At 41.8% G+C, this 72,089-nt stretch overlaps 1 pseudogene; it reads right to left on the reverse strand.

The window, feature by feature from the left end:
* Nucleotides 1-25,140: 25,140 nt before the first annotated feature.
* Nucleotides 25,141-49,206, reverse strand: LOC132500623 (small ribosomal subunit protein uS10-like; annotated as a pseudogene).
* Between the last annotated feature and the right edge of the window lie 22,883 nt (nt 49,207-72,089).

The raw sequence follows: 72,089 nt of genomic DNA on the forward strand, positions 1-72,089 counted from the left end.
CCAAGGAGATTATGAACTGTATACAGCTAAATGAGATCTAATATAAAGCCTAGAAAGAGGTGATCCTAACAGGATTCAGGAGAGGAAGAAACTAGGTTCAAGGCATCAGAAATGAGAGGGATCCCAGGCTTCCACACAGAGGCAATGGGCCAAGCAAAGATGTGCTTGTGGGCACAGTGTCGTGTGGAGAGCAAAGCCAGCAAATTAGCCTGACAAAAATAGAGGGGCTCCATCAAGAAATAATGAAAGCTGAGAATGCTAAGATGAGGAGTACTTCTAGTTGACAGAAGACCTTAGAGGTCAAGGGGAGCTTAGATTTTATTCAACAGACATTGGGGAGTTGGTAAAAGCTAATGCAAATAGAACATTAGAGATGAAAACAAAGTTTGATGACTCTTCTGGCAGCTCTGTGTAGAACTAATTGCAGCAGAGGAGACTGACCCAAGGCTGGTACCGTAATCCTGGTGTAAGGCCACGTGGTCATAGACTGCAGCAGTGACTGAGAAAATGGGAAGGAAAGTGGACCTTGCAGAGAAAGGCCCATCAGGACTGGGTGGTGGATTTAGAGTGGGAGAGGAGAGAAAAGAGTGAAAATTGGCTACGAGGTTTCCAGCCTATTGATCTGGGCTTATTGTGGTGCAATAAACACGTTATTTTTTTACAGGGAAGCAGTTGTCTGAGGCCAAGAGTAGAGAGCTAGGGATAAGGAAGAATGAGCTAAGTTTTTAAAATACAAAGTTGAAGGTGGTGCAGGATATTTAGTTGAAGGCAACAGAGAAACAAGTCTGGAAAGAAGGCGAGTTTATATTTTTCATTTTTATTAACCTCTGCCTCTCTTCCCCAAACTGCACACTCACTACCTACTCACACAGCCTCAAATGCTCCTTTCTCGGCAATTCACTATTGAGCAAAATTCACATCTATAGATTTGTATATTTCCTTGTGAACTTTCTCTATGGTAGCATTAAAAAAATAGAAGAAAGGATTTTAAAAATGTATTAAGACTTTTCACCCTGAAACATTTATTAAGAAGTTACTTTGGTTTTTAAAATTAATATTACTTCCAAAATCAAAATTTGTGCATCAGCTTTTACATTAAGTATATCCATTTATTCTATTTATAAATCTAACATACTGATGTCTGATCCACTTGGTTAATCATTTTAAACTGCATTTGTTCATTTAATAATTTGATTCTGTTTTTCAAACACATCAATTTTCTGATTAACACACCTTCCCAAGTTCTTAAGTAATTCTCATAAAATTAGTAAATCAAACAAATATAGGGCTTCCCTGGTGGCACAGTGGTTAAGAATCCACCTGCCAATGCAGGGGACACGGGTTTGAGCCCTGGTCTGGGAAGATCCCACATGCTGCGGAGCAATTAAGCCCATGCGCCACAACTACTGAGCCCGTGTGCCACAACTGCTGAGCTCATGAGCCACAACTACTGAGCCCACGTGCCTAGAGCCTGTGCTCTGCAACAAGAGAAGCTACTGCAATGAGAAGCCCATGCACCACAACGGAGAGCAGCCCACCGCTCGCTGCAACTAGAGGAAGCCCACGAGCGGTAACGAAGACCCAACGCAGCCAAAAATAAATAAGTAAATAAATAAATAAATAAATTTTTTTAAGCCTGATGCTTTTGGAATTTGCACTGGAATGGAGGTAGAAGAGGGAATCCATCTTTAAACTTCTCCCCATTCCCCTCATCCCCTCACCTTGCCTCCCCTCCAAGGCCTTGGCCCCCAGTTTCTGACAATGACAGATAATGTTGGAGTTTCTAGTTTCTATTTGGCTGCTACAGAGAGGCCTCCGTCAAGAACCTGGAAGTAAGGTTGAGTTCTCAAACTATGAAATCCACGCTTAAAGGATCAAAGCAAAAGCCAAAAGGATGGCCTTAGCTAACAAGCCTCTTTAGTAACTTCACTAATGAATTAATGAGGGAGGGGAGGACTCAGACCAGGGGGCAGGGGAAATAAAACAGGAATGACAAAGACTAGGATTGGCAGTGACTATCCTGGCTTTGGCCAGGGAAAAGGGAACATTAGTTAACAGACTTCTAATATTACAGTCCCATTGGCAAGCCCTTTCCTGATGTGGAGATAGAGGCATCAGATTTTTCAGCCTGATTCTGAGAGTTGTTTGATTCATCTAACTTCCATTGTTCTGATTCTCATTCACCTCTACAGGTAGGTCTTTCTGCAGGGAAAGAAGGCACTGGTCTCTGACACTCCAGGATTACCATCCTTAGGAAAGTTATAATTCTTATTATAGTTAATTTTTTATATTCTGACTTTATACATTTTTCAAGAAGTTAGGTAATTTGAGTCTGCCACTAAGAGATGGATCCATTTTCAATATGCTGATGAAATCAGGTTTCTGAATCTGCCAGGTTGAGTACCAGACCCTGGACTGGTAAAGTGACCGAGGGAAGACCTTAGGAGACTGAGTGCTGGTCTTCCCAATTACTCCCTAAGACACACAGTCACAAGATAAATGACAAGGAGCCGCAAGCCACCTGAGGATTCAGAGGAGGGTTCTTGGACATGATAACATCTGAGTTGTATCTTAAAGGCTGAGTGAGAGTTTGCAGGTAAAGAGAGGTGGGCAGGGAGGTCCCAGCATAATCCAGGGCACAGAGAAGAAAGTGAGCAGCTGTAAGTTGCGGGTTAGCTGGAGAAATAGAGGGGTCAAATCAAGGAGAGCCTCAAGTCTAATGGGCAGGAGGGAGTCATTCAAGTTTTTTAAGCAAGAGGATGACAGGGCAAATTTGGATTTATCACTCCTGCTCTAAGAGAATATGAATATGAAATCTATCAGTAGAATATGATTTTAAGAAGCAGCTAGTCCAGAGGCAATTAAGAGGTCATAGCCCAGAAGAAAGACAGTTCTGAATTCTTACAGTAGAATGGAAACATTTCAGAAGCAAACACCAACAGGATTTAGTATTTGGACATTCAACGTCAAAAGGAAGAATCAGGGAGACAGGAGCCTAAGTGAATACCCAGGTTCTGGTTTGGGTGTTTGAGTGGATGGCAGTGCCAAGAACTCATACATGGAATAGAGGTGGGAGCATCCCAGGGTTTGTTTCATAGAATCTAGGGGGTGAGGGATTAAGTGGGGTGAAAATAATGAGGTTAGTTTTGAAAATGTTAATAGGTATCCGAGATATCCGTGGGATCTCCAAGTAGAGATGCTCAGCATTTACTAATATATAGTTTCTGGGTGCTCAGAGAGGAGGTCAGTGCTAGACGTAAAGACGTGAAAGTTCTCCACAGAGGTGGTATTTAAAGCCTGAAACTGGATGACGTCGCCCAAGCAAGACAAAGAAGGACTAGGGTCCAAGGGAAAATCCTTGGGAGCAACGTTTAGCGGGTAGGCAGAGGAAGAACCCATGCAGAGGAACAAAAGCCCTGATACCAAAGAGGAGAAGCAGAATGGAAGAGTTTCAGGAGCCAAGGGAACTGTTTGGAGGGGCGGCAACTCCCAAGAGAGATCCAGGAACTAAGGACTTAAAAGTATCTTCTGGGGGGCTTCCCTGGTGGCGCAGTGGTTAAGAATCCGCCTGCCAATGCAGGGAACACGGGTTCGAGCCCTGGTCCGGGAAGATCCCACATGCCGGGGAGCAACTAAGCCCATGTGCCGTAACTACCAAGCCTGACCTCTAGAGCCCGTGAGCCACAACCACTGAGCCTGTGAGCCACAACTACTGAAGCCCACGCCCCTAGAGCCCGTGCTCCGCAACAAGAGAAGCCACCTCAATGAGAAGCCCGCGCACTGCAACGAAGAGTAGCCCCCGCTCACCGCAACTAGAGAAAGCCTACGGGCAGCAACAATGACCCAACAAAAGGGAGACTTCAGTAGCCCCAGGGGTGTGGCAGGAGTGAATGGGAGTGGAGGAGGGGAAGAGAGTGAGCGTGGATCGTTTGTTCATAAGGCTGGCTGAGCTTCTTAATCCTGAGATGCTGGTGTAGACCACAGTCATTTTGTTGGGCCCCCTTTCCTTTCTGCTTTCCCTCTTGCCTAAGAGTCAAGTGATTGGGAACAAGAACCCTAAAGTAAAGGAAGAACCCCTGAGGCCAATACTGGTAGAGGATTCAGGGGTGTTCTCTTTCCCCAAAATCACTCCACTTAACCTTCTCCATCTTTTGCTTCCCTCCACTGGTGGATAATGGATTCCAGTCTCCCATGCCAACAGAGACCCCTCTCATGGGGGAGCAGCAACCCACAGGGCTCCGCAGAAGTGATTACAGCTCTCAGGGACCCAATATGGCAGGAAGGAGAGAAAGACCATCTGTCAACCCTCAGAATCAGCATGCTTTCCTGAGCCCCTTTCCCTTTAGTTAGTGCCCCTGCTCTGATTTCCTCGTACCTTACCCAGCCCCTCAATTTCCAGTGTCTAGAGAGCCACCATATTATGGAGTATCAGATTCCCAGTTCCCATGGGACCCAGGCTCGTTCTGGAGGAGAAACTGAGGATGGGACTTGGGACTTATTTAACGTGCATTCCTCTAACTTCCGGGGGAAGGGGGAGCCCTAGGATGTCCTTCCCTCCCAGGTCAAACTCGAACTCAGTTAAAATGGTGTGTATGACTCTTCTGAAGGAAGGCTGGTCTTTCGCCTGGAATCTCTTAAAAGCAGGGAAGAATGAGGAGGAATTGGGCCCCTTCTCTTCATCACTGTGTGGTCCTTCTTGCCCTACTCCAGGCCTCAGCCAGATCCAAAGGCTTCATTTACCATCAACATAGAAACCAGCCCTGTAAGGAGGAGGGAGGCCTACTTAGCCTTGAGCAGACCCTGGCAGTTCTGTTCCAGGCAGAGTGATCTGACCAGTCACCTGGGCTCTTCTTTAAGTTTATTAAAACTTTTCATTAAAAAGAAAAAAGCTTGTTAGAAGAGAGGCAAAAGAGTAGAAGTTAGTGGAGGGCACAAGATTCACTGATGGACCTTTTGTCTTAGCATAAAAGACTTGAGTAAGCTTGAGAACAAAGAGTCAGTGGGCAAGAGACACTCAAGATATAGGAGAGAAAAAGTTAATGATGGAAGAAGATGTTGGAGGAGACAGGATGAGGGATGCAATGGGATCACCTGTGGAGGGTCTGATTCCAAACAGGAAGATACAGACGCACCCTTGGAGACCAGCAGATACTGATGCTACATAGAGTCAGATGGGGCCAGTCACGTAAGACACTCCTGGGTGAGGTCATCTGAATTTTCAGTGGATCCTAAGTTATTTAACAAACTAGGGAATGTCTACTTGGTGAGAGCCCATGTGCACATATCATTTCACTGCATCCTCACAACAGCCCTATGAGGTAGATACTGTTCTGATTTTACACTAGAGGAAAGAACCTTAGGGAAGTTAAGCAACATGGCCCAGGTCAGACAGCTCACAGGAAGCAGACGCAGGCTCTGAATCCAGGCCTGTCTAGCACATGTTCTTTGTGTAACTCCACATTGCACCATGCTGCTTAGGGCAGATGAGAGGGCACTGTGCTGTCCCAGAAGGCCAGCGAATCTTTTCATCTCTGAAATCACCACATAGGTGTTATCTGCCTAGGTGTGGAGCTTGTCCTAGATACCAGATTTTCTAGTTTGTCTGGAAATCTGTTCAACTACAGTAAACAGCATAGGCCCACCCGGGACCTTGAAGAGCCAGGTGATAGCCTGGTAAGAATTTGAATTAAAAGTCAGCAAACAGCAGATGCAAACCATTATATACAGAATGGATAAACAACAACGACCTACTGTACAGCACAGGGAACTATATTTAATATCTTGTAATAAACCATAATGGAAAAGAATATGAAAAAGAATATATATGTGTGTGTATATATATATAAAACTGAATCACTTTGCTGTACACCAGAAACTAACATAACATTGTAAATCAACTGTACTTCAATAAAATACATTTAAAAAAGAAAAAAAGAATCAGCGGACTTCCCTGGTGGCACAGTGGTTAAGAATCTGCCTGCCAATGCAGGGGACACGGGTTCAAGCCCTGGTCCGGGAAGATCCCACAGGCCGCAGAGCAACTAAGCCCGTGAGCCACAACCACTGATCCTGTGAGCCACAACTACTGAAGCCCACGCCCCTAGAGCCCGTGCTCCGCAACAAGAGAAGCCACCACAACGAGAAGCCCGCGCACCGCAACGAAGAGTAGCCCCTGCTCGCCGCAACTAGAGAAAGCCCTCACGCGGCAATGAAGACCCACCGCAGCCAAAATAATAATAATAATAATAATAATAAATAAATAAATTACATAGTTATTTAAGAAAAAAAGAATCGGCAAACAGTATCCTGATTTTGTGTCTGATATTCATTACATAGTGTCTTTGTGATCATCAAAAATGTGGGAAGGGCTGGAGAAAATATTTGCAGTCCCTAAGTTTCTTAACCGGTAACCTTATCTAAATCCTGTGAATTAAGTAACCATCTATCAGATGGTCAAAGTGGTTGCATCTAGGACAAGGGACCTAGGAGACCGCCCAGGGCCTATGTACATACATCACTGAATCAAATACGTTCAAAATCATCCCTCTATACGACGGCATAAGCTGACTTATCAAATGCCAAGTAGTCAGGTAACTTCCCAAAGGCAGGCCTTTTGCTGCACTAGTTCTCCCTGAGCACAGTTACCACGAGAGGAGCCAGATGCCACATGGGTCCCTGTGCTCCGCTGCCCACAGCGTGCAGAGACTTTGGACCTGAATTCAGAGACCCCCCCATAACACCCTCTGCCAAAAACCTCTCTCCCGTTGCATCAGCACATCCCATGCAGAGTGGTAGGGAAAGGTGGGGTAAGGAAGGGGTCTCTCTTTTGGAACCCTGTGTGTTCTGAGAATTAACAGCAGCAGGAGGAACAGGTCCCTAGGCTGACACGGTTGTTATATGAACTTTCTCCTGGAGTTGGGCTAGAGATCAAATTGATGAGGGGAACATGCAGGAATTTAGTGAGAAGAAAGAGTAACGATACAATGAAGAAAGGTTTTAAAGAAAGCGTCTCGAAATACCAAAAAAGATGGCTACAAGTAGGTTGGGACCAGTCTGTGGGACGTATGAACCACCCCGAATCTCCCACCTTCTCCATGAAGCTTCTCAGAATTGGCCAGAGAAAAGAATTGTGATTTCCTGTGCCTTGATGAGTCTAGACTTGGAACTACATTAGTTACCTTCCCCATAAACTCTAAAATATTGGGTGTCTTATGTGCTGGGCTCTGTTCTAGGTTTTTAGGAATACCAGGGTGAATAAGAAGGACAAGGTTGCTCCTCTTTACTTTCTGATGCAAGCAGTTAGAAAATATCAGGTGTTATGAACATGCCATCAGAGTGATGAGCTAGAGGGGACTGGCAGGCTACTTTAGATGAAGATAGTCATACAAGGCCTCTCTGAAGTGTAAGCTGAGACCTGAATGAGAAGGAAGAAGCGGACTTTGGGATGAGCATTCTAAGGCAGAGGGAACAGCAAAGGCAAGCTCTCCTATGCTGAGAAACATAGAGAACCATGTGGTCAGAGTAAAGTGAGCAAGGGGAAGAGGTGGCGAAGAGGTGTAGAAGAGGAGGTTGGAGAGATAGGCTCCAGCTGGGGTGGGGAGCCTGCATTTTATTGTAAGGGTAATGGGGAGCTATTGAAGGTTCTAGGCAGAGGACACACATGATCCTATTTATGAGTCAAAAGCTCTCTTTGGCTAAGATGTGGAGAAGAGATTATACATGGCAGAGAATGGAATCAGAGAAATCAGGAGGTAATTACAGAATAATTCAGGTGATAGGCTTGAACCAAGGTGGAGATAAGGGTGGAAGAGGAGAAATGATGAGATTCTGAATATGTTTTGGAGACAGAGTCAGCCCAGCTTGCTGATAAGTTAGGTGCAGGAGATAAGAGAAAGGAATCAGGGATCATTTTGAGGTTTGGAACAGGGCAACTATGAACTTTTCCTTATTTCTTACTGCTAATACATACCTTAAGAAAAAACTTAACATTTTAAATTATAAAAGCAATATACATTTCTGTAGAATATACAAGAAATAAAATTAAGAAATAGAAAAATTCATCAGCCTATAATTCACAGGTAACTACTATTCATCTTTTGGTTCACTTACTTCTAATCTTTTCTCATTTTTATAAGGAAAACACTTTCCAGGTAATAAAATTATACATATTAATTAGAAACAATACAGAAAAAAGTAAACATAGAAATTAAAATCACCCAAGTATAACCAGAATTAATATTTTTATGAATGACATATGCATATGTATTCAACTAATTTTGAACATTCTCAACACATGGCTTGTATTTTGCTTTTTAAAAAAAAATTTGCCACGGGGACTTTCCTGGGGGTCCAGTGGTTAAGACTTCGCCTTCCAATGCAGGGGGTGCGGGTTCGATCCCTGGTTGGGGAGCTAAGACCCTACATGCCTCATGGCCAAAAAAACCCAAAACATAAAACAGAAGCAATATGGTAACAAATTCAATAAAGACTTCGAAAAAAATTTTGCCATGAACTTTAACTCATTATCATCATAATTATTTTAAAATATTATTTTATTGGTTTGTAGGCACTTATTCCTGATGTATATGAAACTGTCACAACAGCTCTGCCTTACTAAAGGTCCCAGGTTGCTACATTTTGGAATTTTGCCTTCACATTAACCTCTGCCCCCCACTGCCCCAATCGCCCAAGTTAGAATCTTATAGTTGTCCAGAGGTCCCTAAGCTGAGGCAGGGTCTTCTCAATGACTTGTCTCAGCCCCCTCGCGCCACCACCTACCTTCACTGCCACCAAGAAGTAGCGCCCTTGCTGGTGGCCTGCCTGGCATCATCTTTTGCAACACGAACGGAAAACATACCTGAATGTATTTCAGGTGAATCACTGCATGATCCCCCCACCCACCGCCGCTGCCCCCCCTCTCCCCGGGGGTAACCTATTTTCCAGGAATGAATTCCAGGTGGCGAGTTTCGAGGCCCACCCTCCCCAAACTCCTGGGACCATCTGCTATGGCACAGGCAGAGTCAACAGGTATAGCCACTTGGATCGCCACCCCTCCCTCCAAGAGGACATGTGTGTTTTCTCCCTGGTCTCAAGCCTGGCTCTGAGCTGCTTTCTGAACTGCCCTCACATCTACCCTGCTTCTAAGCCTGCCCTCCCTGTGTGAATCTCCCCACCTTCAATCAGGCAGGAGACGATAAGGCTGGTATCACTTGCTCATTTGGAGGAGGTAGATAAGAAAGCCCAGTGCCACCTGGAGAGAGGTACTCAGAGCCTGCTTCTTGATTGATTGATTGAAAGATACACCCTTTTCATTTACATCACCATAGTTAGTTTCTTACCATAGGCAGATAGTGCCATAGTTATTATCCCAAAGAGAATTTGGCTTATTTTTAAACCATGAATGGTTTAAATGATGGTTAAATTCATAGATGAATCTGAGTTTTATCATCATCAGAGTCTGAGCAACTGCCACAAGTAAACCTACTTCAACTGCATAAATCTGAACTGATGCAGAGTGGAAAGCTGAAGGATAATAATGCTTCATATTTGTAGCACACGATGCATGTTTCCACGCTCTCCCAAATTATCACATTTGCTTGTTACAACAACTTGTTGAGACAGGCAGAGTTGATATTTGTATTTCCACTTTATAGGCTTAGTTCATCAAACATTTATTGATTCCTTTTTAGATACCTGGCCCTATGCTGGGTACCGGTGATACTGAGAGGAAGATAATACAGTTTCTATCCTCAAATTGCTCACAATCTGGCCGGAGACACAGATATAGCAACTAACTAAAGTATGTGTGGTGAGCATTATGCATTTTGTAGGAACAAAATGTTATAGGCGCCAAGAGGAAAGAGTAAAGCAGGGAGTGGGGAGAAGCAAACATCACTGAGTGCCTATCAAGTGCCAGGTATTGGGCTAGGGCCTTGCTACTCAAAGTGTGGTCCACGGACCACCAGCAGTTACATCCCCTGGGTACTTGTTAAAATGCAGAACCTGGGCTTCCCTCGTGGCGCAGTGGTTGAGAGTCCGCCTGCTGATGCAGGGGACACGGGTTCGTGCCCCGGTCCGGGAAGATCCCACATGTTGCGGAGCGGCTGGGCGTGTGAGCCATGGCCGCTGAGCTTGCGCTTCCGGAGCCTGTGCTCCGCAACGGGAGAGGCCACAACAGTGAGAGGCCCGCATACCGCAAAAAAAAAAAAAAAAAAAAAAAAATGCAGAACCTCAGGCCCTACTCCAGACCCACTGATTCAGAATCTGCATTTTAACAAGATGTTCAGGACATCTCTATGCCCATTAAATGTTGAGGAGCACTGGGCTAGGTGATTTACAGATTTTATTTAATTCACAGCCCAGCGAGGTAGTTTTTATTAGCCCTGTATTACATAAGATAGGAGATGGAGTTACAGAATTCTGTCTAAGTCTCACAGCTATCTCATGGAGCTGGGATTTGAACTAGGCCTACCCTGTGATGTTTCTTACTCTCTAGGGGTTTCAGAAAGGCCTCCTGGACAAGATGACGTTTGTGCTGGACCTGGAAGGACCCCACTGGGAGTAGGGAGGGCCTTCCAGTCAGAATGCCCCTTGAGTGAATGCTTGGTATGGCAATGGAATACAGCCTGTCGTGGGTAGTGTGGGAACTAAGGTGAGCAAAGAAGACTGGAATCAAATTATCCAGGGCCTTGAATGCCACCTTAAGGAACTTGAATCTATCCCACGAGTAGGTTTTGCAACCTGCTGTGGAATTGCGATTGTGAAGAGACTGCTTGTGTCAGAAGCACAGCCTCGCCACTCACTAGTTCTATAACTTCAGGCAGGGTCGCTGATGGGGTTCTCTGAGATGTACTTGGGAGTGCAAACTGGCTATTAGAAATCAAGGCCTGGGAGGAAGAGGGAAGAAACAGGGTTGGGAAGAGGAGGAAATCAAAGAGTGGCCCAAAAGAGTCTCGGCCAGGGGCTTCCCTGGTGGCTCAGTGGTTGAGAGTCCGCCTGCCGCTGCAGGGGAAACGGGTTCGTGCCCTGGTCCGGGAGGATCCCACATGCCGCGGAGTGGCTGGGCCCGTGAGCCATGGCCGCTGAGCCTGTGCATCCGGAGCCTGTGCATCCGGAGCCTGTGCTCCGCAATGGGAGAGGCCACAACAGTGTACCGCAAAAAAAAAAAAAAAAAAAAAAAGTCTCGGCCAACCTGACAGGTAGCTAAGGAAGATGGCTAATCCAAGCTGTCCTGTATCAGGCCGAGACAGCCGGGACTTTATCCCTCACCTCGCCCAGGCGCCAGATGCCCAGGCAGGGCATGACCTCAGGTGATGTGGATCTCTATGGCTGGGGCAGACCCTGAAGGAGGAAGCTGTCTGCTGACAGCTAGGCAGCAAGTCCTCCTCCCTGGAGGGGCTCTGAGCCGGGCGCCCTCGGGGTCTGCAACAAACAGTTTCCTTACTTCTGTGTCTCTGTCCCTCCACTGGCAAAATGGAAATATTAGTAGTCGATCCCCCATGGGGCAATTATATGCCTGGCATATAATTCCAGGGATGCTAGTTATTAGTATTATCTGCCTTGACAAGATATTCACTGTCTACTTTCTCCCTTGGAGCACTTGGAGTTTGAAAATCTCTCACTGTGGCCTGAGGAATATGAGGATCCTGCCCAATTCCCAGTTTGCCTGGATTTCTGCCCCTTTCTCACAATGTTCCAGGTCTCATCATTTGTCAGGATAGCCTGGTTGAGTTAATCTGTGCTAGGCAAAAGGCAAGATTTAAGAAATTTAAAACAGGAATGCCAAGTCAGATCAGTGGTTTGAAAATATCATGTAAGTTGAATCATAAAGGATGGACTACAGGGTGCATTTGGGGGGTATAGGCTAAGCTTCTGTACCATAGAGACTCAAAATAAGACCCAAACAGAAGAGTTTCCTTCTTTCTTATGTAACAGTCTAAAAATGAGTGGTCAAGGGCCACAAAAATGGCACTATTCCATGAGGCCACTTGGGGACTGAGATTCCTTTTAATCTTGTTTCTCTACTATCCCCCAAGACAGTGGTTCTTAAAGTGTAGTCCCTAGATCAGCAGCATCAGAATCACCTGGGAACTTTATTAGAAATGCATATGGTGGACTTCCCTGGTGGCACAGTGGTTAAGAATCCACCTGCCAATGCAGGGGACACGGGTTTGAGCCCTGATCCAGGAAGATCCCACATGCCGCAGAGCAACTAAGCCCGTCCGTCACAACTACTGAGACTGCGCTCTAGAGCCCGCGAGCCACAACTACTGAGCCCGCATGCCACAACTACTGAAGCCCGCGCGCCTAGAGCCCATGCTCTGCAACAAGAAAGCCACTGCAGTGAGAAGGCCGTGCACTGCAACGAAGAGTAGCCCCCGCTCACGGCAACTAGAGAAAGCCCGCGGGTAGCAACAAAGACCCAACACAGCCAAAAATAAATAAATAAATTAATTAATTAATTAATTACAAATAAAAAGGAAATGCATATGGTGGGGCCTGGCAATCTGTGTTTTAGCAAGCCCTCCAGGTGATTCTGATGCACACCCAAGTTTGAGAAACACTCACCTAAGATTTTTTTCCTCATCTCTCCCGTCAAAACTGTGGGATGAGCCTGCGGAAAGGTGGAAAGAAAGCAAAAAGATGGCAAACTATTTCCTTTTCAAAGAAAGTACGTGGAAGGTGAATGCATAACTTCCTCTGATATCCTATTGGCTGATACCTAGTCATGTGTCCATGTGGCCACCTAACTATGAGGGACCTTGGGAAATGTAGGCTCTAACTGGGCAGTCTGTGTCCAGCTAAAACTTGCAGTTCTGTACTAAAAGAAACATCAGGGAATGAATACTGGCAGAAAATTAGTCACCTCCATCACTACTGCAACAGGACAGGCAAAAAGGTGAGGGGAACTACTCCTATTAAAGTAGTGGTTATCTATTGGAGAGGAAGGGATGTATTTGGGAAGTAGGTTCTGTTTTGATCCTATGGTGAGGGAGAGGAAGGAGAAGTGACAACTCCTGCGTTTCTAGGTGGGTAGATGGTGATGGTGTTGCCTGGGGTAGAGATTCTAGGGGAAGAGAAAAGAAAGGAGAATATGAAATTTGACACTAGACATAATGAATTTGAGCTGACCGAGGAATGTCCAGGTAGAAATATCCAGATCTGTAGGCAGTTGGAAACACTTGTTCAAGGACCCTGAGAAAGGTTGGTGTTAGAGATAGAGACTGGCAAATGCCATGGTGATGGGAGCTTGAGCGTGAACTGGATTGCCCAGCGTGTGACACAGGAAGGGGCACTAGGGCGGGGGACACTGATATTCAAGGTGAGTGCCGGAAGACAGGCTCATGAAGAGTGGTCATTGTGGCATTGGGGCCAATACAAGGGGATTAGAGAGCTCAGTGGAGGAAGGAAGGCACCTTAAGGTCAGGGTGGTACCAGTGTCAAATGCTGCAGTGGTGACATATGGGACAAATCCTCAGAAGTGGTATTTGGTGACATGAGAAAAGCTGTGACTCAGACAACTTAGGAGACATACCGAAGGTTCCACAGCTAGTGGGCCGCAGAGCCAGACCAGCATGTCTTCTGGCTCTAGCCTTCCCCTTACAAGGTGTTGAGGCAGCCTTTGTTGCTCTCCTCCTAACACTATCTGCAGGAGGCCTTAGCGTTCTCCCGACACTGAGCTGGGGTATAAAAGCTGACTTCTGGTTTGTGGCTCTATAGCCGTCTGTAGGACTGGTTTCCAAAACTGTCATGGTTCTTTCTGCCTCCCATTGGCTTGCACTGACCCACCTCAAGTCTAATTGTGACACCGGGTTGGGCTTTATGGGCTTCCCTTTCCTCCTAAGCATTCCACAGTCATGTTGCCTTTGTCCTTGTGTCATGCCTCACCCTGCATCCCAGCTTCAGAGCAATGTGAAACAACTGTTGTCACACCCTTACCTACCATGCTCTGTCAGCCTAGCGTGAAAGAGGAGCTTGATGACTAAAAAGCAGGACTCAGGTTCAAATCCATTACACAGCTGATTCTACCTTCCATGCATTTTTCAAGGGCAAACATCTTGACTTGCTGAAGATGCTGGACACCTCTGTCAAGGACAAACCCCACCAATGTGACCTTATTCACTGCAGGTTGATCATGAACTTGGCACCATGCAAGGTTGCTTATCTCCAAAGTGTTCAATTTTTTTATCCTATGTTCCTAAGTGTTTGATAATTGTGTATCAGGGTACTTTCAAGGCAGCTGAATTCTACGGCGGCTTTCAGCATCCTGCTTCTGGTGAATGTTATTGCCTGTTGGAAGGACTTTGCAGCTACAGGCAGACTCCCACCATCCACCGACGGGCTCGTTATCAATCCATAGTTGTGTGCTGACTGCAAAGTGGTCCCAGGTTTTTGCATATATTGTGAGATCACTATGGGAACACAGTCATTATGATACAGCAGTTCCTGCCTTGAGTACTTTAGATAGCTTTCTTTTATGGTTTTCTTTCCTATTGATATGAAAGAGATTCTTGATAACCAAAGATAAATATATACACAAATTTCAGATTCCTTGTTTCATATATGAGCATGACTTCATCATCGAAATTGAATAAGCCCAGATCTGTGATGCAACTCTGTATTCTCGTAGCAGGTGAGTCAGACAGGACCCCATCAACTCTGACATACTGGATGACTTTGAGAATTCAGTGATTTCCTATGACGTAGAACAAACCAGGTTAGTAGCTGCCGGCAGAAACCAGGCATAAATACTGCTAGTAAATACTACTACTGGTTCTAAAATATATACCTTATCAGTTCATACTTCACTTTTTGCTCTTACCACTAAAGTCCAAGCTATCATGACACAATCACTAACCTGGGTTGTTAACCAGTCTCCCTGCTTTCATTCTGACCCCCTCCATCTGTTTTCCACACTGAAACTGGAGTCATCTTGTATGTAAAATATATTATGTCACTCGTCTGCTTAAAACTCATCTGCGTTCCATCTCATCTCAGAATAAAATCCAAGATTAACACCACGGTCTATGAGGCCCTATGTGATCTGACTGCTGCCTGACTCTCCCATCTCATATCATACCACTCTCTTCCCCTTTGTAATAATCTGTCTACACTGGCTCTCCTCCACCTCGTAATGATCTATCCACACTGGCTTTCCTGTTTCTTGCCCATAGGACCACCATGTACAGACATGCAGGTTGTGTACTGCATAACTCTGGGAGGGGAATTCGGTAGGCTGCAGGGTACATGATGGACCCGGAAATGCACAGCATGGTGGTCCAGCTCACACACACCAAGATTTCGGCATTTGCTGGTCCTTCTGCCTGGTACATCCATCAGGTTCTTTGCACAGCTGGCTCCTTCTTGCCATCCATTCAACAAATATTCCACAAAGCACTATTCTCTACCAGGCCCAACTGGTTACATAATTGGCAGGGCCCAGTGCAAAATGAAAACCAGGGCCTCTTATTCCAAAATTATTCAGAATTTCAAGATGGTAACAGCAGAGCATTAAACCAAGCAGAGGCCCTTCTGAGTATGGGGCCCTCTGTGACCACACAGGTCTCGCCCCCATGAAGTTGGCACTGGCCTCGGTCTCCGTTTAAATGTCACTTTCCCAGGGGGCCCTTCCCAACCACCCAAGCCAAAGGAGCCTTCTGATACTGTGCAAAGGCGAGCTAAGGACTCCCTTTCCTTTCCAGGTAAAATCACAGCATTTTGAATTACTGGTGAAATAAGAATCCTGGGTTCCACTCGCACTGTGTTTTTAGATTGAACATCCAATCAACTTAAAAGGTTTTGTGTTTCACTTTAATGAAGTCTTGGACGGGTTCTCATTTTTCTATAAATTGGCCCTGAATGAGCTGACAGGCCTCATAGGCCAAGGAGAACTTTGCTGTACAAAGATCAAAAAGGACCCATTATAACATTAAAAATTTGAAAAGGATACTATGATTTTTTCTAATAAAAAACAACAAGGCACATTTTATGGAGCTAATGATTTCATGTGTAGTAATAAACTCAACGGTATTTTAAGGTTTAATAGAAATTGCACAGTTACTAATTAGCTAGCATATATTTCCCCCTGCCTTTGGAAATTAAAGTTTTTGCTTTTGATGAAATAAAAATTATTTAAGTACAATTTCATCCTTGAAAAGGCAAAGTTTTGTTGTTTTGTAGCACTGTGAAATTTCTTATATAACATATGGTTAGTTCAAAATATACATTGCTATCATTCATAAGACATTTATAAATAATGGATTATAAAGTTCTACATATGGTATTTGACTCAGAAAAAAAGGATGCATAGAACAGTTTCTTTATAAGATCTTCTCATCTTGTTACGGTTTCTCTCCTACTCCTAGGAATCTAATACTCTAGTCTAATAACAGGAGAAGCAAAAAGTTCAAGGCTCTGTGACAGTGAGATAAGGCAAGAACATGTAATTTTCAGAGAGACTGCCATTCCTGCCACCATCCTCTGGCTAGGCTATGCCATCTGGGGGTTTCAGATACGGTTTTCTGTAGTGGATTACCCTTGGGCTACTGCCAGGAGCAAAGCAGTTGTAAAAATGCAACTTCCTAAAAGCGTTTGCAACCAAGGGAGAAAACAAGTTTCCGCCCCAGTTTTTGCTAACTTTGTAAGCAACCATAAAAGAGAGAGAGAGAGAGAGAGAGAGAGAGAGAGAGAGAGAGAGAGAGAGAGGGAGAGAAACCTAAGAACGATATGCGTTTTCATTTGTGTAAGGCAAAGAATGAAAGTAAAAGCTAACCATGCATAACCAAGCTAACCTCACTCAAGAAGTCTAGTCCTAGACTGAATTATGAAGGAAAGAAACCCTGACTTCCTGCCTTCTTGCCCCATTTGCTCTCAGAAAAATAGCTGATAAACTAATTTATACTAAGGTATAAATGACTAATAAATGTTAATGGATTATCTTTTGCAGGAGTATTTGCTTTAGAGCAGGGAAAAAAGAGTCTTTGCCAAAGAGCTGAAAGTTTTAGTGGTAGAATTTCAGTGGAGCCCAAAACTCACCCACAAACGTTTCCATCTTAAGAGAAGAGGAGTTGTCTGTACTTACTAGTTCCTTTTTATCTTCTCTCATTTCTCTCTCTCTCTCAACTTTTTGTTTTTGTTTTGGAATAATTTCAGGTTTACAGAAAATTTGCAAAGATAATACAGAGAGTTCCCATGTATCTCTCACCCAGTTACTCCCAATGTTAACATTTTATATTACTATGGTACATTTGTCAAAATAAAGAAACTAACATTGAAACATTCCTATTCACTGCACTCCAGACTTTGTTAGGGTTTCATCAGTTTTTCCGCTAACGTACTTTTTCTGTTTGCTCCAATCCAGGACACCACACTGCATGTAGCCCATTCTTTTTTATTCCCAATCTAATCTTTTATCCCCAGAATTCCACATGTAAGTCTGGTTATGTTACTTCTTTATTCAAACACCCTGATGGCTTCCTTCTCACTCAGAGCAGAATCCAAAGCCATTACCAAAACTACAAGGCGCTACATGATCTGCTCCCTCCTCCAACTCTCTGTCTTAACTGCCCACCAGCTCTCTCCCATTTATCCCATTCCAGCCACCCTGGCCTAGCTCTTCCTTCGACCTACCAAGCGTGTTTTGCCTCAGGGGCTTGTATTTGCTATGGCCTCTACTTGGAATGTTTTGCCCCTGGGTATCTTCCTGGCTTGTCAGGAAGGGATGTAAGGTTGAATGAGCAGGGTGGGGTGACCAACCCCTCCAGGTTTGCCAGGAGCTATCCTGACTCCCCCCACCCCCACCCCCCGCCACGGTAGGCGGCCCCTCACCGCTGTGGCCTCTCCCGTTGCGGAGCACAGGCTCTGGATGCGCAGGCCCAGGGCCCAGCCGCTCCGTGGCATGTGGGATCCTCCCGGACCGGGGCACGAACCCGTGTCCCCTGCATTGGCAGGCGGACTCTCAACCACTGCGCACCAGCGAAGCCCCTATCTTGATTTTAAAACCGAAAAGCCGGGCTTCCCCTGTGGCTCAGTGGTTAAGAATCCGTCTGCCAATGCAGGGGACACTGGTTCAAGCCCTGGTCCGGTTAGATCCCACGTGCCGCAGAGCACCTAAGCCCGTGTGCCACAACTACTGAAGCCCACATGCGTAAAGCCCGTGCTCCGCAACAAGAGAAGCCACCGCAATGAGAAGCCTGCACACCCCAATGATGAGTAGCCCCCGCTCTCGGCAACTAGAGAAAGCCTGTGTGACGCAACGAAGACCCAATGCAGGGTAGGGTCCAAGCTATTTGTGAAGACACATAGCTTTATTTTGTAAGTTGTACAAACATTTTTTTAAAAAATCCTGAAAAGCCATGTACCCTGGGAAGCCCCTCAGTTCCTGGCAAACTAGGTCAGCTGGTCACCTAGCAGGGGTAGGTTTGTGTAGGGGATTTGCTAACACTTAATATGGAGGCTAGAGAAGATGTCATGGACAAGGAGACGTTTGGGCAAAGGCTTGATGGAGGCGAGTGACTGAGTTTGCCATTCCTTATTGTTGTATGGTTCCTGGGGGCCTGTCTACAGATCCCATTGAGCACAGATAAAGAAAACCCCAATGGTTGTCAAAAAATACATTAAAAATTTTTTTCTTAAATGATACAAATGAACTTATTTTATTACAAAATTTTATTACAAAATTCATTACTTATTTACAAAAATTTGTGGCTACCAAAGGAGAAGGGGAGAGGTGGGAGGGATAAATTAGGAGTTTGGGATTAACAGATATACACACCACTATATAGAAAATAGATAAACAACAAGAACCTACTGTATAGCATAGGGAACTATCTTCAATATCTTGTAATAACCTATAATAGAAAAGAATCTGAAAAAGAATATATGTCACATGTATATCATATATATATATAACTGAATCACTTTGCCGTACACCAGAAACTAACACAATATTGTAAATCAACTATGCTTCAATTTAAAAACAAAAAGAAAAAAATGTTTTTTCCTTCCATTTTTCTTGAGATATAATTGACAAATGGCACTGTATAGTGTAAGGTGTACAGCATAAGATTTGACTTACATACATCATGAAATGATGGTACAAAATTCCAGGTGTGGGCTTCCCTGGTGGCGCAGTGGTTGAGAGTTTGCCTGCCGATGCAGGGGACACAGGTTCATGCCCCGGTCTGGGAAGATCCCACATGCCACGGAGCGGCTGGGCCCGTGAGCCCTGGCTGCTGAGCCTGCGCGTCCGGAGCCTGTGCTCCACAACGGGAGAGGCCACAGCGGTGAGAGGCCCGCGTACCGCAAAAAAAAAAAAAAAAAAAAAAAAAATTCCAGGTGTAAGATAAATAATTACTAGGGATGTAATGTGCAACATGATTATTATAATGAACACTGCTGTATCTTATATATGAAATTCGTTAACAGAATAAATCCTAAGAGTTCTCATCACAAGGAAAAATATTCTTTTTCTTTTATTTTGTATCTATAGGAATGATGGATATTCATTAAACTTATTGTGGTAATCATTTAAAATGTTGTTTTTAATAATTGCACTCTCAGATTTTATGAGATCTACAGAGAGTAGCCAAGGAGGCTTTGGAGCCCAGCAAATATGGAGTCTTGGCTCTGCTATGTGACCTTGAACAAGTTATTTCATTTCTCAAAGCCGGATTTTTCTCACTTGTGAAATGAGGGTTATAAAAACCTCAAGGGTTATTGTAAAGATTAAAAGAGTTAATATGTATAAGGTGCTTTGAACCATTCTGGCACATAAACACTCAATTATAATCCATTATTGTTGTTCTTTTCTCCCCATGTTTTTGGTGGGGCATCGATACTCAATGTAAGTGCTGTTGTGTGCAGGACACCCGGATATAATCCAGGGCTATGGAAAAGGAGTTAGGGAGAAAGAAGGCCATAAAGAAAGGGATCACAAAAGATGAGTGAATTCAGGTACTTATTTTTAAATGATTTTTGAGATAACTGCAAAAATTTACGTGCAGGTATAAGGAATAATTTAGAGACTTCAGATATACCCTTCACTCACCTTCCCTCAGCAGTAACATCTCACATTACTATAGCACAATATCACAACCAGGAAATGCATAGTAGGTACTTCTCATTCTGTTACTGAAACTAAGACCATCATCTGCATGGAACTGAACAACCAGTGCTTCCTCCTTGAGGGTGGAGAGCCAGGGGCCGAGGAGTGTAGGCCCATGGTCCTTATCACGTCAATGAGGGACCATTGCAGTGGGCGCATCACCTTGCTCTCTGCTCCAATCCACTGTAAACCACAGCTTGTGCTTCTGATAGGATCACTTCTTAGCAGTGTTCTCTTTGGCCTTAAGCATAGTCAAACTTACGGCTTACTGAATGTTTATTATGGCCGCAGGCTCTGTGCTAAATATTTTTCATGCATTATCTCCATCTTTACAACAGCCCTAGATGATAATATTGTACCCATTTCATAGATGATGAAACTGAGGTCTTGTATGGTTAAGCAGCTTGCCCAGGTCATGTATCTAGGAAGTAGGAGAGCTGGGATTAAAATGCAGACCAACCTGATTCCAAAGCTGTTCTCACCAACCCACATCCTCACACATTCATGGCAGAGTACAGAGGAAAGGGACAGGATTGACAGGTATTTTCTTGCCTTCCTCAGTGAATTCACGATTGAGTTGGGGTGGGGCCGAATATAAAAACATAAATGATCGTACAAGGCAGTATATGTAAAGCACTAATCCAGGGTAATCTAGGCACCCAGGGGCAGGGCAGCTGGGAAAGGCCCTCTAGAAGGAAGTAGGTGAGGGGAATGGGCTGGGCCTTGGGTGTGAGGAGGGCTTGTCTGGCAGAGCCCACACTGTTGGGACAGTCATGTCTGGTTTCACCCCACCTTCCCCTGTCTCCCTCCTGACCGTAACCAAATGGATCTGTGGTAGACTTACTTCAGAATACATAATAATCCTAATAGCTGGTGTGTACAGAGTGCTCACATTGGGCTAGTCACTGTTTTAAGTGCTTTATGTATGGTAACTCATTTAATCTTCACACAAACCTAGAGCATAGGTACTATTATTAGCCCCATTTTACAGATGAGGCTACTGAGGAAGAGAGCGATCAAGTAACTTGCCCAAGGTCACCCAGTTAGTAAGTGAAAGCCAGGATCTGAACCCAGGCGGCTTGGGTCTAGACTCCCCACTTGGGAGTCTACTCGCGCCCTCCACTTTGCAAGTCCTTTGTACACATCTCTATAAAATCTCACCCAGTCAAAACTCAAGTTAAATAGCACAACACCCACCACCCAAAGGGGAGCAAGCACTTTCTGAGCAACAAACTTCTGTGACTGGCCCTGGGCCCAGTGATTCACATTTCATTTTCACTACAGTCCTGCAAGGTTTGTATACATGAGGAAATGAAGCTTCAGAGATATTAAGTAACTTGCTCAAAGGCTGAGATTCCCACCCGAAACCTATGTCCTCCTCTGTATGTAGCTCATGTTTCAAATCCCTCTTTCTCTGAGGCCTTCCTCTTCCCATCACCCAGCAGCCACGCATCAGGCCCTGCTCTGCGCTGGCCACACCCATTCTGCACCTATTTAGAAATTTGCACACATGGCCTTAATGGTTTTCTCAGCAATACTCCTCCCCAGGCAAGAGTGGTGCAAGTGTCAGAAGACATGGGGCCTGCTTTGTAGGGCTTATAACATCCTAAGATTCCAGATCTGCAAAGTACCCAGAGATAATCAGACCCACTACTCACCCCAGGGAGGGTCTCCTTCTTCAGTGATCCCTGATCATTTATTCATTCAGCAATAAATGCCTACTACATGCCAAGCATGTCCTGAGTGATGGGGATATGGCAACAAACAGGACAGGCAAATCCCTCATCTCCAGGAACTTCCATTCCGGTTGGGGGAGACTGCCAATAAACATGATTAAAAAGTAGAATATATAGGATGTTGATACATGGTATGGAGAAAAAATTTTAAAATAAAAATTAAAGTATGGAAGGGGAAGGTAAAGAATGGGGTGAGTGTGTGTGTGTGTGTGTGTGTGTGAGAGAGAGAGAGAGAGAGAGAGAGAGAGACAGACTGACAGAGAGGCAGAGAGAAAGAAAGAGAAAGAGTGAGCTTGGGTTGGCCAGTGGTAACCTCTCTGAGAAGGATTTCTCTCTCCAAGTCCGTCAGCCACTATTTGCTTGAATACGTCAGCTACAGAAAAGTCATTCCCTAAAAGGCACTCGTTCCACTTTAAGCAAGCTCTGCTTGTTCTGCAGTTTATCATATCTTCTCCCAGTGACTTCTGCTCTTCATCCTGAGTTCTGCCTTCAGCAGCTGTACCCAGCAAGCCTAACGCCCTCTCCCAGGGCAGACCACCCTCCACCTGTTGGAGGACATCTGTTTCCTTTCAGTAGTTCCCCATAACCCTAACAGCCTCAGTTCTTTCAGCTGGTTCCTGAATGACATGGTTTCAGTACCTATCACCCTGGTGGCTGCCCTCCTTTGAATGCCCTTTATCTCAAGAACAGAACATTTCCCTCTATGGTGAGTTGATCAGTGCAGAATATTCTAGGTTATTGCTCCCTGTATATAGACCCAGTACTACACAAAAACAAAATGAAACATGTTTTTAAGCTTTATGCTAATCAGATCTCAGTCTCCACTGGGGGAAGCCAGTCTAGAATCTCTAGAATCGTCAGAACCTGGAAGCTAGGGGGACATCCAGGGGCCAGTAGAGGGGAAGCCTTTTTTTCTAGTGGGCTTATATCCAGTTGGGGTTTCTAGAAGGAAGCAAGAGGGGGAGTCCAAGATGAAGAAAGGCAGGATGAGGAAGATCCTGCGCTTGTCAGTGGACAGAGGTCCTGGCATGTAGGTAGGCACAGCATCTCAGGAAGCGTGAAGACAAATACCTTATTGTAGTTTTGACTTGTCTACTTAACTTCTTTTTTTAGAGTGAGGTAAAACATCTTTTTATCTGTTTAAGAGCAAGTTATATTTCTTTTAAACATCCTTTGCAAAACTTTCAATTAGTTTACGGGTCTCTTCCTTGTTGATTTCTAGAAGACCTTTATATAGCAAGGAAATTAACCCTTTGTGTTGTATGGTACAACTACATTTACCAACTTTTCATTTGTTTGTTCACTTTATGGTCATTTTTATTTCTAGGTGGAAAAGTTTTATGTTTTCAGTAGTCAAATGTATCAATCTTTTCACTTGGGGCTTTTTTTCTTCTTCTCCTTCTTCTTTACATATGTCATTTTAAAAAGCCTTCTCCGTTCTGTTATTACAAAAATAATCTCCCATGTCATGTTCAACTTTTTTTTTTTTTTTTTTTTGCGGTACGCGGGCCTCTCACTGTTGTGGCCTCTCCCGTTGTGGAGCACAGGCTCCGGACGCGCAGGCTCAGCGGCCATGGCTCACGGGTCCAGCCGCTCCGCGGCATGTGAGATCTTCCTGGGCCGCGGCATGAACCCGTGTCCCCTGCATCGGCAGGCGGGCCCTCAACCACTGTGCCACCAGGGAAGCCGCCTCAACTATTTTTATTATTTCACTTTTTACATTTAAATTTTTGATCCATCTGCACTTTGTTCTGGTGCACCATTTATTGTTCATTTACTGTGTGTGCCAGACATGGTATTCAGCATTTTACATACATTATCTTATTTAATAATCAGAATTATGGCAACCTCTATTTTACTAATAAGGACACTGAAGCTTAGAAACACAAACTCAGCCAAGATCTTACATCTAGTTAGTGTCATAATCGAACTCAAGTTAGCCTGAGTTCAATTTTTATGCTCTTCACTATAATATTTATAAAAGTAGCATTCTATGTTGTTTGGAAATCCCCAACTTCATGACTGCTATTTTAGGAAAAATAGTTGATGAGTATGTGATGACGACTAACCATTCCATGAGACGTAAAGGACCAGGAAGATACATTGAGGTGGGGCTACTAGATGTCAATTAGCCAAAGTCGTTCTCCAGCTGAGCAACTGACTCCTGCCCCAAACTGGAAGCTGAGGAGTCAAATACCTCTCCCAGCAAAATTATGTATGATTCGATTACATTACACCAAGTAAACAGAACTGTGACTATTAAATCTTTGAATGTAAGAGTCTCTTGAACCTCCTTTGTCATGGAACAGCATAGATTCCAAAGTTTGGATTGGGTTCAGCCTGCACGTAGAACATAATTATTGGATGTGATTAATTCTTAGATACACATCTTTTCACATTTAACATCTCTGAGATTAGGATGCTTCTTCCGATCAGTGGTGTCTTATAATTGTTGTTGGCCAGGTGACAGACAATATGTAGCAGTGGCCACCTGCATTTGTGCCAACCTGCTTTATATTTCTAATGGTACAAATGGACAACAGCAACTCATCAACTTTTCATTCAACAAACCATTTAAGGACCATTTCAGGAAGGAATATAATCTTGGTTGTTTTCTGGACTCTTCTGTTGACACCTTCTGAAAAGAATCAAGAAAGGAGCTGCATTAAAACTTGGGGGTAGGGGCTGGAGTCATTGGCTTGGAAAAGAACATCCTCCAAAGACCTTTTTTTAAAAAGAAAAGTTTATTTATTTATTTATTTTGGGCTGTGTTGGCTCTTTGTTTATGTTCGCAGGCTTTCTCTAGTTGCGGAGAGCGGGGGTCTTCGTTGCGGTGTGCAGGCTTCTCATTGTTGTGGCTTCTCTTGTTGCGGAGCACAGGCTGTAGGCGTACAGGCTTCAGTAGTTGTGGCACGTGGGCTCAGTAGTTGTGGCACATGGGCTTAGTTGTTCCACGGGATGTGGGATCTTCCTGGACCAGAGATCGAACCCATGTCCCCTGCATTGGCAGGTGATTCTTAACCACTCTGCCATCAGGGGAGGCCCCAAATAACTGTTTAAAGAAATCCTGCATAACTGACACCACTGCTGGCACAGAGGATGATTGTGCTTGGAAAAACAGGACATATATACCCAACTCCGAAGTGAAATGCATTTCGAAGACTGGACTCTGAATGAGAAGTCTGGGGAATACTTTAACCTATTTATTTCTCTTATGTGTTCCTTTCATATTGTGCACAATTGATGTGATAAAATCTATGTCTATTAAACTTTTTTTAGCAATTAATTAAAATAGCTAATTTAAACATCAGCAATGGTGACTTCAACCTATACTCCTGGCTCTGTATTGATTGAAGTAATCTGTTGAACAATCTCAGAAGAACTGTGCAAATCAATGATCACTTCTGGACTCTCATCTTTTGTTTGTTTGTTTGCTTGGTTTTGGCTGCCTGGCTTGTGGGATCTTAGTTCCCCTACTAGGGATTGAACCTGGGCCCTCAGCAGTGAAAGCATAGGGTCCTAACCACTGGACCGCCAAGGAATTCCCTGGACTCTCTTCTGAAAGCAATCCCAAGCCCTAGGACCTTCAGCACGAGGAATTTTTCTTGTAGTAATTCTCAGGGTCTTAGTGGGACACCAAGGCCTTTCACTTTGAGGTTCTTTTCCTTTGTGCCTCTAATAAAGATGCTCACACCTTCCGCAGGGGTTTCGTTTCCATTGCAGCTGGTTAATGCGAATCTGATTCTATGAATCCTTCTCTTTGGCTCCGAGGGTGTCTTTCCAGTATCCTTAAAAACTTCCTCACTAACTGTTCCTGCACACGAGCTAACACCTGAGGGTCAGGAGGTGCCACAGCCACTGCATCTTCCTCAAAGAGCTAGTAAAGTTTAAAAAGTTCCTTCCATCATTATAAAATAAAATGCTAAGTAATATGAAAGCATTGTGTCCTAGTTTAACTGATGGCATTCCCTCCTACTTTCTCAGTGGTACGAAGCCACTGGTGCATCTTGCAATCAATGGCCTCTCAAATTAGATGAAATATGGTCGTTTCAGCTTGGGAGGGGTGTGGGTCAGGGAGCCAGTTAGACAAAGAAGTACATGAGGTCACTTTGTTGTCGTTGCATATTTATCATTTTGAACGAATCTATAGGAGACTGACTGTATCAATAGATCTAATTAATTTCCTAGGTTTTGTCTTACGCACTTAAGCTGGGTGTTCCTGATCGTACTTTCTTTTGTAATCAGAGTATAGGATTTTACCATGGTCCTTTAAAAATTTTGTCTTTTTGGCTCCGGTTTGTTGTTCTCATCTGCCAAGATCATTCGGGATCATTACTCTCTTAATTACAGTTTTAGCTATTCCTCCCTCTAGCTTTATGCCATGTGTAAATTTGATAAGCCCAACCTCTATATTTTTATCCAAGTCACTAATAAAAATGTTGAGCAGTCCTGGGACAATTTTGTAGAGCCACGGCAGCCATTAGTGATTCCCTCAGGTTGGCATGAACCACAAATTGACTCTTTCTGGACATGGCATTTTACCCAGCTGCAACTCCATGCATCTGAGATATAGTGCAGTTGGTAGGCACCCAAGCTTTGATCTCAGAGTTGACCCCTCAACCCTAGCCCCACCATATCCTTGCTATACAACCCTGGGCAAGTTACCTGATAAATCTCTGCTTAGTTTCCTCATCTGTAAAATGGGACAATTCTTTTTACTTTATAGGAATGGGTAGATGTTTAAGTTAATTAGTACTCACAAAACACTTAGTAGAGTTCCTGACATAAAATAGGCTCTCAATAAATATTAATGCTTAGACCTATCAATTTTCTCAGATTTCTCCATCTTATTCAATGCATATCATGAGACACTTTGTCAAATGCCTAAGAAAAACTCAGCATAAACTAACTTCATCATTCTGCTGTTCTAACAGACTTATCAAAAAAATGAGATCAGTTGAGTATGCAGTTTTTATTTATAATTTATAATGACTATTTTCAACAAGGGTTTGTTGCAGCTTAAAATAAAAGACACGTATGGATTTATTTGTGATGACTCCAGGCTGACTATTAATGATCAACACTCCACTTTTAAGTGTTTAGGAACACTGGAATCCATATACAGCTGACAATTCTGTATTTTATTGAATATCCCCTTTTGCCATGTAATGGCAACCAATATTTGCCTGTCTCCAGCTTCTAGGGATCGTGCCATTCCCATGATTTCTTAAAGAATGATGTTGATGTTTGTATAATCGCATTTGCAGGTTATTTTATCATCCTGGATGTATTTCATAGGAGTTGCAGAATTAAACACATTTGAAACAACTGCGACTCTCACCACCTTCTCATTTATCTTGGATTTCATTGCCTTATAGCCCTTGTCATTCTGTCCTTAAGGGTAGTGGTTTTAAACCTTTAGAGTACATGTGAATCACTTGGAGGAGGGAGAGCTGTTAGAAATGCACATCTCCAACCTACTTCCAGAGATTTAGGCTTAGTAGGTCTGAAATGGGGCCTGGGAATATACATTTTTACAAACACTCTAGGTGAGTTTGATGCACCACCTGTGAGAAACACCTTATACAGAGGAAAATTATGGAAAATAATTTTGTAATTATGGTTTTTTTCTTATAATGTTCTTGTATATGTTAGCATTATACATCTCTCCTCCAAAATTGATCATAGTCTTACTTGGTTGCTTTGGTCCAAACAAAGTTATAAATAGCCCTTTTGTTTAGCATTTTTCATAAACCTTGGATTATTCTGGATTTTTGACCTTCCTGACACTACTCACAAAGCTTATGCATTTAAAAAATAATTGTCCTTGGGGAAAAAAAAAGAATTGTCCTTGGTTCTGGGTCATTTCTGCCATTGTTAGCATGTGTGCTTTGAAAGCCTGAGCCCGTTAGAGTGCTCTCTGTGCAGTCCTGCCTGGGCTCCTTCAGATGTCCACAGGGCGGTACACTATACACTTGTGGTATCCAGACAGGATTTCCTGATAATGAGATGAGGCTGAGGATGACAGAGAGAAGAGCTATATGAGCTATTTATTAAAATGCTTATGGGAAATCTGCCCAGAAACTTGTCATGTACTGGTGCTTTGCCATTTGTTAGTGGTTGAGGTGAGAAGGGATGAATTCAGACCAAAGCTGAGGCCGTCCGGCCTTCTGAAATTGCTGATGTCAGGCCTTCCTCTAGACCACTTCCCTGATACGTCATCCCACTTCTTCCCCTCTGACACTTTGGACCTTGATATGTTTTCATTACTGCATATTCCACACTGGATTTTAGTTGTTTGGTCATGTGTCCACCATTTATTACATTAAATAAAGGAACAATGTCTTCTTTATTTAAAACAAAAACAATATAAAACAAACAAAATCCTGCACTTTGCACACTACTTGACATTCAGTATTTGTTGAACTAAGCCACTGATAACAAATATTCGACAGGCATGCTATACTCCCAGTCCTGTGTTGGAGCAGACGTTGCTAATGGATCTCTGAACTCTTCCCTCCTGAACTTGGAAGCAGTTTCAATATTCTTCAGAACATGGCTTTTCCATCAAATCTACCAGAACTGACTTGCAAAATGACACCTACTTGCCAATTCTAAACAAAACAGAAGTCCTTTTCTCCTACTACAGTCCAGTTGTTAACTCCATTCATGGAATAAAAAAAGAAAATAGCTTACAAATACAAATTAAGTACTTGGAAAGTCAAGTTGGTATGATAAATACTAAGGGGAAAACACAGGGAATTTACATTGGATATAGAGTAGCCAGCATCTTGCAATAAGCAGGTGCCTGGGTTTTCCAGCTTTTGAGACTCTAGAATGATACTAATGACACAATAATGAGAATGATACTAAAACTCAGCATCTCATTTCATGGGATCAGCGAAGTCTGAAACCTTTCAAGTAATGATTCTCCTATACCACAGAAACTGGGCCCGCATTTCGGTGAGATCAAAAATCAATGTGTAAGTTTAGAGCTGTGTCTCCTAACGTACATCAGAGGCAAAGGCAGCATCATTTGGGCTGAAAGGGAGATAAACAAAAGCAGGACTGTCTGGGGAATATTTTCTTTCCTCCCTCTCCTTCATCTCCCCTTCCCCATGCAACTTTTGAACCCTGATTATTAGCTATCACTTAACAATCTTGACAGTTCCATTTTGCACTGATAAACTTCTTTTTTGTGTATCTATATAACCGGCCCAAACTGGGGCTGCTCTGAAGTAAAGCCAGACCCTCTCCATCTCTGCTTCTTTCTCTCAAATGTGGCCACTATAGTTGTTTTCTCTTAAGTTCCTATTTTAGAGCTCAGTGATACTGAGAAAAATATCCCTTCTTTCAACTCCTAGATTGAAGGCTAAAGGACTGAAAGGTACATTTAGGGTATTTATAAGCTCTGAATTTGCTGGAGTCACTCTCAGAGGGAACTTGGATTTCAAGAGGCTATTAATACAGAAATCCTTATTTTTCAGACCCTGCTAGTGAGTGAGATTCTCCAAATCAGAAAAATTTTACCATAAAAGTAATTTAAATTTTTAATTCCTTAAAAATATAGAAAATGTATTAAAGACATTGCATCCCTCTCTGCCTTTAGGAACAACTTCACAGGTTTGATGTTGCCACAGGATCAACACCAAGAGTGTAGACATTTGTTCACTAAGCTGTGAATGGTGCAATGAATCTCCCACAAACTTTTGTAGAATGTTGGGCAAATGCCTCCATGTTCCTCTTCTTGACCTTTTTGGACAGCTTTTTATAGTCTTGTCTACTCTTCACCTGTGGAGTTGTCAGATGCCATTCCTGGCTCTTATAATGAGCTTGCCTTTCAAAATGCATGTTTTCCTTCAAGTTATTCCTTCTAAGGGTTTATGGGCTAGAACACCAGACAATGAGGTTTCTTTGAATTGTGTATAAAATAAGAGTTAACTCTGAATGAGGCCTTAAGAACTTCTGATGAATAAAGTACATTAAATAAGGAGACATTCCTTTTGCCATCTAATTGGACGGTATAGGGTCATTTTTTTTACTTTTACTCTTGGATTCTTGGGTGGTTGAGTTTTCTGGAAAAGTAATTTCCGGATAAAGTGTTGCAATTTTAAAATAATTTAGTAGTGGTTAGAAAATTAAATTGGGGGGAAGAAAACATTTGTTAGAAAATTTCAGATACTTTCCTGAAAATTTTTAGGCAGTTCGATTTTTGTAGCCTAATTAAGGGAACCTTGCAAAGATTCTTTCCCTGAAGTACAAGAGACTTACAAAAAATGTGCTGAGACTAGATATCAATTAAAGGAAAAAAACTATAAAAAATACAAACACATGGAGGCTAAACAATATGCTACTAAATAATCAAGAGATTGCTGAGGAAATCAAAAAATACTGAGAAACAAATGACAATGAAAACACGATGACCCAAAACCTATGGGATGCAGCAAAACCAGTTCTAAGAGGGAAGTTTATAGTAATACAATCCTACCTCAAGAAACAAGAAAAGGGCTTCCCTCATGGCACAGTGCTTGGGAATCCACCTGCCAATGCAGAGGACACATGTTCAATCCCTGCTCCGGGACAATCCCACATGCCACGGAGCAACTAAGCCCACAACTACTGAGCCCGTGCTCTAGAGCCCATGAGCCACAGCTAATGAAGCCTGCATGCTTAGATCCTGGGCTCCTCAACAAGAGAGGCCACCGCAGTGAGAAGCCCGCTCACCGCAATGAATAGTAGCCATCACTCACCGCAGCTAGAGAAACCCTGCATGCAGCAACGAAGACCCAATGCGGCCAAAAATAAACTAATTAATTAATTAATTAATTAAATTTAAAAAAACAAAAAGAAACAAAAAAAGTCTCAAATAAACAATCTAACGTTACACCTAAAGCAATTAGAGAAAGAAGAACAAAAAACCCCCAAAGTCAGCATAAGGAAAGAAATCATAAAGATCAGATCAGAAATAAATGAAAAAGAAATGAAGGAAACAATAGCAAAGATCAATAAAACTAAAAGCTGGTTCTTTGAGAGGATAAAAAAAAACTGATAAACCATTAGCTAGACTAATTGAGAAAAAAAAGGGAGAAGACACAGATTAACAGAACTAGAAATGAAAAAGGAGGAGTAACAACTGACAATGCAGAAATACAAAGGATCATGAGAGATTACTACAAGCAACTATATGCCAATAAAATGGACAACCTGGAAGAAATGGACAAATTCTTACAAAAGCACAACCCTCTGAGACTGAACCAGGAAGAAATAGAAAACATAAACAGACCAATCACAAGCACTGAAATTGAAACTGTGATTAAAAATTTTCCAACAAACAAAAGCCCAGGACCAGATGGCTTCACAGGCCAATTCTATCAAACATTTACAGAAGAGCTAACACCAATCCTTCACAAACTCTTCAAAAATATAGCAGAGGGAGGAACACTCCCAAACTCATTCTACAAGACCAGCATCACCCTGATGCCAAAACCAGACAAAGATGATACAAAAAAAGAAAACCACAGGCCAGTATCACTGATGAACACAGATACAAAAATCTTCAGCAAAATGCTAGCAAACAGAATCCAGCAGCACATTAAAAGGATCATACACCATGATCAAGTGGGGTTTATTCCAAGAACACAAGGATTCTTCAAAATACGCAAATCAATCAGTATGATAAACCGTATTAACAAATTGAAGGATAAAAACCATATGATAATCTCAATAGATGCAGAAAAAGCTTTTGACAAAATTCAACACCCATTTATGATAAAAACTCTCCAGAAAGTAGGCATAGAGGGAACGTACCTCAACATAATAAAGGCCATATATGATGAATCCACAGCCAACATCGTTCTCAACGGTGAAAAACTGAAAACATTTCCTCTAAGATCAGGAACAAGACAAAGCTGCCCACTCTCATCACTATTATTCAACATAGTTTTGCAAGTTTTAGCCACAGCAATCAGAGAAGAAAAAGAAATAAAAGGAATCCAAATCAGAAAGCAAGAAGTAAAACTGTCACTGTTTGCAGGTGACATGATACTATACATAAAGAATCCTAAAGATGTTACCAGAAAACTACTAGAGCTAATCAATGAATTTGGTAGAGTGGCAGGATACAGAATTAATGCACAGAAATCTCTTGCATTCCCATACACTAATGATGAAAAATCTGCAAGAAAAATTAAGGAAACACTCCCATTTACCACTGCAACAAAAAGAATAAAATACCTAGGAATAAACCTACCTAAGGAGACAAAAGACCTGTATGCAGAAAACTATAAGACACTAATGAAAGAAGTTAAAGATGATACCAACAGATGGAGAGATATACCATGTTCTTGGATTGGAAGAATCAACATTGTGAAAATGACTCTACTGCCTAAACCAATCTACACATTCAATGCAATCCCTATCAAAGTACCAATGGCATTTTTCACAGAACTAGAACAAAAAATTGTACAATTTGTATGGAAACACAAAAGACACCGAATAGCCAAAGCAATCTTGAGAAAGAAAAATGGAGCTGGAGGAATCAGGCTCCCTGACTTCAGACTATAGTACAAAGCTACAGTAATCAAGATAGTACGGTACTGGCACAAAAACAGAAATATAGATCAGTGGAACAGCATAGAAAGCCCAGAGATAAACCCATGCACCTTTGGTCACCTTATCTTTGATAAATGAGGCAAGAATATACAATGGAGAAAAGACAGTATCTTCAATAATTGGTGCTGGGAAAACTGGACAGCTACATGTAAAAGAATGAAATTAGAACACTCCCTAACACTATACACAAAAATAAACTCAAAATGGATTAAAGATCTAAATGTAAAGCCAGACACTATAGAAAAATTAGAGGAAAACATAGGCAGAACACTCTATGACATAAATCACAGCAAGATCCTTTTGACCCACCTTCTAGAGAAATGGAAATAAAAACAAAAATAAACAGATGGGACCTAATGAAACTTAAAAGCTTCTGTACAGCAAAGGAAACCATAAGCAAGATGAAAAGACAGCCCTCAGAATGGGAGAAAATATTTGCAAATGAAGCAACTGACAAAGGATTAATCTCTAAAATATACAAGCAGCTCATGCAGCTCAATATCAAAAAAACAAACAACCCAATCCAAAAATGGGCTGAAGACCTAAATAGACATTTCTCCAAAGAAGATATACAGATTGCCAACAAACACATGAAAGGATGCTCAACATCACTAATCATTAGAGAAACGCAAATCAAAACCACAATGAGGTATCACCTCACATCAGTCAGAATGGCCATCATTAAAAACTTTACAAACAATAAATGCTGGAGAGGGTGTGGAGAAAAGGGAACCCTCTTTCACTGTTGGTGGGAATTAAATTGATACAGCCACCATGGAGAACAGTGTGGAAGTTCCTTAAACAACTAAAAATAGGACTACCATATAACCCAGCAATCCCTCTACTGGACATACACCCTGAGAGAACCATAATTCAAAAAGAGTCATGTACCACAATGTTCATTGCAGCACAATTTACAATAGCCAGGACATGGAAGCAACCTAAGTGTCCATCAACAGATGAATGGATAAAGAAGATGTGGCACATATTTACAAGGGAATATTACTCAGCCATAAAAAGGAATGATATTGGGTCATTTGTAGAGGTGTGGATGGGCCTAGAGACTGTCATACAGAGTGAAGTAAGTCAGAAAGAGAAAAACAAATACCATAGGTTAACACATATATATGGAATCTAAAAAAAAAAAAAAAGATAATGGTTCTGAAGAACCTAGTGGCAGGACAGAAATAGAGACGCAGACGTAGAGAATGGACTTGAGTACACGGGGAGGGGGAAGGGTAAGCTGAGACGGAGGGAGAGAGTGGCAATGACATATATACACTACCAAATGTATAATAGATAGCTAGTGGGAAGCAGCACATAGCACAGGGAGATCAGCTCGGTGCCTTTGTCCACCTAGAGGGGTGGGATAGGGAGGGTGGAAGGGAGACACAAGAGGGAGGGGATATGGGGATATATGTATACGTATAGCTGATTCACTTTTTTATACAGCAGCAACTAACACAACAATGTAAAGCAATTATACTGCAATAAAGATGTTTTTAAAAAAAGAATAAAACATGTGCTTACTTTTTCATATGTTAACTTGCTTACAGTAGATCATGTTGCCTTCTAGTTTCTAAGTGTGCAGTTCAGCCAAGCCTAGGAAGATGAGCAAAGGACCTCCATTTCCAGGAATAAGGCAAGATGGGGATCAGACCAACCTCCTCCTAGAAACAACAAAAAACACTGACTAAAAAAATTTTTTATAACTTCTTAAAAGCATCAAAGCTCTGGCAAGATATTAAGAAGCTAAAGCCCCAAATCAAAGGGAGACAAGGTCTCTGAAAGTTAAGTGGCAGTCTGAAGCTGTTTTTAAACTAAGAACATTTGCCATTTTGGGCAAACTTGAACTTTGGTTCTGTGGGCTTCTCAGGACAAGGACAAAGCCAAAGCCCAGCGTCTGCTCCTCCCCTCACTAATAAGGGTAAAACCCTCAGGGCAAGGGTGAAACAAAAGTAAAGGATCCTCCTCCCTCAGGTCCTTATGATGAGCAGAGCAGGACAGGTAGTAGATGCAGGGAACTGCTCTGAGAAGTTATAACTGCAAGTTAGTGCTTCCAAATCTATATCAATTTGATGATGAAAAAAATAAATAAATGAACAAAAACAAAGAGAAAAAGAAACCATAATACCATAAAACCCTCTTAAGTTGTGACTTTACTTTAAAGTGATTTAAAGTGTCCCTGTGTGCCTAGCAGATGCAAATGAAAGTTCTTTCTGGAGAAAATTAGTGTCAATCTAGTCTTCAAAGAATCCCTCCAAATAAAATTTCAAGGACAATAGTGTACAGTCAAAAATAACTGAGCCTACAAGGACATGAGCCATCAGGAATGAGAACTAAAAGAAAGAGACCTTCAAAGACTTCAGATTTTGAAATCACTAGACAAACTATAAAAGCAACTATGCTTACTCAATTCAAAGAAAAAGTAGAAAACATATGTACAGAAAAGGAAATGATAAAAAGTGATTTAGCAGATTTAAAAAGAACCAAATAGAATGTCTCAAAATAAAAAATACAATAACCCAAATTAAAAACTCAACAGTCATGCTTAAGCAGCTTAGATATAACTGAAGATAAAATTAGAGAAGTGAAATATAGATCAGAAGAAATAATTCAGAGTACAGTGTAGAGAAACAATAATATGGCAAATGTAAAAGAGAGGTTAAGAGGCAAGAAAACAGAGTGAAAGATGTAGCATTCATTTAATCAGACTTTCAGAAGGAGAAGAGAGAAGTGCTTGGATAAAGATATTTGAAGAGATAATGGCTAAGAATTTTTCTAAACTGATCAAAGATATCAATCCATAGATACAAGAATAATAAGTAGAAAAAATAAAAAGAAATTTATACCCAGACTCATCATGGTGAAACTTTAACAAACCAAAGACAAATAAGATGCTAAAATTAACCAGAGAAAAGGATGATCTTCAAAGGAGTGGCAACTAAACAATAGCTGAATTCTCAATAGTAACAAAGGAAGTAACAAAGGAAGCCAAAAGCCAGTGGAATGAAACCATCAATGGTTTATATACTTTTGTACTTATATAAACCTGTGGTTTATAAACTTAAATAATTGGCAACCTAGAATTCTATACCCAGCAAAAGTATTTCAAGAATGAGGTCATAATAAAGTTATTTTTAGACAGATCAAAACAGAGAGTTTGCCACCAGCACACTCTGATTTAAGGCCTTTCCTTTAGGTAAAATAAAAGTGATCTCACAAGGAAGACCTGAGATAGAAGACAAAAGAAAGCAAAGAAAATGATATATATATGGATACATCTAAGTGAATATTAACTGTACAAAACAACAGTTATAATGTCTTTAAGGGCAAAACTTACACCAATAATAACAAGATAGAGCTAAAATATTTGAGAACAAAACATGTCAGGAAGTGTGAATGGAATTAAAATATTTTAAGGTTTTTGAATTATGTGGGAGAAAGTAAAGGCATTGATTAATTTCAGACTTTAAGTTTAGGATGCATATTAAGTTCTAGAATAATCCCTAAAAAATAGAGAGTATATAATTTTCATACCAGTAGAAGGAAAAGAATGGGGTCATTAAAAAATTTCTTTGAACAGCCCCAGAAGGCAAGAAAGGAAAGAAAAGGCAATACATAATACATGGGACAAATATAAATGAGATGGTAGTTTTAAACTCTAATATATAAATAATTACATTAAATGTAAATGGATTATATGAGCAAAAGAATATATACCATATGATTCCATATAAATGAAGTTCAAGAATAGACATTACTAAAGGAAATTATTTAGAGGTTGTGATAAACTGGTAAATGTCTCCCAAAGATGTCCACATCCTAATCCCTGGAACCTGTAAATATGTTACCTTATAAGGTAAAAAGAACTTTGCAAATGTTATTAAGAATCTTGAGATTGGGAGATTATTCTGGATTATCCAGTTGAGCCCAATGCAAACACAAGGGTACCTTTTGAGAGGGATGTAGGAGAGTCAGAGTCATAGAGACAAGAGAACAAAAGCAAAGGGAAGAGAGGACAGAAGATGCCATGCTGCTGGCTTTGAAGATGCAGGAAAGGGGCAGCCTCTAGAACTGAACAAGGCAAGATAACAGATTCCATCCCAGCCTCTAGAAGGAACACAGCCCTGCAGAGCCATTTTAGACTTCTGATCTCTAGAACGGTAAGATAATTTTAAGCCATGAAGTTGGTGGTAGTTTGTTATAGCAGCAATAGGAAACTCGAAATATATATTTATATGTCTCTATCTATATCTATCTATGTGGCAAAGCAACAAATAAAAGCAAGGAAATGTTTATCACAGAAGTCAGGATGGTGATTTCTCCAGTGCTCAGGGAGAGAGACAAGGCAGGCAGGGTTCTGAGGCCCTGGCAATTCTATTTCTTGACATGTGTGGAGATTAAACATGTAATAATTATTCTTAAACCATCCATATATTTTATGTACTTTTCTGTAATAGCAAATATTTTATAATAATAAAAACTGTTAAATGTAAAAATAAAGATCAGGAAGCCTGGAATTTAAGTGGGATTCACAGAATATTTAATTAATGAGTAATGAGTTTCTAATAATTGAGAAACAGATTATCCAATCTGTAGAATCTCCCTGCTCCTATAGTGTTCCCTTACAGCCTGCAGACATTTGACCTCTCCTCTGCTCATCAATACCCTCGCATAGTTGAGCAAAGAAAGAATCTGGAGGAACAAAAGCCATCTGTGGACCCTATCATCTATTAATATGTGCACTTAGGCAAGTTACTTAAACTCTCTGTTTCTTAATCTATAAAAATGGCAGTAGTAGTAGTATCTTCCTCTATAAAGTTGTTATAGGAAATAAATGAGATAAAGCACTTAGCACGATACCTATCTAAAAATTCCACCTCTTTTTTATTTCATTTATCCACCCCCATCCCCACAAATGATGGTTATGGAGCACTTGCCTTGTACCAAGCCCCTTGCTAGGTCCTAGGGATGCAAAGCCAAATAATCCATGGCCCCATCTTCAAAGAGTTCTTAGCTTAGTAGAGGAAACAGGTGAAAAATATGTAATTGTAATGAAAAGGGTTAGCAGCACAGTGAGGGTATAAACAATGTGCTGAGGTGTTGCATGAGGGGTCACTAATCGGGCATGTGGTAGAGTAAGGAAGGGGACTAGGCAGAGAAGCCTGCCCACAGGTGACCCTTAAATGAGGTCTTGAAGGATGAGTAGGAATTCACCAGCTGGAGATAAAGGAGGGATATTTCTGTAAAGGGATCAGTCCAGGCAAGCCTGGAAGGAGATAATGGACAGGCAAAATGGCAAGTTGTGGGGTACTGAGGAGGGAGATGAAGTTGGGAGCAATCAGCTGTGGTCATACATAGAAAGGTGACATTTCTCATGTAAGAGAGTTTAGCCCTTCTTCTCTAAGCAGTGGATGGCTATGGTGAGGAGGGGTTAGGATGATCTGAGCCACATTTTAGAAATATCACTCTGTCTCTGTGCAGGTGGGTGGGAAAGATTCTGAAGACTACTACCTACCCTAGTTCAGGTGAGAGGGCTTGAACTAAGGCAATGTTCTTGGAATGGACAGAGATTCAAGAGACATTTAGGAGGTAGAACTAAGTGGACTTGGTAACCTGTTGATTCAGAGTGTTGATTCCGAGCTAGTTATCAGCTTTATAGCTTGTGCTAATGATGATGGTGGATAATATTACCATTAATCAAGTTTGAGGAGACCAATAGAGCAGGTAGTGGAGTGAAGATAATAGGTACTTTATTTTATTTTTTTTAATTGAAGTATAGTTGATTTACAATATTGTGTTAATTTCCACTTTATTTTAGATTTACTGAGTTTGAGGTGCCTGTGGGACATTTAGGTAGAGATTTCTAGTAGGGAGTTAGAAATTTGGCTCTGAAACGGAGGAGAGAAATGAAATGAGGCCATGGAGATATGGAAGCCATAAACTTTATAAAATGGAGGTTGAAGCCAGAGGAGTGTGTGGGATTGTCCAATGATCAATATGTTTGTTGAATCTACTTGAAAAGAATGAGTAGTGTGCTCACCTAAGTGCTTTTTCCCTAGCATATATTTTGGGTCTCAATTGAGAATGTTTACATAAAATATCTTTCTTTACCCAAGATCATATTGCTCTCTCCTTAGAGTGACTACTTATGACTTGAGTTCATGTTACAGCTTTAATTTAGAATGTTGGAGTTTACCAAAGTCATTTAAGAAAGATAGATGTGGGGCTTCCCTAGTGGCGCAGTGGTTGAGAGTCCGCCTGCCGATGCAGGGGACGCGGGTTCGTGCCCCTGTCCGGGAAGATCCCACATGCCATGGAGCGGCTGGGCCCGTGAGCCATGGCCGCTGAGCTTGCGCGTCCGGAGCCTGTGTTCCGCAACGGGGGAGGCCACAACAGTGAGAGGCCCGTGTACCGCAAAAAAAAAAAAAAAAAAAAAAAATAAGAATGATAGACGTGGAAAATTCTATTTGAGTATACTGACGAGCAAATCTTGTACTTGAATACTAATTATGTAAAAAGTTGGCACAAAATATTTAATGTATTAGGAAGAGCTCTGAGGAAGTGTCAAGATACATACACTTCTCAGAAAATCAGTAAGCAACTTATTTAAAAAATTAAGCATTAATAAAAAATTCCTTAAGTTTAAAAACTTTTTATTTATTTACTTATTTGCGGTACGCGGGCCTCTCACCGTTGTGGCCTCTCCCGTTGCGGAGCACAGGCTCCGGACGCGCAGGCTCAGCGGCCATGGCTCATGGGCCCAGCCGCTCCGTGGCATGTGGGATCCTCCCAGACCGGGGCACGAACCCGTATCCCCTGCATCGGCAGGCGGACTCTCAACCACTGCGCCACCAGGGAAGCCCTAAAAACTTTTTAATCTAATACTGTGATTTTCAGTAACATATCTCAGAAGTTTCAGACCTTTTGAAGCCAGAACCACAGAATTATTAGCCCTGGAAGAGATCTTAGAGGTCATTTAACTGAATCCTTTAAGTTTTCAAATAGAGACTAAAGAGAGAGTGCTACGCCGTGGTCACTCCACACCATGGTCACTGGGCCTGGGATGAATGACTCAATCCCTAGATCATTCTTTCCTCTTTACACCATCCTTCCTTTCAATGGAATCCAATTTGCTAAAGTTTCAGGATAGAAATGAACTAAACTTCAGCTGTCTAAATGAGAGGTTTTCATTTATTTATGAATTTAATGCATATCTGTGACACTCGGAGCTAGATAGAACAAAAGGCCAAGTGTGATTAAGATTCTTCCTTTCCCTCATTCTGTCTCAGGCTTCTTGGCAAAATGAATTATCAGAGTCCCACAAGGACAGACCCAGAGGATAGGACAATGACAAGAGTCTGATGTTGAGTAGGGCTGCCAGATTTAGCAAGTAAAAATAAGAGGCTGCCCAGTTACATTTGAATTTCAGACACATAATGAGTACTTTTTTTAGTGTAAGTATGTCCCAAGTATTGCATGGGACATACTTCTGCTAAAAATGTATTCATTGTCTATCTACAATTGAAATTTAACTGGGAGTTGTGTATTTTATCTGGAAACCCAAATCTTGAAGTCAAGGCCAAAGACTTTCAAGCACTTAGACATGAGGGAGCCAGTTAGCCCCACTAGAGGTAGCTGATGTTTCACAAAATTACAAACTTCAAAACAAGGACCTGCTACTCTCTGTGCAACAGTGAAGGAGCTGTCATGCTATGGCAGTACCATCCCCACCAAATTGTAGTATACCCTGAAACTGATCTTTCAGGAGATTGACAAGGATGGTGGTGGAGGCGGTGGGACTTATGGACCTGGAGGATCCATCTCTGTATGTTCTAAAGCAGCTGTATCTTCTGTGTCTTTAATAGTGCAGACTGATTTTGCCAGAACAGAGCCAGAATTCATTATATAATCAGTGATTACAAAACCAAAGCTAAAGTGTGGAACAATGAAATTTCCATTACAGAAAACCATAAAAAAGAAGTATTCTGCAAGACAGTGTCTCACCCTGACGTCCAAGGCCAGGACCCTGCACATAATCCTCATTTAACAAAATGCTGAGCATGAAGTCTCACCAGGCAGCGGGAGCCTTGTCACAAAACCGGGGCTAAGTGAAACGGGCAATGAAACGCCAGTCATGTGTCAGCATCTTGGCAGAGTTTGGCCACATGCTCAGAAGCAGCAAGATGTCATGATAACATTAACTCTACGAGCGACTTTCAAGTTCAGCTACAGTGGTCACAGAAATGCCAAACCTAGGCTGAGGGCCTAGGTATGAAATTATCACCACAGGTGGCTCAGGGGTCCTCTGTTGGAAGTGGTAGGAGCAATGGCAGCACCAGTGGGAAGAGGGTTATGAGTGATTGCACAAAGCTGGGAGGAACACAAGTTAATTAATCAACAGTGTTAGGGTATACGCAAGCATGTCTGTAAAGCTGTACCTAGAGCCATGGCCAAAATTCCTCACAGCACCATTGGGAATCATGTAGTTGATTTCAGTTTTGATCTGTTATGCTAAACAGAAATGCTCTTACAGGACATGAGAGCCTATTGTTTTTTAAAAATTCATCATTCAGTCTTAACGTTGCATTAGAATAAAAAATGAATGTTGAAATCCACGTCATAGTGGGGTTAAGAATGTGGTTAATTATAAAAAACAAATGTGGCTGCCATGGTCAAAAATCACATGGAACAATTACATAATAGTTCTATTTTCTAAAACTTTAGTGAAGGAGGAAGCTAATGGTATCTGTGTCCACTATGGGCTGGGGCTTTATAAGAGCTTTTAATCATCTCATCTAATTCTTTGAATTTTCTTAGTATTTTTGACTGTGGTAAGATATACATAAACATAAAATTTACATCCTTAACCATTTCCCAGTGTGCAGTTCAGTGGCATTAAGTACATTCATATTGTTGTGCAACTATCACTGCCATTCAGCTCCAGAAATTTTTCATCATTTCGAGAGAAACTCTGTACCCATTAAACAACAGCTCCTCATTTGCCCACTGCCCCCTTTCCGGTAACCACTAATCTGCTTCCTGTTGCTGTGAGTTTGCTTATTTCAGGCACCTCATATAAATGGAATCATATTTGCCCTCTGTATCTGGCTTATTTCACTTAGCATACTGTTTTCAAGGTCCACCCTTGTTGTAGCATATATTATCTCATCTAATTCTTATAACCTGGAAAGTAGGATTTATTATTACCCTAACGAAATGACCCTGCCCCAAGCATGCATACTCTGTCTCTGGAATTAAGGTTGAATGGTCTATTCTGGTGGGATTGCCCTATTGACACCATAAAGTATGCCCACACCCTGGGGGTCAGGGGCCCAAGCCCTTAGAACCGTCCTGGAGGAGGGAGTCGTGGGGCAGTAGGAGGTGTTTCTAAGTTCCTTCAACCTCCAAGAAGGGAAGAAATGGGCTTGGGTGAGGAATAGAGCTGCCTGGTGATTTCCCAGGGACAGAGCCAATTTGCTGAAAGTAGCATTTAGAGCCCTAAAATGATTCTAGTGCCTCATCTTCCCTCCCAATATGTAATTCACAATAGAACTAATAGTAAACCATTTAGCAATGTGAGGAACTCTTAACAATGTGGGGAAGTCCCATTACTTTATGCTTTAAAAAATAAATGTTTATTTTGACATAATTTTAGACTTACGGAAAAGTTGCGCAAACAGTACAGAGAGTTCCCCTCTATGCTTCACTCAGCTTTTCCTAATGTTAACATTTAGCAGGGGGCGGAGTCAAGATGGCCTACTAGGAGGACGCAGAATTCGAGTCTCCTCAAAACTAGTGCACCTACCAGGCACCAGGGGGGACCACGGACACCTAAGGGGACGGGAGGAACTGCCAGCAAACTGGCTTCTGAGATCTTGGTTCCCAGGCCAGAGGTCAGGCCCAAGCTCCTGTGATGGGAGCTCCGAGTCTAAACCACTGGACTAACAGAGAACCTCAGACCCCAGGGAATATTAATCTGAGTGAGGCCTCCCAGAGGTCCTCACCTCGGCACCAAGACCCGACTCTATCCAACTGCCTGCAAACTCCAGTGCTGGACAACTCAGGCCAAACAACCAGTAAGGCAGGAATACAGCACCACCCATCAAAAAGAGGAAAAAAAAATGAAACAACAAAAAAATATGTTACAGATGAAGGAGCAAGGTAAAAACCTACAAGGCCAAATAAATGAAGATGAAATAGGCAACCTACCTGAAAAATAATCCAGAGTTATGATAGTAAAGATGACCCAAAACCTCAGAAACAGAATGGAGAAAATACAAGAAACATTTAACAAGGATCTAGAGGAACTAAAGAGCAAACAAACAGTGATGAACAACACAATTACTGATATTAAAAATACTCCAGAAGGAATCAATAGCAGAATAACTGAGGCAGAAGAACGGATAAGTGAGCTGGAAGACAAAATGGTGGAAATAACTACCAAAGAGCAGAATAAAGAAAAAAAATGAAAAGAACTGAGGACAGTATCAGAGATCTCTGGGACAACATTAAATGCACCAATGTTCAAATTATAGGGGTCCCAGAATAAGAAGAGAAAAAGAAAGGGGCTGAGAAAATATTTGAAGAGATTATACTCAAAAACGTCCCTACACATGGGAAAAGAAATAGTCAATCAAGTCCAGGAAGCACAGAGAGTACCATACAGCAAAAACCAAAAGAGAAACACGCCAAGATACGTATTAATCAAACTATCAAAAATTAAATACAAAGAAAAAAATATTAAAAGCAACAAGGGAAAAGCAACAAATAACATACAAGGGAATCCCCATAAGGGTAACAGCTGGTTTTTCAGCAGAAACTCCCAAAGCCAGAGGGGAGTGGCAGGACATACTTAAAGTGATGAAAGGGAAAAACCTACACCCAAGATTACTCTACCCAGCAAGGATCTCATTCAGATTTGATGGAAAAATTAAAACCTTTACAGATAAGCAAAAGTTAAGAGAATTCAGCACCACCAAACCAGCTTTACAATAAATGCTAAAGGAATTTGTCTAGGCAGGAAATACAAGAGAAGGAAAAACCCCACAAAAACAAAACCAAAACAATTAAGAAAATGGTAATAGGAACATACATATCAATAATTACCTTAAATGTAAATGGATTAAATGTTCCAACCAAAAGACATAGACTGGCTGAATGGATACAAAAATAAGACCTGTACACATGTTGTCTACAAGAGACCCACTTCAGACCTAGGGATACATACAGACTGAAAGTGAGGGGATGGAAAAAGATATTCCATACAAATGGAAATCAAAAGAAAGCTGGAGTAGCAATTCTTGTATCAGACAAAATAGACTTTAAAACAAAGACTATTACAAGAGACAAAGAAGGACACTACATAATGATCAAGGGATCAATCCAAGAGGAAGATATAACAATTGTAAATATTTATGCACCCAGCATAGGAGCACCTCAATACATAAGGCAAATGCTAACAGCCATAAAAGGGGAAATCGACAGTAACACAATCATAATAGGGGACTTTAACACCCCACTTTCACCAATGGACAGATCATACAAAATGAAAATAAATAAGGAAACACAAGCTTTAAATGATACATTAAACAAGATAGACTTAATTGATATTTATAGGACATTCCATCCAAAAAAAACAGACTACAATTTCTTCTCAAGTGTTCATGGAACATTCTCCAGGATAGATCATACCTTGGGTCACAAATCAAGCCTTGGTAAATTTAAGAAAATTGAAATCACATCAAATAACTTTTCAGACCACAGTGCTACGAGACTAGATATCAATTACAGGAAAAGATCTGTAAAAAGTACAAACACATGGAGGCTAAACAATACAATATTTAATAACCAAGAGATCACAGAGGAAAACAAAGAGGAAATCAAAAAATACCTAGAAACAAATGACAATGAACACACGACGACCCAAAACCTATGGGATGCAGCAAAAGCAGTTCTAAGAGGGAAGTTGATAGCAATACAATCCTACCTTAAGAAACAAGAAACATCTCAAATACACAACCTAACCCTACACCTAAAGCAATTAGAGAAAGAAGAACAACAACAAAAAAACCCAAAGTTAGCAGAAGGAAAGAAATCATAAAGATCAGATCAGAAATAAATGAAAAAGAAATGAAGAAAACAATAGCAAAGATCAATAAAACTAAAAGCTGGTGCCTTGAGAGGATAAACAAGTTTGATAAACCATTAGCCAGACTCATCCAGAAAAAAAGGGAGAAAACTCAAATCAACAGAATTAGAAATGAAAAAGAAGTAACAACTGACATTGCAGAAATACAAAGGATCATGTGAGATTACTACAAGCAACTATATGCCAATAAAATGGACAACCTGGAAGAAATGGACACATGCTTACAAAAGCACAACCTTCCAAGACTGAACCAGGAAGAAAGAGAAAATATAAACCTACCAATCACAAGTACTGAAATTGCAACTGTGATTAAAAATCTTCCAACAAACAAAAGCCCAGGACCAGATGGCTTTACAGGCGAATTCTATCAAACGTTTAGAGAAGAGCTAACACCTATCCTTCTCAAACTCTTCCAAAATAGCAGAGGGAGGAACACTCCCAAACTCATTCTATGAGGCCACCATCACCCTGATATCAAAACCAAAGATTTCACAGAAAATTAAAACTACAGGCCAATATCTCTGATGAACATAGATGCAAAAATTCTCAACAAAATACTAGGAAACAGAATCCAGCAACACATTAAAAGGATCATACACCATGATCAAGTGGGGTTTATTCCAAGAACGTAAGGATTCTTCCATATATGAAAAATCAATCAGTGTGATAAACCATATAACAAATTGAAGGATAAAAACCATATGATAATCTCAATAGATGCAGAAAAAGCTTTTGACAAAATTCAACACCCATTTATGATAAAAATTCTCCAGAAAGTAGGCATAGAGGGAACGTACCTCAACATAATAAAGGCCATATATGACAAACACACAGCCAACATTATTCTCAATGGTGAAAAACTGAAACCATTTCTTCTAAGATCAGGAACAAGACAAGGTTGCCTACTCTCACCACTCTTATTCAACATAGTTTTGGAAGTTTTAGCCACAGCAATCAGAGAAGAAAAAGAAATCCAAATCAGAAAAGAAGAGGTAAAGCTGTCACTGTTTGCAGATGACATGATACTATACATAAAGAATCCTAAAGATGCTACCAGAAAACTACTAGAGCTAATCAATGAACTTGGTAGAGTAGCAGGATACAAAATTAATGCACAGAAATCTCTTGCATTCCTATACACTAATGATGAAAAATCTGAAAGAAAAATTAAGGAAACACTCCCATTTACCACTGCAACAAAAAGAATAAAATACCTAGGAATAAACCTACCTAAGGAGGCAAAAGACCTGTATGCAGAAAACTATAAGACGATGATGAAAGAAACTAAAGATGATAAAAACAGATGGAGAGATATACCATATTCTTGGATTGGAAGAATCAACATTGTGAAAATGACTCTACTACCCAAAGCAATCTACACATTCAATGCAATCCCTGTCAAAGTACCAATGGCATTTTTCACAGAACTAGAGCAAAAAATTTTACAATTTGTATGAAACCACAAAAGACTCCGAATAGCCAAAGCAACCTTGAGAAAGAAAATTGGAGCTGGAGGAATTAGGCTCCCTGACTGGCTCCTATACTACAAAGCTATAGTAATCAAGACAGTATGGTACTGGCACAAAAACAGAAATATAGATCAATGGAATAGCATAGAAAGCCCAGAGATAAACCCATGCACCTTTGGTCACCTTATCTTTGGTAAAGGAGGCAAGAATATACAGTGGAGAAAAGACAGCCTCTTCAATATATGGTGCTGGGGAAATTGGACAGTTACATGTAAAAGAATGAAATTAGAACACTTTCCAACACCATACACAAAAATAAACTCAAAATGGATTAAAGACCTAAATGTAAGGCCAGACACTATAAAAAAAATTAGAGGAAAACATAGGCAGAACACTCTATGACATAAATCACATAAATCACAGCAAGATCCTTTTTGACCCAACTCTTAGAGAAATGGAAATAAAAACAAAAATAAACAAATGGGACCTAATGAAACTTAAAAGCTTTTGCACAGCAAAGGAAACCATAAGCAAGATGAAAAGACAGCCCTCAGAATGGGAGAAAATATTTGCAAATGAAGCAACTGACAAAGGATTAATCTCCAAAATATTCAAGCAGCTCATGCAGCTCCATATCAAAAAAACAAACAAACCAATCCAAAAATGGGCAGAAGACCTAAATACACATTTCTCCAAGGAAGATATACAGACTGCCAACAAACACATGAAAGAATGCTCAACATCACTAATCATTAGAGAAATGCAAATCAAAACTACAATGAGGTATCACCTCACACCAGTCAGAATGGCCATCATGAAAAAATCTACAAACAATAAATGCTGGAGAGGGTGTGGAGAAAAGGGAACCCTCTTGCACTGTTGGTGGGAATGTGAATCGATACAGCCAGTATGGAGAACAGTATGGAGGTTCCTTAAAAAAATACAAATAGAACTACCATATGACCCAGCAATCCCTCTACTGGGCACATACCCTGAGAAAACCATAATTCAAAAAGAGTCATGTACCACAATGTTCATTGTAGCACCATTCACAATTGCCAGGACATGGAAGCAACCTAAGTGTCCATCGACAGATGAACGGATAAAGATGTGGCACATATATAGAATGGAATATTACTCAGCCATAAGAAGGAATGAAATTGGGTCATTTGTACAGGCATGGATGGACCTAGAGACTGTCATACAGAGTGAAGTAAATCAGAAAGAGAAAAACTAATATCATATATTAATGTATATATGTGGAACCTGCAAAAATGGTACAGATGAACTGGTTTGCAGGGCAGAAATAGAGACACAGATGTAGAGAACAAACGTATGGACACCAAGGGGGGAAATTGGTGGTGGGGTGGTGGTGGCGGGATGAATTGGAAGATTGGGATTGACTTGTATACACTGATGTGTATAAAATAGATAACTAATAAGAACCTGCTCTATAAAAAACAAAATTCAAAAGAAAAAAAAAACATTTAGCAGAACCACAGTACAAGGATCAAAATTCAGAAGTCAGGACTTCCCTGGTGGCACAGTGGATAGGACTCTGCACTCCCAATGCAGGGGGCCTGGGTTCAATCCCTGGTCAGGGAAATAGATCCCACATGCATGCCACAACTAAAAGTTTGCATGCCATAACTAAGGAGCCAGCAAGCCGCAACTAAGGAGCCTGCCTGCCTCAACTAAGACCCTGGTGTAACCAAATAAATAAATAAATATTTAAAAAAAAATTTCAGAAGTCAACACAAGTGCAATACTATTAACTAAACTAAAACCACCAGTTTTTCTACTCATGTCCTTTTTCTGTTCCCATCTCCAATCCAGGATCCCACACTATATTTAGTTGTCACATCTAGTTGGCTCTTCCATGGCAGTTCTTCTGTCTTTCCTTGTCTATCGTGACTTTGACACTTTGGAAGAGTACTGGTCAATTATTTTGTAGAATTGTCTTTAACTTGTGGTTGTTCAGTGTTTTCTCATGATTAAGTTGAAATCATGCATTTTTGGTAAGAATACAGTTCTCAGTGCAAGATCTTCAGAGGGTACACACGTGATATGTCTTAATACTGGTTATCTTAGCCTCAATTGCTTGGTTAGGGTGGTGTCTGCTGCTGCATTTCTCCACTGTAAGGTTACTATTTTCCTCTCTCTCTCTCTCTTTTTTTTTTTTTTTTTTTTTTTTTGCGGTATGCGGGCCTCTCACTGTGTGGCCTCTCCCGTTGCGGAGCACAGGCTCCGGACGCGCAGGCTCAGCGGCCATGGCTCACGGGCCCAGCCGCTCTGCGGCATATGGGATCCTCCCAGACCGGGGCACGAACCCGTATCCCCTGCATCGGCAGGCGGACTCTCAACCACTTGCGCCACCAGGGAGGCCCTCTCTCTCTCTTTTTTTTTTTTTGGCCACACCACGCGGCATGCAGGATCTTAGTTCCGTGACCAGGGATCAAACCTGCGCCCCCTGCATTGGAAGTACAGAGCCTTAACCACTGGACCACCAGGGTCCACTATTTTCTCTTTGTAAATAATAGGTATGATGGGAGACACACTTTGAGACTGTGCAAATATCCTGTTTCTCCTCAAACTTTTGCCTGCTAATTCTAGCATCCATAAGTGGACCTTGCATGTAGCAGTTATTACTGTGGTGTTCTAATTGTGATTTTCTATTTTCTTCATTCTTTCTACATTTATTAAGTGGAATTCTTTTGTAAGGAAGAGCTGTCCTTTCTCCTACATTTATTTATTTGTTTAGTTATTTATTTATACCAGGATGGACTCATGGATATTTATTTTATACTTTGATGCTTTAAGAAATTAATCAAACATAAAATTATTTCTAAAAATTCCCTCTTCTCACTCCCATGTTCGTTTTCCACCCCTTCCTCTTGTGCCCCAGACTTGTTGGTACCCTAACTCCTGGCTGTTGAGCTGTTGCTCTGAAAAGATGAGAGTGAGTTCGTGGACAGCGGCCATTCAAAGGATGGTCCTGGAAGCCTCTTCATTCTGGGCTTAGGGGCAGGTACTGTGAAGGTGTGTTCTCAGTGCTGCTGTGACTCACTGGAATGAGGGGCTGAACCCCTGAGGTCCAGGGTGGGGAAGGTGGGGATCCTCACCTCCAGCCATGATGGGCAGGAAAGAGGAAAGGCGTGCTTAGGAAAGCCAGTATGTCGATAATGTCTTATACCTGATATTTCTCAAGTCCTATGGCTCAGGTCTGAAGAAAATATGATTATGTAGGTCAAAGTCTCTAACCGTAGAAAACCAGGCATTGGCTGGGGATAATCTCAAGGCCACCTCCGTAATGAATATCTCTTTACTCTTTGTGTTAGTACTGATTTGGGCATGCGAGAACAAGGTGATTATTTGGGTTAAAGGTCTCCTTCATGAAAGGATTCACTTTGAATGGCAGAAAACACCCCCCTCTTCTTCCAAGTACACTTGATAATTATTCCTTTTTTTAAGGGGTCATACTGGGACTTGGTAATCCAGCCAAAATTGGATTCAGGGGGTGAATGAGCCTTATTGACCATCCATGTGTTCACAGATCACCTTGCAGTTTCCAACCTGACCTTGTGTATGGCTGTCCTACTGAGTCAGAGGTCCCCAAAGGAGCAGGGGAGATTGTCTTGTTAGGAAGAAGAACCCAGGCTCACCTCCCACCGCTGCAGGATTAGAACTCTTCATAGACAGATTGCCCCCTCTGCGTGGTCTCTTAGCCTCACTTCTGCAGGAAATATAAGGCTTTTCCCCCAGGGGAGTAATTTAGGGCAATGCAGACCTGTACTCTGTAGTAACCTTGGTTTTCTTGTCAGCCAGCATAATAGTTTGTGCGTATGTCTGTCTGCCTGTCCCTTGCTGAGCCTCTTCTATGTACGAGGCCCCATGCAGAATGCTTTTCTGTCATAATGAAACTTTCAGAAGTACTGTTAGGCTACTTTACACGTGAAGAAACTGAGACCCAGCGGTTCCCGTCACTAGGGAGGGTGGGGCTAGGACTGAGGTCTCTCTAGCTTCAAGGTCAAGCCTCCTTCTATCAGGCCACACCACCTTTAGGAGGGAGTATGTCCAGTTTCAGCCATTCTTTCATTCCCTGTCCTTGTGATCGTCAAATGTTGTGCGTTCGGAACCTCTTTCTTGGCTTTAGGCTTTGGGTCTCATCTCCACAGCGACAGGAACATGTGCATAGCCTTCCGGGGAGGTTCTTTTTCCAAAAAGTGCAGGGTCTTCAGTGATAGGGCTGGTGGAAGGCGAGTCAGTGCCTCCGAGTTTGATGTTTCCACTCAGTGAATTCCACAGTGACAGGAACAGGAGATCACTCCTCATTCGAATATTTTGTAATAAAAAATTCTAGTCTGGCTTCCCTGGTGGCGCAGTGGTTGAGAGTCTGCCTGCCGATGCAGGGGACACGGGTTCGAGCCCTGGCCTGGGGAGATACCACACGCCGCGGAGCAACTGGGCCCGTGCGCCACAACTGCTGAGCCTGCGCATCTGGAGCCTGTGCTCCGCAACAAGAGAGGCCGTGACAGTGAGAGGCCTGCGCACCGCGATGAAGAGTGGCCCCCACTCGCCACGACTAGAGAAAGCCCTCGCACAGAAATGAAGACCCAACACAGCCATAAATAAAATAAATTTAAAAAATTAAAAAAAAAAGAAGAGTAGCCCCCAACTTGCTGCAACTACAGAAAGCCTGCGCGCAGCTACGAAGACCCAATGCAGACCAAAAAAAATAAAAAAAAAAAAATTCTAGTCTGTACTTCTTGAGTATTTACAACGTGCCAGACATTGTTATAAGCACCTCATACACATTATTTCCCTTAGTACTTCCCATAACCCCAAGGAACAGGTCCCTAATCCCTTATTCAGATTCCACACAGATCCCCTAGTATGCTTCAGAATTCAGAATCTTTCATATTTGTGGGAGACAAATCTGTGCATATACTGGACTATTCGTAACACCTCCGTTAACACCCATCCATCCTCATACACATTGATGTTTCTGCAGCAAACGTATGGATAATCATGCTTAATGGGATAAATAAAAACTATATAAAGTCTCACATTAGTTCAGTTCAGGTTTTGCCATCAAATGAATTTCCTGCAAAGTTAAAAAAATCTGTTTTTCAGAGTCCTTTGGATTTCAGAATTGCTAAAAAGGGATATGGATCTGGAATATTATTATTCCCATTATACAGGTGAGAAAACTGAGGTTTAGCTCTATGAAGAACTTATCCAAGGTCATACCATAAGTGACAGGGCAAGCATTTGAACTGTCTGTGCTCAGCCCATTGCACATTTTAACCTCTGCTTGACTCCAAACCTTCAAGTGGCAGGAAATAAAGTACTCAGACCTGCCCTACTTGGCTTCCACTTGAAAAACTAGTTATGGCTGACGTTCAAATTCATTTTCACTGGGAATGATAAGTAGATTTTCTTATAAATTGATAGGCTAGAGAGTATCTGGGAACACCTTCTCAAAGAGATTAGTGAAACAAAACTCCAGGCATGTCTGGGGAGGGGAGGGGAGGAGAAGGGTGTGTGACTTTCCCATTCTCGCTAAGGAAATACCTTGTCCTTTCTGTTTTTTCCAACTTCGTGTGCTTTCTTCTTTGGTTTCCCTTCTGCTCTGATTAATGGACTACCAACCTCGGCTTTCCGTTCACATGGGCTCCAGGAGTTGTTGGCATTTCCCATTGCTGCCTCCCCACTGCTACCGGGGAGCCTCTTTCTCTTTCCTTAAGTCGGGTCTCTCTTTACCACGTCATTGGCCCCATCGGTCAAGGTTCTCGCCAATCCTCTTGTCTGCTGACGGGAACCCGGTCGCATAACCACCCGTTAACTAAATAGCAGAGAAATAGGATGATTTCACATAAACATCTTCAGAGTCATTCTAGAACTTAAGGGTTTGACATTCTTACTGTTTCAGGGGATTGGAGAGGACAGAAGTGAGATGTATGTGTGTGTCTATGTGCCTGTGTAATGTCTGTGCCTGTGTGTGTTATTGCTGCTTTGCCAAAGCTCCTGCCTCCTCCAAGTCACCAAGAATGTGAGTACCCAGCCAGCTACTTAGCAAGACACCAGCTTCCAGGGAGCAGCGGAGAAAAGCAGAGAGACACTGACTTTTTGGCCCTTGAATCTCTGCATTTCAGCTGGACTTGACCTCATTAAGTTATCGTCACAGGCCGTCCCCTCTGGATAATGAGGAGAGATTGTGGTGAATTTACACACAGTTGGTTAGCTTCATCTTTATATTTTTTCGAGGAAACATATTGTCCTTTGGAGATGTTTGAAGCATGTCCAAACTTTGGTGGGGCACAGCAATTGCTAGTATTTATTCAGGTTATTTGGTGGAGGCTGACATGGGCAAAGGATAACTAAATAACAAATGGATCTGCCCCTTTTAAAATTTTATTTTTCCACACTGATCCCTCTTCTTGTGAAATCCTGTTTACCCCTGATGATCTTATGAAAGATAGATACGCTTTTGTTCTTCAACTTAGAAAACAAGCCACGGGAACGTTACTGATTTTTATGAAGGGCTGATGAATACTTGGGTCAAATCTCTTAATTACAGAGATCAAAGGAGAATTATACATTTTCACTCAAGTTCTTTTTTTTCTTCAAAAGAACAGACCTCAGTGAAAACAAGTATTTCCTAACCCAATAAAGAACTCTTTGACAATCTATTTTACGAGCTAATTTACTTCTGTGTTGAAATTATGCACGGTGTGGTGAGTCTTGCCCTCTCTGTGTTTTTTACAACTCAAGCCAGTGAACTAAATACCAGCAAAGATTTTCACGGGCACAGTTTCTTCTGACAATGAAGCAGTCCCTCATTGCTTTGTTTACATTCTGTGGTCACTACATATTCCCAGACTCACAGTTCCCATCAAAGCCTCTCTTCTCTCACCTTTGATTCCAGCTCAGGTTTTCTGCCCTCGACATTGCAGACTTTTGGTGACACATGGTTTTATATTCAGCTTCTTTATTTTCTTATTCCATACACTGTCCCTCTGTGACTATTCAATGCTATGACTTGCTTGCTCACCTAGAAGCTGGAGACCCTGATGTGTATCCATCCCTGTTAAGCTCTAGAGCTCAGAACTCAATGTCATCCTCTTGGATTCTCTGTTGGGATATTCCACAAGCACCTCAAACTCAACATGCCCCAAAGTGTACTTGTCATTCACAGCTGCCTTTCTTCCCTCCATTACCACCAACCCCCCCACCTCCTCCTCCTCCTCAAACCTGCTCTTTCTCTTAGTCTTCAAGCTCAATGGATGGTCTCATCATTTATCCATCTCCTAAGCCGGAGTCATTCTCAGGTCCTCCTCCATGACTCTGTCATCCTTCAAATCCAATCAACTCTTCTTCCCAACCACGTTCTTCAGTCACTCTACTTTCCAACCAGCTTTGGGGGGCATTCCCCTTCTCCATCCCACTGCCATTGTCTTGGTGTAGACCCTCCTCTTTCCTAACCTGCACTCCAAGACCACTAGACACTAATTCCTACAACCCTGGGTTAGCTTCACTTCCATCCATCCTAACCCTCACCTCAAACCAGCCTTCACACTGTGCTCTCCACTGGAGCTAACTTTCTCAAACACAAATTTGATTTTGTTTTCACTTCCTTAAAGCTCTTCAAGTATTCCCCTTCATTTTCAAAATAAAGTCCTACCTTCTTAGCGCCATATTCCAAGCCTCCCATGTTCTGGCCTCATTGTCTGCCTCTTCTCTTGCCTTGCATGTTTAGATAATTGGATACTTTTCACGGATCCTTGAACATAGCAAGTGGCTTTAAAACTTTGGGTCTCTGTACGTGAAATTCCCTCTACCTAGAATTCTCTTTCCCCTCCTCCACCTAGAAGACACCTACAAGGTCATTCAACAAACATCAGCGGGGGTCTACTATGTACCTGAAGACTGTGCCAGGCAGTGAAGATAAAAAGAAGGCATGGTTCTTTTTCTAACCATCCAGTTGAAATATCACTTCTTGAAACTTCCTTTAAACATCCCCTCAGCAGCCACACCACCCCTGCATAGTAGACCAATTCTTCCTTTTGCTTTGTGTGTCATTTTTCACTGCATGTACATGATATCATTTTTGTTTGTCTGCCTGGGCTCAGAACCAGTGCCCATAACCTCGGGGAGAGGAAGTGAGTAGTTTAAAGAATATGTGGGCACTGACATCTGTGTGGTAGGCAGAATTCTAAAATGGTCTCCCAAGATTCCTGACCCTTGGCAAATTCTATGATGCTGATGAATCTTAGATAAGGTCCTGGAAACAAAATCTTAACGTTGCAGAAATATTAGTATTCTTAGAGAGTACTCCAAAGGAGGTGTTTGTAAATAAGATATTCTCCTCTCCTGACCACTCTCCTGAGCCAGTAACTATCTCTTACCACAATCAAGTATTAATATCCAGATGTTTGTGTTGAGGGTTGACAGTATTAGTGCAGTGTTTTGCCAGCTGTTAATGCAAAAAATTTTTTTGATCGAATGATAAGGACAAATTTGGAATTCTTACTTTAGTTATTCAATCAAACATCTTCAAATTCCTAGTCATAGGAGGGATATTATGACCTAAGAGTAAAAATAAAAGGAGTACTTATATGTAACAGGTGATTAGATTTTGTTTTATTTATGTATCGCTCTGAAATGATATGGAAGACTCAGTCACTGATAGAGGTAAAAGAGAATCCTGCTGTAACTGTTGCTGCTATAGTTTGTACTCACACAACATATTTAATTATAAGTATGATCATAAATATTGACTTGTCATTGGTACATTTGGCAACTGTCTTTAGACTAAGATCCCAGAGGGATCCTTGCTTATTATCCAGGGATCTAATAGAATGTTAATTCTCCGAGCTATGTTTCAACATCAAGAGATGTCTCTGGCTAATCTTGCCTCTTAACAAGAGGAAATAGGAGAGGGACTTCCCTGGTGGTGCAGTGGTTAAGAATCCGACCACCAGTGCAGGTGACGTGGGTTCCGTCCCTGGTTCGGGAAGATCTCACATGCCTCAGAGCAACTAAGCCTGTGTGCCACAACTACTGAAGCCCGCACACTCTAGGGGCCGTGCTCTGCAACAAGAGGAGCCACTGCAATGAGAAGTCCGCGCACCACAACGAAGAGTAGCCCCAACTCGCTGCAACTAGAGAAAGCCCGCACTCAGCAACGAAGACCCAATGCAGCCAATAAATAAATAAATAAATAAATAAATAAAAATAAATTGGCAACAGATACATTAAAAAAAAAGGAAATTGAAGAAAAGTTTCTAGCAGGAGCAAGCCTTGGGTGGAGGGAGATGAGGAATCCCATATGATACGCAGCGCTAGCTCTATCCTGAGCCATAAGTCTTACGTTAAACTTTTTTCTTCCAGTTTTACTGAGATATAATTGACAAACAGCACTGTATAACTTGAAGGTGTATAGCATAATGATTTGACTTCCATACATCATGAAATGATTACTACAATAAGTTTAGTGAGCATTCATCATCTCATACAGATACAAAATTAAGGAAATAAAAAGTATAGTTTTGGGACTACCCTGGTGGCACAGTGGTTAAGAATCCACCTGCCAATGCAGGGGACACGGGTTCGATCCCTGGTCTGGGAAGATCCCGCATGCCGTGGAGCAACTAAGCCCTTGCACCACAACTACTGAGCCTGTGCTCTAGAGCCCGTGAGCCACAACTACTGAGCCCATGTACCACAACTACTGAAGCCTGTGCGCCTACAGCCCGTGCTCCGCAACAAGAGAAGCCTCCGCACCGCAAAGAAGAGTAGCTCCCACTCGCCACAACTAGAGAAAGCCCACGTGCAGCAGCTAAGACCCAATGCAGCCAAAAAATAAAGAAATTTATTTTAAAAAATAGTTTTCCTTGTGATGAGGACTCTTAGGATTTACTCTTAACGATTTTTATATAAAATGTACAGTAGTGTTAATTATATTTATCATGTTATACAATATATCACTGGTATTTATTTATCTTATAATGGGAAGTTTGTACCTTTGGACTGCCTTCATCCAGTTCCCCCTATCCAAACCTCCTGCCTCTGATAACCACAAATATGATCCTTTTTCTTTGAGTTTGTTTGTTTCTTTGTTTTTGAAGTATAATTGACCTACAACACTATGTTACTTCCTGGTACACAACATAGTGATTTGATATTTCTATGCATTTCAAAATTATCACCATGATAAATCTAGTCACGATATGTCACCAAAAAAGATATTATATAATTATTGAGTATATTCCCCACACTGTACATTTCATACCTGTGACTCATTTATTTTGCAGCTGGAAGTTTGTAGCTCTTAATTCCCCTCACCTATTTCTTCCCTCCCCCTTCTCCCCTCCCCTCTGGCAACCACCTGTTTGTTCTCTGTATCTATAACTCTGTTAATGTTTTGTTTTGCTTGTTCGTTTTGTTTTTTAGATTCCACATATAAGTGAAATAATATAGGATTTCTCTGTCTGATTTATTTTACTTAGAATAATTCCCTCTAGGTCTATCCATGTTGTTGCAAGTGACAAGACTTAATTCTCTTTTATGGCTGAGTAATATTCCATTTTATGTATATATCATATCTTCTTTATTCATTCATCTCTGGATGGGCACTTAGATTGCTTCCACATCTTGGCCATCATAAATAATGCTGCTATGAACCTAAGGGTGTATGTATCTTTTCTAAATAGAGATTTAATTTTCTTCAGATAAATACCCAGGAGTGGAACTGCTGGATTATACGGTACTTCTATTTTCAATTTTTTGAGGAATCACCATACTCTTTTCCATAATGGCTGCACCAATTTATATTCCCACCTATAGCGTACAAGTGTTCTGTTTTCTCCACATCCTTGCCAACACATGTTATTTTTTGTCTTTTTGATAATATCCATTTTGACATATTTGAAGTGATATCTCATTGTGGTTATTTATTTATTTGGTTGTGCTGGGTCTTAGTTGCGGCAGGTGGACTCCTTAGCTGTGGCTTATGGGCTCCTTAGTTGTGGCTTGCTGGTTCCTTAGTTGTGGCACACGGGCTCCTTAGTTGTGGTATGCAAACTCTTAGTTGTGGCATGCATGTGAATCTAGTTCCCTGACCAGGGATCAAACCCGGGCCCCCTGCATTGGGAGTGTGGAGTCTTAACCACTGCACCACCAGGGAAGTTCCTCATTGTGGCTTTGATTTGCGTTTCCCTGATGATTAGTAATGAGTAATGTTGAGCATCTTTTAATGTGCCTGTTGGCCATCCATATGTCTTCCTTGGAAAAATGTCTATCCAGATCTTCTGCTCATTTTTAATCAGGTTTTTTTTTTTTCTGATGCTGAGTTGTATGAGTTATTTGCATATTTTGAAAATTAACCCCTTGTCAGATATATAATTTGCAAGTATCTTACCCCATTTAGTAGGTGATGTTTTTGTTTTGTTGAGAGTTTCCTTCACCAAGTGAAAGTTTTAGTTTGTTGTAGTCCTATTTGTTGATTTTTGCTTTTATTTCTCTTGTCTGAGGAGAAATATCCAAAAAATATTACTATGATTGATGTCAAAGAGTATACTGCCTACATTTTCTTCTAGAAGTTTTATGGTTTCAAATCTTACATTTAAGTCTTTAATTCATTTTGAATTTATTTTTGTACAAGAGAATAGTCTAGTTTGATTCTTTTGCATGTAGCTGTCCAGTTTTCCCAATACCATTTATTGAAGAGGCTGTCTTTTTCTCATTGGATATTCTTGCCTCCTTTGTGGTATATTAATTGCCCATATAAATGTGGGTTTATTTCTGGTTTCTCTATTCCATTCCATTGATCTATGTGTCTGCTTTTTTGTCAGTACCATACTGTTTTTATTACTGTAGTTTTTAGTATAGTTTGAAATCAGGGCATGTGTTACCACCAGTTTAGTTCTTTCTCAAGGTTGTTTTGGTTATTTGGAGTCTTTTGTGTTTCTATACAGTTATTAGAATTATGAGTTCTAGTTCTGTGAAAAATGTCATTGGTATTTTGATGGGATTGCATTGAATCTTTAGATTACTTTGGGTAGCATGGTTATTTTAATAATATTAATTCTTCCAATCCATGAACATGATATATCTTTTCATCTGTTTGTGTCGTCTTCAATTTCTTTTAACAGTGTCTTACAGTTTTTCGAAAACAGGTCTTTCACCTTCTTCATTAGATTTATTCCTAGATAGTTCATTCTTTTTGGTGCAATTGTAAACGGGATTGTTTTCTTAATTTCTTCTTCTGGTAGTTTGTTGTTAGTGTATAGAAATGCAACAGATTTCTGTATATTAATTTTGTCTCCTGCAACTCTCAAATTCATTGATGAGTTTTAGTAGTTTGTTGGTGACATCTTTAGGATTTTCTATGAATAGCATCATGTCATCTGAAAACTGACAGTTTTACTTCTTCCTTTCCAATTTGGATTCCTTTTTTTCGTTTTCTTCTCTGATTACTGTGCTAGGACTTCCAAATTTATATTGAATAAAAGTGGCAACATCCTTGTCTTTTTCCTGATCTTAGAGGAAATGCTTTCAGCTTTTCACCATTGAGTATGATGTTAGCTTTGGCTTGTCATTTATGGCCTTTATAATGTGGAGAGTTTTCATCATACATGGATGTTCAATTTTGTCAAAAGTTTTTTCTGCATCTATTGAGAGGATCATATGATTTTTATTTTCCAGTTTGTTAATGTAGTGTATCACATTGATTGATTTGTGAGTATTGAAACATCCTTGCATCCCTGGGATAAATCCCACTTTATCATGGTGTATGATCCTTTATGTATTGTTAAATTCTCTTTGTAATATTTTGTTGAGGATTTTTGCATCTATGTTCATCAGTGATATTGGTCTGTAATTTTCTTTTTTGTGTGTTATATTTGTCTGGTTTTGGTGTCAGGGTGATGCTGGCCTTGTAGAATGAGCTTGGAAGCATCCCTTCCTCTGCAATTTTTTGGAATAATTTGAGAAGGATAAGTGTCAAATTCTTCTCTAAATGTTTGGCGGAATTTACCTGCAAAGCCATCTGATCCTGGACTTTTGTTTGTTGGGAGTTGTTCTTTTTTTATAACTGATTCAATTTCATTACTAGTAATTGCTCTGTTCATATTTGCTATTTCTTCCTGGTTCAGTCTTGGGAGATTGTACATTTCTAGGAATTTGTCCATTTCTTCTAGGTTGTCCATTTTATTGGCATACAAGTGTTCACAGGGATCTCATAACATCCTTTGAATTTCTGTGGTGTTGATTGTGACTTTTTCTTTTCCATTTCTGATTTTATTTTATTGGGTCCTCTCTTTTTTTCTTGATGAGTTTGGTAAAGATTTGTCCATTTTGTTTATTTATTCAAAGAGCCAGCTCCTAGTTTCATTGGTCTTTTCTATTTTTTTCTATCACATTTATTTATGCTCTGATCTTTACAATTTCTTTCCTTCTACTAATTTTGGATTTTGTTTGTTTTTCTTTTTCTGTTTCCTTTAGGTTTTTTGTTTGAGATTTTTCTTGTTTCCTGAGGTAGGCTTGTATCACTATAAACTTCATTCTTAGAAATGCTTTTGCCGTGTCCCCTAGATTTTGGATCATTATGTTTTCATTTTCATTTGTCTCCAGGTATTTTTTGTTTCCTCTTTGATTTCTTCAGTGACCCATCGGTTATTTTTTTAATTAATTTATTTTTTGCGGTACATGGGCCTCTCACTGTTGTGGCCTCTCCCGTTGCAGAGCACAGGCTCCGGACGCGCAGGCTCAGCGGCCATGGCTCACGGGCCTAGCCGCTCTGCAGCATGTGGGATCTTCCCAGACCGGGGCACGAACCCATGTCCCCTGCATCGGCAGGTGGACTCTTAACCACTGCGCCACCAGGGAAGCCCCCCATCAGTTATCTAGTAGCATATTGTTTAGCCTCCACATGTTTGTGTTTTCTGCAGTTTTTTCCCCCTGTGGTTGAATCCTAGTCTCAAAGTGTTGTGGTCAGAAAAGTTGCTTTATATGATTTCAGTTTCTTAAATTTACTGAGAACTGTTCTGTGGCCTAGCATGCAATCTATCCTAAACAATATTCCATGTGCACTTGAGAACAGTGTGTACTCTGCTGCTTTTGGTTGGAATGTTTTATATTTATAAAGCTATTCTGGCTTTCATTTCCATTTGCATGGAATGCCTTTGTCCATCTCCTCACTTTCAGTCCATGTCTTTAGATCTAAAGTGGGTCTCTTTTAGGTAGCTTATATATGGGTCTTGTTTTTGTATCTATTCAGCCATTCTAGGTCTTTTGATTGGAGTATTTAGGCCACTTAATTTTAAAGTAACTATTGATGGGAATGTACTTATTACCATATTGTTAATTGTTTTGGGGTTATTTTTGTAGTTCTTCCTTTTTCCTTTCTTCTTTTGCTCTCTTCCCTTGTGATTTGATGACAATCTTAACTGTTATGTTTGGATTCTTCACACTTTTTTCTATGTGTATCTATTACAGATTTTTGGTTTGTGGTTAGCATGAGGTTTATATATAGCAATTTATATGTGTGTGTGTGTGTATGTAATATATATATATATATATATATATATATATATATATATATATATATATATAATTGTAAATTGCTGATCTCAGTTTTGAATGCATTTTAACAACCTTGAATTTTTACTCTTCCCCTCCCCTTTTACTGTTTTTAACATCATATTTTACATCTTTTTATTTTGTTCCTCTCTTAACTACTTATTGTGGAGATAGATGATTTTACTACTTTAGTCTTTCAACCTTCCTACTAGCTTTAGATGTGGTTGATTTACTTCCTTTACTGTATATTTGCCTTCACCAATGAGATTTTTCCTTTCATAATTTTTATATTTCTAATTTCTTTTCTGCTTGGAGAAGTCCCTTTAACATTTCTTGTAAAGCTGGTTTGGTGGTGCTGAACTCTTTTAGCTTTTGCTTGTCTGTAAAAGTCTCTCTCTCCAACAAATGTGAATGAAAACCTTGCTGGGTAGAGTATTCTTTTGTTGTAGGTTTTTCCCTGTTATCACTTTAAACATATTGTGCCACTCCCTTGTGGCCTGCAGAGTTTCTGCTGAAAAACATCTAATAGCCTAATGGGCATTCCCTTGTACATAACTTGTTGCTTTTTCTCTTGCTGCTTTTAAGATTCTCTCTTTATCTTTAATTTTTGTCACTTTAATTACAATGTGTCTTGGTGTGGCCCTCTTTGGGTTGATTCTCTTTGGGACTCTCTGGTTCCTGGACCTGGATGTCTGTTTCCTTTCCCAGGTTAATAAAGTTTTCAGCTATTATATCTTCTAATATGTTCTCTGCCCCCTTGTCTCTCTCTTCTTCTGAGACCTCTATAATGTGAATGTTGATGTACCCTTGATGTTGTCCCTGAGGTCTCTTAAACTGTCCTCATTTCTTTTTATTTCTTTTTTCTATTCAGCTTCAGTGATTTCCATTCCTGTTTTCCAGTTCACTGATCCATTCCTTTGTATCATCCAATCTATTGTTGTTTTTCTAGTGTATTTTTATTTCAGTTATTGTATTCTTCATTTGTTTGTTGTTTGTTCCTTATATTTTCTAACTCTTTTTGTTAAAAACTACTAACCTCTCACTCTGTTCATCTATTCTTCTCCCAAGTCCTTTGAGCATCTTTATGATCATTACTTTGAACTCTTTATCAGGTAGATTGCTTATCTCCACTTCACTTAGTTCTTCTTCTGGGGTCTTATCTTGTCCCTTTGTTTTGGAACATATTCCTCTGTAACCTCATTTTGCATGATTTGATGTTTTTATTTCTAAGTACTTGGAAGGTTAGTTACATTTCTCGACCTTGGAGAAGAGGTCTTTTGTAGGAGAAGTCTTATGCATCCCAGCAGTGCATTCCTGTCTGGTCATCAGAGTTATATGTTCTAGGGGTGCCCCCTATGTGGACTATATGGGTCCTTCTGTTGTAGGGGGCTGACTACTGTGGCTGGTCTGGTAGACATGGCTGGCCCCCAGTCTGGTTGGTTGCCAGACCCTGCTGTGTGTGGAGGCTGCCAGCCACAGGTGGGCGGGGCTGGGTCACGAGGTGGCTGGCTGCAGAGTGCTGGGGTGTCCTGGGGCTAGTGCTGGCATATTTGTGGGTGGAGCTATGTTCCGTGGTGGATGGTTGCGGGGCCAGAGGTCCCAGATCTAGTGTTGGCCTGCTGGTAGGTGGGGCCAGTTCCTGACATGGCTGGCTGAAGTGTCCAATGTGTCCCAAAGCTACTGTCAGCCCACTCGTGAGTGGGCTGGATCGTGCAGCAGCTGGCTGAGGGGTCCAAAGTGTCTTGGAGCTGGTGTTGGCCTGCTGGTGGGTGGGATCAGGGCCCAGGGGATCCCAGAGCTGGTTCCCACCCACTGATAGATGAGGCTGAGTTGTGGGATCTCTGGGGCCAGGTCCTGGGGTTTGGGAGCAGGTGTTGGTCTGCTGGTGGGTGAGGCCAGGTCCTGGGTTTTCTGGTGGATGGCACTGTGTCCCAGGGCAGCTGGGGACTCAGCAGGTCTTAAGGCAGCTGGCCTGCTGGTGAGTGGGGCTCTGTCCCCACCTGGCTAGCTGCTTGGCCTGAAATGTTCCAGTACTGTGCTGACAAGCTGGTGGATGGGGCCATGTCCTCATGTTAATAAGCTAGAGGGAGCATTCCAAAATGGTGCTTGCTAGTCCCAGAGTCCTCCTGGTAGAATAAGTTCCCCCAAATGGCTACTGCCAGTCTCTATGTCCCTAGGGTGAGCTCCAATTGCCTCCTGTTTCTCTGGAAGGATATCCAAGATCAGAAGGTGGGTCTGATCCAGGCTCCTTTCAAGTTATGGCTTTTTCTCTGGGTCTCAGAGTGTGTGAGATTTTGCGTACACCCTTTAAGAGTGGAGTTTCTATTGTCCATAGTCCTCTGGCTCTCCTGAAAGTAAGCCCCACTGGTGTTCAAGGCCAAACATTCTGGGTGTTTGTCTTCCTGGTATAGGACCACCAGGCTGGGGAGCCTGCTGTGGGGCTTGGACCATTTGATCCTTAGGAGAACCTGTGCAATTGTAATTATCCTCCCATTTGTGGGTTACCTACTTGTCTCCACCCCTACTACTCATCTTGCTGTGGTTCCTTCTTTGTATCTTTAGTTGTAGGAAATCTATTCTGCTAGTTTTCAGGTCTTTGTTGTCAATCATTTTTCTGTAAATAGTTGTAATGTTGGTGTGTCTGTGGGACAAGGTGAGCTGAGGGTCTTCCTACTCCACCATCTTGGCCACTCCCTCTATGTTCAACTTTTCAGTTAGAGCAGAAGACTGTGTTCCCCATGAAGCCTCAGATAACCATACTATTTGAGCAACAGTTTGTGAAGAATGAGGTCCAGGAAGAGTGACTGGTTAACTTGTGTGTGTATGTGTTTTGTTTCTGTGATTCTGGGTGGGTAGGAATGTAGGTTAAAGGGTTAAACAACTCCTACTCACCCACACCTGCTCCCAGCAGACTGTTGTCTGTCCTAGGGTGGAGCAGGGGCAACAGAGGGTTTGGGGATGATTATTAGTGTCCTGAGGGAGGAAAAAGCCCCATGTCACTTAAAATGGCTTAACCTTACCTTCCAAGAGAGGAGAGGAACTGGTGGGCCTAGGCAGGGAACAGAGAGGTGTCAGTGATCATCAAGGGAGGGAAAGGAGGGGATAAATGTTCCAGGTTCCTAAAGCTTTATGGACCTCAGATAGGCTGTGCACCCCACTCCTTCATGGGGGTGACCACAGCCAGTACCGCCTAGGAAGCTGTAGCTCCTTCATTGCCTACTGTTCCAAACACTGGGGTCAGAAACCAGACCCAGGCAAAACACCAGGTCCTCGGATATCCTTGCTTCATGAAAAGTGCTCCTTTCCCCCTCATGAAGAGGTGCAGGGTAGAGTAGAAAAGCCCCTGTCCTGGGCTCTGGGAACTGAGTCACTTGTAGAGTGCTTTGAGGTTACAAAGAACCAAAGAACCTTCCTCTGCCCGGTCTCACTGAGTTAGCACCACAGCCCCTGAGACAGAATTGTTATTCTTACCGCGATTATTGTGCAGTAGAGGAGGAAACAGAGTCTTCATGAAGTTAAGGGGCTTTCCCAGGATGACACAGCCAGCAACTGGTAAAGATGACTCCTGGCTCAGGTCTCTGTAGCTTGACCTTCTTTTAATCCTGTGCTCCATCCATCTGATGCTCTAGAGTAAGAGAAGCCAGAGTAGGGATCATGTCCATTCCCAGGCAGGGACCACAAGACCCTCCTTGATACCACGGTTTCCTGGGCCACACTACAAGTCCGTTCAGGCAGCGGCACTTGGGCTTATCCCTCTGCCTGATTCTCTAGTTTAGAGGGTTCTGTGAGGTCATGGACTGTAGTCTAGGGGAAGCTTTAAACACCCTCAGCTGTGCATGGTGAGAGACTGCATCTGGCGGAAGTGGATGTAATAGTATGTGTAGTGGATGTGAGGCACTTAGTGGGAGCATCAGCAGGGGTGCCTTCCTGCCCAGGTGGGTGTGTGGAGGAAGCCCCTCCCCTGCTCCTCTCAGGAGGCAGGAAAGCCCAGGTCAAGAGCCTGAACTGTACAGCCTGACAGGCCTGGGCCAAGCCCCACCTCTACAATTATTAGTTATATGACCTTGAGCAAGTCATTTATTTTTTCTAAGTCTCTGGTTCCTCAACAGTAAAAATGGGGGAAATAATTGCACATCCCTTGTGTTGTTAAGAGGATTACATGAGATAAAGAATGCAAAGCACTTAGCACAGTGCCAGACCCACTGAAAGAATGCTTTAAAGACATACAACACACACGATGGAATGCTCACTCATTCATTCATTTGGCAAGAATTTATTAAATGCCCGTTCTACGTATAGCAAGCAGCATGCCAAAAACTCAGTCCCTGGGGCTTTACCAACACTGGTCTCTTTAGAATCTAATCACACAAAAGATCCTTTATTCCTAAGTATTACAGTATGAGCTGGTTTTATAAACATGGAAAATGTTTTTTTTTGTTGTTTTTTTTTTTTTCTTTTTTGCGGTATGTGGGCCTCTCACTGTTGTGGCCTCTCCCGTTGCGGAGCACAGGCTCCGGATGCGCAGGCCCAGCGGCCATGGCTCACGGGCCCAGCCGCTCCGCGGCATATGGGATCCTCCCAGACCGGGGCACGAACCCGTATCCCCTGCATCGGCAGGCGGACTCTTAACCACTGCGCCACCAGGGAGGCCCTGGAAAATGTTTTTTGATGCTTAAGTTATTTCTGCCCTTTATTCCTCCTTTATTTCCAACATGAGAACGTAGCTGGAAGCAGATGGGGTTTGGAGTGAGGAAGACCATGTACTAGTCATGAATACCTGAGCAATCGCCTCCCTCCTCTAACTCTCACCTCTCATCTGCAAAATGGAGAGAATCATTCCTTCCCCATAGGATTGTTGAAAGGAGAAAATGAAACAATGGATCAGGTAAAGCACCTGATTTAGGGCAGGTGTTCAATACGTATTAGTTGTCTTTCTACTTTTCAAAACATACAGATGGAACTTCTGGTTTCTGGTCTGGTACGTAAGGAGCTTGAAAGTCACCACTCCATCCTAGCAACAAGCAAAAAGCTGAACACACTGAAAAATTAGCAACTCTTCTTAGATCCATAATAGAAGTGAGGTCACAGGGCAAATCACTGGCCCCCAAATTGGAGAGCATGACAGACAAATCCAGAGAATCACAACTTACCAAGGCAAAAGCCTCCATGGGAACCAATGCCATGTTAGGGAAACCTGAACTGTAATTGATGAATTGCTGGAGGCTCAGTGTGGACAGATTAAAACCTCCAGGGGGTCCAGTCATCAGTGCACCCCAACACTTTTGTGAGTTTTGCTTCCTGGAGCTCCACTAGATTCTCACAGTGAATACTGGAGAAAAATTCTCTCATGCTTCTGCAGGGCAAGTGGAAAAGAAGCCATTTTGAAATATTTAAGAGCATTCTGTTCTTAACAAGGTTTACTCTCAAGAGAAACTATTTAGCCAGATCCTCACCTGCTGGGGTTTTATCAGACCCTAACTGATTCCAGCTGTCTGTAGCCTTCCACATAGGTGAAGGGAAATACCAAACTCCAACCCCCTCCAGCCACCCTGTCCCACCTAAAATGAGGGGACTGCTGAGAAGCACTTGTGAAGTTCACAATTCAGAGGCACAGGCTCACTAAGAGATCCAGCCCTAATCCTAGGACTATAGAATGCTTCCCCTAACCCTGCAACTCACCACTTCACCAAAGGCCTATTTACAGCAGTTCCTTTTAGCCAGTACATCATGTCTGGCTATCAAGAAAAAATTAAAAGGCATAGTAAAAGACAAAAACACAGTTTGAAGAATCAGAGCAAGCATCAGAACCAGACTCAGTTATGGCAGAGATGTTGGAATTATCAGACTGGGAATTTAAAACAACTATGATTAATTTGTTATGAGCTCTAATGGACAAAGTGGTCAGCATGCAAGAATAGATGGGCAATGTAAGCAGAGAGATGGAATTCTAGGAAACAATAAGAAAGGAATGTTAGAAATCTAAAACACTGTAACAGGAAACAAAACAAAACAAAAGCACAAGAGAAATGAAGAATGCCTTTGATGGGCTTATTAATAGACATGGCTGAGGAAAGAATATTTCAGCTTGAGGATACCACAATAGAAATCTCCAAAATTGAAAAGCAAACAGAAAAAAAGACACACACACACACATACACACACACACACACAGAGAACAGAATATCTGAGAACTATGAAACAACTACCAAAATATAACATATGTATAACGGGAATACCAGAAGGGGAAGAAAGAGAGGAAGGAACAGAAGAAATATTTGAAACAATAATGACTGAGAATTTCTCCCAAATTAATGTTAGACAACAACCACAGATCCAAGAAGCTCGGAGAATACTAAGCAGAATAAATAGCAAAAAAAAAAAAAAAAAAAAAAAAAAAAAAAAAAAAAAAAAAAAGCTACACCCAAGCATATAATTTTCTAACTAGAGAAAATCAAAGATAAAAAAATCCTGGAAAAAGTGGGAGGGAAAAATTCTTAACCTATAGTGGAGCAAATATAAGAATTATATCTGACTTCTCCTCAGAGTCCATGCAAACAAGATGTGAATGGAGTGAAATATTTAAAGTGTTGAGAGAAAAAAAAAAAAGACTCCACCAACGTACAATTCTGTACCCTGTGAAATTAACCCTCAATAATGAAGGAGAAATAGTTTCTCAGATAAACAAAAATTGATTGAGGGAATTGTTGCCAGTGGATCTGCCTTGCAAGAAATGTTAAGTTCTTTAGAGAGAAGGAAAATGATGTAGGTAAGAAACTTAGATCTACATAAAGGAAGAGCGCAGGAGAAGGAATAAGTGAAGGTCAAACAAAAACTTTTTTTAATTCTTAATTGATACAATAGATAATAGTTTGTTCATAATCTTATTAGCCACAATGTATTTGAATGTGGGTGAATGGATCAATAAACTGTGGTACATTCAGACAGGGGAATATTATTCAGTGCTAAAAAGAAATGAGCTATCAAGATAAGAAAAGACATGGAGGACTCATAGATGTGTATTACTAAGTGAAAGAAACCAATGTGAAAGGTTACATACTGTATGATTCCAATTATATGACATTCTGGAAAAAGCAAAATTATGGGGACAGTAAAAGGTCAGTGGTTGCCAAGGGCTTGGGGTAGAGGGATGGATGAATGGAAAAAGCACATAGGACTTTTAGGGCAGTGAAACTACTCTGTATGATATTATAATGGTGGATACATGTCATTATATATTTGTCCAAACCATAGATTGTACAACACCAAGAATGAACCCCAATGTAAGCTATGGACTTTGGGTGATTATGATGTGTCAGTGTAGGTTCATCAATTGTAACAAATGTACTGTTACCCAAAAAACTGGGTTTGCCTCTTGGTGGGTGTTGATCCAAAAGATGCAGTCAAGCCAAAGATTGGGAGAAGGAAGAATTTATTACTTGCAGCAAGTAGGGAGAACACCGAGGATCTTTCCCAAAGCAGTGTCTCCATGAACAGCAAAATTGGGGAAGTTTTAAGCCAAGGGTACATGTATATTCATGAAAGGGCTTGAGCAAATGAGAATTCAGCATAGAATTGGGGCAAAGGTCAACAGAGTCCAAGCTTTAGTTGAAGTCGCAAGGGCCAGAAAATATCGACATCATCAGGCCTTTAGGTTCCAGTCTATCTGGAGGTTGAGGCTTCAGGCTAATCTTTACCATTGAAAGAGAACTGGGAATCCTTACAACTGATGTATTATCTTTACTATTGTTACTTCTCTTGCCGATAATGGTCATTTGTTCCTGCATTCTTTTGTTCCCTTAAGACCATTAATGACTGAGACCTGTTCAGGGACATGCACTGAGACCAGGGCTTAGATCACAAAATGGCTTAGGCCAAAATGGCTTCTCTTAAGTCAAGAAAGCCATGCCTGGTTCTCTTTCTCTGGGAACCCTCTACCCTATCTACTCACAGTACCACTCTGGTGGAGGATGTTGGTAATGGGGGAGGTTATGTGTCTACGGGACCAGGATGTGTATGGGAAATTTCTATACCTTCTGCTCCGTTTTGCTGTACCCTAAAACTGCTGTAAAAAATAAAGTATATTAAAAAAAAATAATGGGAAAAGAATAAAAAATAAAACATTTTGATGAGATTAAGATGTATTAGCCCATGGTTGTTCTTCAGTCCACTAAAGAGGACTCCAGCCAGGTCTGCCCAGTTCCCCATCTTCCCTGAGGCCTTGCCAAAGGCAGTGGGGCTTTTGTGATGGAGATTTCAGAGAGGAAGTGGAAAGAGGGGTGATAAGAGGTTGAGGGCCCAGAAGGCTGTTAGAGCTGCGGGAGTGTTTTGGGAGGAGAACTATGGGCCACTCAGGAGCAGCGGTGCTGGTGGGGACAGTGGCCACCTGTCCCCTTTCATGGCATCTGAGAAATCTGGGTACAAATGAACTTATCTGTAAAACAGAAACAGACTCACAGACATAGAAAACAAACTTATTGTTACCAAATGGGAAAGGGGGTGGGGGAGGGAGAAATTAGGGGTTTGGGGTTAGCAGATATACACTACTATATACAAAACAGATAAACAAGGACCTACTGTATAGCACAGGGAACTATATTCAATATCTTGTAATACCCTATAATGGAAAAGAATCTGAAAAAGAATATATATAACTGAATCACTGCACTGTACACCTGAAACTAACACAACATTGTAAATCTACTACACTGCAACTAAAAAAGAAAGAAAGAAAAGGATCTGAGGAATTTTGAAATTACCTTCTTTTGCATGGTCTATTTTTTCACTTTTGTTTCTGGCTATTATCTGATCCCAGAATCAGTTCAGAGCAGAGCATCCTGGGTCATGGCTGCATATGCACTTATATCTACCTTCCCCTGGGTCTGGTGGGAAATACTAAGACAGGTTTCTACCTTTCCTTGGTACCATTCCTGTTGCTAGATATGAGTAAAGAACATCTTGAACAACCATTTGGAAATGCAGGTTTCAAGTCCTCTGGGTTCTCCTTACACAAGTAGCTTCCAGACCTGTTGATTAACCTGTGACACATCCTTCACTTTTTTCTCTCCCTCTTCATCTCCTACTACAAAATCCTGACAGCGGCCTCCTAATGCATCTTCTAGCCTCCACTCTCTTTGTTGCCAGCCCATCTTACACACAGCTCCTGGACTAGTCTTCCTAGAGCACGGTTGGTAAACTTTCTCTAAAAAGCCAGATGATTATAGATATTTTAGGCTTTGAGGGTCACTGGGCCTCTGTTACGACGGCTCAGATCTGCTATGGCAGAGCAAAAGCAGCCATATTTTGGGATACCTTGTGACGCAGCAATAGTGACCAGAACAATTTTTTTTTTTTTTTGCGGTACGTGGGCCTCTCACTGTTGTGGCCTCTCCTGTTGTGGAGCACAGGCTCCGGACATGCAGGCTCAGTGGCCATGGCTCACAGGCCCAGCCACTCTGTGGCATGTGGGATCTTCCCAGACCGGGGCACGAACCTGTGTCCCCTGCATCGGCAGGCGGACTCTCAACCATGCTGCACCACCAGGGAAGCCCCAGAAAAATTTTTATTCAGGTTCTCGAGAAAGAAGACTTAGCCTGGTTGATTTTGTTCTTCAGGTTACCAGCCAGTCTGTCACCTGCATTTGGGTTAGGTGCCCTCACCTGTGGCTGGGGACCCTGGTCATGAGAAACAGACATGGGGGCTTAAAAGAGGCTCTGGATAGGAAGCTGAGTAAACACGTGTGGCCCATGCCCCTTAACTGGCTCCAATCCACCTTCCGAACTTTCTCCATTGATGCTCTTAGCCAAGCACAGCTTCCCCTGCTTTCTTCACTCTGTGGATTCTCCTCCTTTGCCTTCTGCCCTAAATGTTCTTGCTCCAACCCCTACCTCCACTCACTTCCAGAAGCTGCCCAGCTGTCAAGGCCCAGCTGAAATGACTCTTTTCCCCAGCTGGAAGCCATTGTGCTCTCTCTTCTGAGCACCCATATCACACTTTATTTCTATCTCTTTTAAGACACTTTCTGTTTCTATCTTACACTTTCGTCACTCCTAGTATAAATTGTCTGAAAGCAGGACCCAGGTCTGATTCATATGTGTATCCTACAGTTTGCGCCGAAAATCTGACTTAAAAAAATCATAGATCCTCAGGAATGGATCAGAGAATGCTCAGATAATGAGTGGATGAACCAATGTAACTGTGATGGAGGCCCATTTTGTCACCTGAGAAGCACGGGTAGGAGACCATTTAGCAGGAATATGGAATATAATAATACAACAGTTGTTGAATACTTACTGTGTTCCAAGCATTGCACTAAGAGGGTTTACATGGATTTTTCTCCTTTATGTCTCACAACTTGGTAAGGTCTGGTTGAAGCCCTGTACGTGCCCAGCCTCAAGACCCAAGAAAGAGCCCAGAGTCAGCGACAGAGACATCAGTGGTTTAATGGATAGGGGATCTGACATGTCTGAAGCAAGGTCCTGAAGCAACATCTCACTGCCTGCAGCAGAAGGTAGGCAGACCATGGAAGTAGTCCTTGCTCCCCAGGGAGAGGCAGAGGTTACCAGTTATAGGGGGAATTGATGTCATTTGGCTCCTGGGTTACCAGGGAAACCAGCAGAGGAGCAAGCCCCTCACAGCCCGTTTGAGAAGCTACCATAGTAGAGAAGTTCTGGTGGTCCAGTGGTTAAGAATCGCCTTCCAATACAGGGGACGTGGGTTCAATCCCTGGTTGGGGAACTAAGATCCCACATGCCGTGGGGCAACTAAGCCCGCACGCTCTGGAGCCCGTGCACCACAACTAGAGAGGAGCCCGCGCACTGCAGTGAAGATCCCACTGTGCTTCAACTAACACCAGACGCAGCCAAATAAATAAATAAATATTTTAAAATAAATAAATAAAGATTAGAACAATCACTATAGCTGGGGCTGGGGGCTCTATGATTAAGAGGGCAGGTCAGTCCAGTCAGTTATGTGAGTAGGTGTAGGTGAAGCAGGCACTGGTCGAGCAGGGGATGTACAGAGAGCAAGAGAACAGCCATCTTGGGTGGCCTGATCAGACAGGTCGATACAATGATTAAACTCACTTACAGATGGGTTTAAAAGGCCCTGAATGGTTAAGACCTTGCTCAAGGATATCCAGCTAGCGGCAGAGCTGGGATGCAAACCCAGGCAGCCTGACTCTTAAGACCCAAGCTCCAAACTACCTCACAATGCTGTCTGGGAAGTTCACTTGGGATTTACCAGGGATGTGGGGATACATCATCATGCTGTCATTCCTACATGATGCTGACTCTTCAGTGCAGTGTCCCCTGTTATTCCGGGCAGGCATGGAATGACTTGGGAAATCTAGCTTTGGGCCTTCCAGGGCATCGGAGTCCAGGATAATTCCTGGTCATGTAGCACCAACATTCACTTCCCAAAGCGTTAGAGGCTCT

This window comes from Mesoplodon densirostris, chromosome 13 (assembly GCF_025265405.1).
Source record: "Mesoplodon densirostris isolate mMesDen1 chromosome 13, mMesDen1 primary haplotype, whole genome shotgun sequence".
In the NCBI taxonomy this organism is placed as follows: domain Eukaryota; kingdom Metazoa; phylum Chordata; class Mammalia; order Artiodactyla; family Ziphiidae; genus Mesoplodon; species Mesoplodon densirostris.